Source organism: Pteropus alecto, unplaced genomic scaffold (assembly GCF_000325575.1).
Source record: "Pteropus alecto unplaced genomic scaffold, ASM32557v1 scaffold44, whole genome shotgun sequence".
Classification (NCBI taxonomy): domain Eukaryota; kingdom Metazoa; phylum Chordata; class Mammalia; order Chiroptera; family Pteropodidae; genus Pteropus; species Pteropus alecto.
In genome coordinates, this window is record NW_006436812.1 from 5,649,282 (window position 1) to 5,711,495 (window position 62,214).

Here is a 62,214-nt window from a genome sequence, read left to right on the forward strand (position 1 = left end):
CATTGGCTCCTGAGGGCGGGGCTCCGGGCTGTGTCGTCCGCGGACGGGGCGGCCTCCCAGCTGCTGCGGGTTGGGTGAGGTGGTCTGGAAGGCGAGGCCTGGTTCAGTCTTCGGCGGACCCACTGCTCACTCGTGGCCCCGCGCCGTCGGAAGCCGGCGGAAGCCGGCGGATTGGGGTGTGTGGGACACGGCGGCTGTGAAGCGGACGGACTGACGAACGGAAGTCTCCCACAGTCGAAGTGCTCCCACAGTCGGAATCCGAGGGGACAGCGTTCCATCAAATACGCGTGTCCTGTGGAACCGTGTGGAACGCGTCTGTGTCGTCAACGTCAATTAGGCACACACATTCCTCACCCAGATACTATTATCGCTTACGTTAGGGTTGACTTTTAGGGTTAGACAGTCTGTGGGTCCGACAAATGCGTCAGGACACGTGTCCACGGTGACAGGGCCCCACAATGGAGTTTCACTACCCTAGACACCCCTCCTTCCATTACCCATCCTTCTTCCCTCACTCCACCCCTAGGAACCCCGAATCTTGTTAGGGCTCCTCAGTTTGGCCTTTTCCAGGAAGACAAAGTTGGAATCATAAAAAATACGTTCTCTAATGAACGGAGAGAGTCAGTCGTATGTCACCCACGGTTTTAAGGGACCGCCGCTTTAGAGCCCTGTCTTAGAATTGCTGAGTGTGGACTTGTCATCTGTAAGGTGCAAACATCTGAGGAGGGCATGAAATGATAAACTTTAGAAAATGGTATTTGAATGCAGGTCATGCAGTTTTCTCTTCCTTTTAAAGCAGTATTTAGTTAGAAAATTTGAAACTACCTTGAAAGGTTACTAGCAAGTGTCCTGTCTCCATGATGTGGAGTTCTTCAGCACGATGGCCAGCCGGCCAATTTTCTAATGGACACCCCAGGGTGTTTTGGAAGTCAGCTAGAATTTCATAATGCAAGACTTGCGGAGTTCCCATTGACACAGCAGGAGTAAAAATGACCTTTTTGAATTGGATTAATAGAAATAGTTAAACAAGATAGTTTCCTCCATGAGAGAAATGATCAATTTTACCAAAGTTTGTCACAACGTCTGTGGTTTGTGATGAGAGGATCGAGAGTGTTCCATGTACAAAAATGACTGTATAAAGAAGACCTTTGTAGTAATCTAAACCCTTACCAGTCTATAGAATAAGACAGTTACAGGAACATCACCACTGCACTCCTTGGAAGCTCCACTTGTCTAGAATAGCAAGATACAAACTTAACTTGTTCTCATAATTTAAATAGTTGATATAAATGTAAAATGAGCTGTTAACTAAAATTCTACCTGAAAATCTAATTGTAGAAATATTATTCTCAAATTGCAAATCAAATTGATTTCAGGACTCTTGTTAACAAATAACTGGCAGGTACTATGCATGAGGCACTAAACTAGGCACTGTAGGACACAATAGGGGACAAGATAAGGCATAGTTTTGTTATCATGGAGAAAGACAGTACACAAGCAACAATTATGAATTAGGAATGCTAAGAGGGGAAATAGAGGCTGGGGGATTGATTCTTGAGGTAGGGTAGTAGGAAAGACTTCTCTTAGAGACCCAAAGAATGCTGAGGAGCCTATCTTGAGAATCTGAGGGTGGGATTGGGGAGGGTGCCAAGGCCACAGGTCCCATTTGAGGAAAGGAGAGCAGCTAGTATGACTGGAGAGTGATTATCCAGGGGGGAGATGTAATATGAAATGAAGTGATATGAAATGAAGAGACAGGCAGAGGCCATATTAGCTGGAAGTTGCAAGACTATAGCAAAGAGTTTAGATTTAATTTGTTGTGTGATTGGAAGATTTTAAAGCAAGAAAGAGATGATCTAAATTTTAAAAGAATTCTCTCATGTGGAGAAGAGATGGAGGAGGCAAAAGTGGAAGCAGAGACTGGAAGCAGGACAGGGAGATGGGAAGTGATCAGATTCAACAAATAGGAAGAATTGACAGGATTTGGTGAAGGTTGCTTTGGACCTGGGCAGTCAGGAGACGTGTCAGTGAAGACAAGTAGATGGTAATATAATTTTCTGATGGCAAGAGTCTGAGGTAGCTCTGGGGCACTAGTACCTGGCACACAGGCCTCCATGAACAATTGTTGCGCTGACAGGAATTGAAAGTACACATGGAAGACACATATACACCCCTTCCTGGCCCTGGGAAAAAAAGTCAGCAAAGTATGTGGCAATTGCCCCCTCCATCCCTCTGCTTCCCCCTGGATGGGGACCAGCCCCAGCTCTACCCTATCCTGATTCAGGGCCTGATACATATCAGACACTCAACCTACATGTGTTAAATGAATAAACTAAGTGTAAACCAGGTAGGTGATCGCAATACTTTAGGTGAAGAATGACTGAGTCTTGGGCTGAGAAGGTGGCATTGGAGATGGAGAAAAGACATTTAAAATATATTTGGAAAGTAGAAGGGATGGTAGTTGCTGATGAATGATGTAATCTCTGTATAACATAGTCTTTATTTCATGTTAACTTTTTTTTTTTTTTAGTATCATGTTAACTTTATATTTCTCAAAATGTCCAGGTAGGGAAGCAAGTTGTCATTTCTTTGTAGACAGACACTAAAATATATCACCATATATTTTGAATAATAGTAGAAATTGAAGAAACTTCAAAGAGTTCATGGGATATCACATAAGTTAGTGACCAAACCACTAAGAGACATTAAGAGGTAAAAATTTGAAGAACTCATTTAGTATGTAAGTAGGTAGTGTTTTTATACATAATCCAGCTACTGAATAGTTCATCCTCTCCAACCTCAAGTGTCTGGCACTTTGGACTCTCAGTAAATGCTTGTTGAATGAATGGATGAATGAATGAATCTGTCAAGGTTTGGCAAGTATTTCAGAGACTGAAATTGCATAGTGATCCAGATCAGGCCAAAGAACGAGTGGGAAACTAACTGCTTAATTCCCAGTACATTTTTTCTGGCACCAGAGGGCCTCTAATGCAGAAATCATTGCATTGGATAAGAATGAAAAATAGTGTTCTAATCTGTTGAGAGTCTGTGAACTTTTGTAGAGTCTGGGACTTTATGTACATTTCAAATTCTCATAACCTTTTAGGGTAGATATATCCACATTTTATAGATGAGGAAATTAAAACTCAATAATGTCAAAACACTTGATTACAAACTAGTGATGCTGGAATTAAAAATCATATTTGACTAACTTCACAGGCTTCCTGAAACCTGTTATAGGCATCTCCTGAAAGCGAAGCCTGTAGGTGAGATGTTTACAGTTAAAAGGCCGTGTATTATCAAATAAAATCAAGTAAATCTGCTAGTTTGGTGTAGCTGACAACTGTTAACTACACTAAAATATTTTATAGTGGTAATACTGAGGGACAAGACACCATTTCATTCACTTGATATTTATTGAGTGCTTTTTCTGTACAAGGTAGTGTTGAAATACACACATAAAAATATCTTAGACACCACCTCTGCCTTCATGGAGCTTACCATCCAGAGGTGAGGTTAAAGTCACCACCTATCCCCACACAGTGTTAACCAAATGCATGACTTGAAGCATTTACAATAGAGTTTTGCTGTTATTTTTAAAAGTAGGCTTTATGCTAATAAGTATTTAAATCCATAAATGTTCCATTGAGTCATCTTTCATCTGAAACTCTAAATTTGTAGAGTGCTCAATAATTGTTAAAATTTTCCGTTTTGGGAAAATGGAGTTAAAAAGTGATACCTAACAGTATTCAAAACTATAAAAGGACATTTTGAAACGTGTTTTATACAGGTCGACTCTGTATTAACTTACATTTTACTGTTGTAATAAAACATTTTACAAAAAATTGAATAAAATATCCAGTGCTTTCCTAAAAAAATTCTTTTTTTAATCTTGGAATTTTCCATGGTTTATTTCAGTTATTTAATTTATGCATCTAAATTATATCTTCTAAAATTCAGATAAAAGTATGGCAAACTTCTTTGCATCGAAGACCTTCACTACACTTTCAGATCTGCATCCAAATATGGCTAATCTGGTAAGTTTCAATGATATAGTGGTTTGGTTGTTCTATAATGAAATTTTATGTGGTAATATGTCAACATTGTTGATTCTTTTGACACATGCTTGAATAATTGACAAATATACAGGTACTCATTGCATTAGTAAAATTGTTAGATATTAAGTACCCCTAAACTTCTTTATATTTATGCCAGCTAAATGAATATTAGTCTCACTTTAGTTTGTAGAGTAGGAGATTGCAGATATGACTAGAAGTTGTTCAAAATGATCCAAAATTTATTTATATTATTTTAATTAAATATTTAATAACCACTCAAATTTAGCATTGTAAAATTAATACATTTTTGTTCAGCAATATCTATTCTCAAATTATCCAAGTCATAGACTTAAATACTTGTCATTATGATGCTTTTATGATATAAAGGTACACAACATATATTTCTGAAATGATTATATGAAAATTCATTTTGGAGGAAAGGATTATGGGAGAATGCAATAATTTTAAATATACTAAAACTTATTTATTTAAAAGAAATGTAAGTGGAATCATCCCCAAGGTGAAGAACTTTTGTAAAGCAGTTGTCACACTCTCTTACCTTCCCTGCTCCTGAGCAGTCTGCTGTTTACATTTGGCATTTGCAAATAAGATTTTTAAAAATGGGATAAATTTATATGTAATTAATAATTTGCAAATAAAAGTTTATTACTGTTAAAATAATTATTGCTATTGTAGTTTTTTCTTGAAAGGTGAACTGTTATAATTGCCTCTTGAATTAGAAAGTTTTACTCAATATTTCCATTAGTTGTGTTTTTCCAACAAAGTTTTGTGAGATCAGCATGCATATGGAATTTAATAAATAATAGCAGTGCGTCTACATGTAATAAGACTAGCTAATAGCTCAGCTAGGATATGGTAGTCTTAAAAACGTGAATGTATTTTAAACGTAACAAATTGTTACAAGGTTAAAATCAGTTGCTAGAATTAATAATATAAATTAGGTTTATCCTTTCAGAAAAAGGTAATTATTTCTTAAAGCACTTTTAAAATATTTAATCTTTCTTTGGTAGTCACTAAAGAGAACATTAAAAATATTAAGGAGATGTTAATAAGTTTAAGATTTGAGATCTAGGACTTTAGAGCTTAGATTTATTAGCAGCAATAAGTTTTGTTGCAGTCTAATTTATATTACTGTCCAGCATGTTTGGATTAAGAAGTTAAGCAATTTTATGTGGATTGTTAGAAAACCCTACATAAAAGAAAGCTTTGAAGACCATGGCAAATTAAATTGCATTATACATGTGCTTTAAATGAATTCAGTAAGGATCTATAGCATAGAGCAGTTAATGTGCTCCACCTAGTGACTGAAAATAAAATAAAAACACACTAAGTCTTAAATGATTTTATTTGTAATAGCAGTTAACTGTCTTGTTACTTTGTACTATTCCTTGTAGAATTGAACATTTATGAAGTTCTTTTAGATATTTGTCTGGATAAATACATATAAATGGTTCTGAGTCTAGAATGTACATTAGAGCCAGTAAAATATAACAAGCCCATGAAATTAAATTTACCATCTACATCTGTGTTTAATAGTCATCTTCAATAACCTTTTTGTTTTTCAGAAAATAATCGGTATAGTTATTGGAAAAACAGATGTCAAAGGCTTTCCAGACAGAAAAAGCTGAGTTCTGTTTAACTCTTTGCTTCATTTTTTATCAATTGTTGCTTATGACTACAACAAAGTATATTTAAGTGATTAAATTTCTCATGCCTGTTTAATTCCTTAACAGAAATGGCCATGTTCTCTATTGTATGGTAAAAGTACTCAATTTAAGGTTGTATGTGTAAGAACATTAAAATATTTTTTATTGATTTTATTTGGTATTTCTCAAACAATTTTAAAGACTTGTGTATACAATGCCGAAATAGCTTGTTAAATTAGTCTGCTCACTAATGTGTATCGGTGTATATTTATTGAGTATTTCCACTGTGTAAAGACCAGCATGAAGGTAGCAGAGGGCAACTGTAGTCTCATATCATCTTCAGGTGTCATAGTGTTGAGGTTATGGACTTGGAACTAGATTGATTGAGCTCACTTAGTCACTGAGTGATCTGAAATCGATCTTATGCGCAGCTGTGAAATAAATAAATAAAACTGGTATGAGAATGAAGTGAGCTCATACCTGTAAGGGTATATGACCCATAATAAGATCTCTATGTTAACTATCACTTTCAGCCTGAGAGACATAGGTACACAGGCAAATCTCAAACAAGACAAAGTGATAAAGAGGGAAGTTTTCCAGCAGGGATATGTCATGGTAGAGTACTGTTGAGGGAGAGAAGTATGACAACAATATCTACATATTAATTCAAACAACCAGGCAATTCAGTGAAAAAATTCATTTTCATTTGTGAAAAATACAGTTAACTTTGGCTTTAATGGTTCTTATTGAGTTGGTTGAACTGTGCAAAAGTTTTAGGACTATGGAAACAATCCAAGACTAAAACTGGATTTTTAAAACCAACTCGCCTTCAAATTTTTGTAGTTACAATATAGCATGCCAAAACTAGCAACTCACTACTATGAGCTTTTAAAGTAGCAGTGGTGTTTATTAAATGTTACAGTGTAAATGCTTCTATATAGCTTGAGAGAATCAGAGCTCTAGTCAGCTAATAATTTTGGCAGAAAACATTTCGTTTGAATCACCTGAGTAATTGTGACTGTTATATGACTTATGTTATAGTGATAAGTACCTTTATTTTTATTTTATTTTATATAATATTCTGTTATTATTTTTGAAATAAATAGCAAAGATATTATCTCCTATCCATACTTGTTTGTGTCTTCACTTTATCATAATTAATTAGATCAGAAGTGCCATTTGACTAGTTTGAGAAAGTCTATATGTCTGTTTTCTAAGCTCTAAAAGGGATAACTTAAAACACATGAATTAGGAAAAAGTCAGTATTTAAATATTTGCCAAAATTAAATGATGAAATATAATTTTCACCATAAGACTGTGATGTAGGAGACCACTTCTGTAGTGTTTGATGACTTTTTATGATTAAGTAGACAGTATTTTTTTGGAGAAAATGTGCTTACTGACTTAAACAAATATGCAAATAAGAAAAATATAATTAATATATTTTCATTTAAAATTCAAACAGTATAGGTCATAGAGTTGAAGAGTAAAATTCTTCATTTAATCTCCAACTCTTCCCATCCCAGTCCCCGCCCCAGAGGTAAACACTAATTACAGTTCAGTAGATGTCTATAATTTGTATAAGTATGTAAGGGTGTATTACTTTTTTAATTAGCAAAAACAATAGAAATTCTATTTTGGAAAAAATGTACTTGCTGACCCCTAGTGGTGCCATTTAGTAGCACACATTTGTTTTTAATTTAGATCTGAATTTGACTTAGGTTAAATAAAACAGTAGCAATAAGAAAGAAATGGAGAATTTAAGCTAATATATGGATGGTTCAAGCCTATGTGTCATTTCCTTGGAAATGCACAGATAACTGAGGAAAGGGAAAAGAGGAGTCAATAGTGAGATGATTATCTACTTTGGCAACTTTTGAATTCATAGGAACATAACTTATTACAGAATTTATATCTGATATAATATTTTATACTATGTGTTTATTTTTATTATCTTAATAATATTGTTCAAAACTACAATTAAACATTTCACTTGAAAAATTAAAACATTGGTTTTCCCTCAGATATTGGATCAGAAAGGTACACTTTCAGTTTCACCATTCGTGATTCACCAACCCATTTTGTAAATGCAACATCCTGGGGCAACGAAGTTTACATCAGATCACTTTCTAATAGCTTTAAGGTTGGCATGTGTGGTAAGTTGGCATTTATTCTTAAACTGTTTCTATTATAGTATTTTTCCTGTGATATGTTTGTGGTAACTACACTGAGTGAGTCAAAATGAAATACAGTAGTTCCCCTTATCCACAGCAGATAAGTTCCAAGGCCCACCAGTGGATGGATGCATGAAACTGCAGATCAAACCATATATGCATACACTGTTTTTTCCTATATACATGTAACCTATGATAAAGTTTTAATTTATAAATTAGGCTTAGTAAGAAATAATAATAACTAATAACAAGACATTTATAAACTGTAATAAATATACTGCAATAACAGGTGAATGTGGTCTCTCTCTCAAAATATCTGATAGCTGATCTAATAATCAGGACACCACTAAGTGACTAATAGTGGGGAAATATATATAGCCTGGGTATGCTAGATAAAGGAATGGATGATTCACATCCCAGGAGGGACAGAATAGGATGGCTCAAGATTTCATTGTGCTGCTCAGAACAGCACACAATTTCAAACTTATGAATTGTTTACCTTTGGAATTTTTCATTTATTATTTTCAGACTTTGGTTGACTTCAGGTAGCTGAGACCGTGCAAATAAAAACCATGGACAAAGGGGGACTACTTTAAGACACAATTTATAATTCTCAAGGATCTTATCAGAAAAAAGTCATGCATTAAAAGCATAATACAAGGCATTCAGCATTATTCCTTCAAACATACAAGCGTGATAGTCACATTTTTACTAGATAGCTTTATGATCTTTGGTTTATTTCATATTTCAGTTTATATAAATCTCTATTGTTTCTGTAATTTAACATAAGGCTGCTAAATAGATTTTGAGAAAAGATAATACTTGAATTTTTGATGAGATTTGGTATAGAACTGATATGGAAGAAAGTTTCTGTCACATTAACAAGATCAAGCCTGATGATAATTGAATGCCTTGTGTAACTTTGGGCACTCAAAAGTAGAATGAAGAGAGTCCAAATTTTATGGGCCAGCAGTGCCTCTAATATTTGAGATGCTAGAGATGATATTTTTGGTAAACAGGCAGGGCTTGTGTTTACCAAGTTCTTTTTACTTTTTTTAATCTTTCCCTGGATGCATGTCTGTGTTAGGTTAACAGTTTGTCCAATAAGTGTTCTATTGTTGTATTTATTTTATTGTTAACTATCAGTGGATTATTCGTTCTGATATAAGCTTGTGCGGGGAGAAATTGTTCTTGTTACTCATATGAACAGTATTTCTTCTACTTAATAATAGAGTAGTCTAGTATTAGGTTAGGGGTTAGTATTTATTATTTGGATTAAGACACTTGGGTTGTTGAACTTAAACACTTTCTTAATTGGTGGCTGCTTTTAGGCCAACTGTGGTATTATTTGTTCTTTCTAGTAAAGTTGTATCCTGTATCTGAAAGGCTGTACCTTTTTAGATTATAATTTAAACCTACATTTGAATTGTTATATTTTTAGGTAAGGTTTAAAGTTGAACTACAATTCTTTTCTAGGCAACAAGCTATTACCAGGCTTGGTAGGCTTTTCACCTCTATCTATAAATCTTCTCACTATTTTGCCATATAGACGAGTTTGCTCTGTAAAGCTGTTTCTTAGATAGATAGCTCATCTGATTTCAGGTTGCTTAGCTTAAGTTCTCTTTGCTAAGTTATTCTAGTTAAATTATTATGCAAAAGGTACAAGGGGTAAGCTCTGCTACTTATTACTTTTAATTTGTCTTTCATTATTACATTACGGTAGTTTCTCCGGGTAAAATTTCTATCTCCTATACTTTCAATTTTAAGTAAATTTGGATTTTGTTTTAATTATTCATAGAAGTTGGGTTTAATGTGGTTCAGGCTAATATTAGGTCAAAGCAGTCATTTGGCATAAAATGTCCTAGGTGTAAACTAGGTGCTTAACCTAAGCTACACTTTGATTTGTCCAAGTGCACTTTCCAGTCTGCTTACCTTGTTACAACTTATCTCCTCTTATATGTGTAAACATTTGTAAATAGGGTTTGGGTTATGTTCTGATATTTAAGGAGGGTGATGGGCGGTGTGTGCTTCATGGCCTAATTCAATTAAGCTCTCTATTCTTAATTTACTACTAAATCTTCCTTTGGTTTTAGGTTTCACAGGAACTTTTATTAATATGTTGGTGTTCTTGAACTAGAAAATTAGCCCATTCCTTTCCAACTCATAAGCTACACCTTGACCTAATATTTTTTATGTTGACTATTTATGCTTATTATATATAGTTCCTTTGTAGGGTTTGCTGAGGATGGTGGTATATAGGCTGTATTTGCAAGGGTTGGTAAGGTCTATCTGGGTTTATTAATTATAGAACAGACTCCTCCAGAGGAATATAAAGCACTACAAAGTCCTTTGGGTTTTAAGCTATTGCTAGTATACTTTGCAAATAATATTGTTACTTAAACTATACAAGTTTAGGGCTAAGCTATTTAATCCCAGTTTGTTTTAGCTATTATGTAGTCAGATATTTTAAAGTTACTTTTCTTGCTTATTTTTGTCTGAGCTGTGGCTTTTGACAGCCTAACTGATATTTAACTTTATTGTTTGGGGATTCTTTGACATGCTTTATGCAGATGTCTGTTAATTTGGGTTAATTGTATGACTGCAGTGGCTGGCACAAAATTTACCAACCCTTATTTTGATTAGTATAACTTAGTCAAACTTTCATTTATGGCTTAATTTTTATCACTGCTGTTTCTCGTTGGGACGTGGTTAAGTTAGGTGTTATGAGCTACATTTAAGTGTGCTTGATGCCTGTTCCTTTTAATCATTTGTGATTTAGAGCCGGGTCCCCAACCCCAGGGCCATAGACCAGTACTGGTCCATGGCCTGTTGGGAACTGAGCCACACAGCAGGAGGTGAGTGGTGGGCAAGCAAAGCTCCATCTGTGTTTGCAGCTGCTCCCCAGCACTAGCATCACTGCTTCAGCTCCACCTCGGATCATCAGGCATTAGATTCTCAGGAGCACCAGTCTCTGGTGCCAAAAAGGTTGGGGACTGCTGATTTAGAGGGCATTCTCACTGGGGTGCAGATAACTTGCATGTGTAGTTTTACCAAGAATTAATAGAAAGGCTGGGACCAAACCTATGTGTTTATGGAGTAAGCATACTCATCTAGGTATTTCAGTATTTCTATTTATTAAGCTACATTAACTGGGCAAGGTGTGAGTGATGAGAGGGTTAGTCTTAATATTCATGGGTATGCAGTTGTTCCATGTTATAAGGAAATTGCACATCTAGCAGAGTAGCTGTCTAAGGAAAAATGATTCACTAAAGTTGCATGCTTGTTTCAGGGATGGGATGTTTTCTGTTAAATGGCTTTAGTCACTAGGCTTTTAATGCTGTTCCACTCTTGAGCTTGTTTAGTTATGTGTGGTGGACAGGAGGGTCTTATGTAATATTGTATAATTAGTATTGTTTTGGGAGTTTGGCAAGATAATAATAGTTATATACTGTATCAGATTTTTGAGGAGGATAGGAAAGGTTTGTTGAATTAGTTACGTGTGTCTACTTGCTGCGTATGTGTGACGTATGTGTGATATCCTGTGACCATTGACTGAATATCACCTTGTAGTCATTTATGTTGGTTAGTATTGATTTTGATGATGCGCAGTCTCATGCAAGTTTCCATTTATGTCGTGGACCATTCATTTCCTGTACCCTGTGATTCTGATGTGTGGCTCTGTTATTCAGTAAAGCTCAGCTCCAGGTTGGTTGGCTGTGTTAAAGCCTTTGACAGCCATAACTGGATCCAAGCATACCTCCAAATTAAAAAGATGCCAGAGGCATGACACCACAGTTATGTGTTGGCATGGGCTGATCGCCCTTTCTTATTTAAGGGGAAAGAGGCGCAATTTTAGGTGAGATGGCCCTGAATAAGAACTAGATGTTGTTTAAGACCTATTTTAGAAATCCCCCATGATTCATCTTAAGATTTTAAGAAACTTTACTTTTAGTCTAAAATACAAAAATTTTGCATCTTCTCTCCACCCCAATGTCCCTTTGATACAGTGTAGCATAACAAAAAAGAACAAGGACTTTGAAAACAAATCTTAGTTCCAATATTTATTCACATTGTGGCTTTGCGAAAATTTCTCAATCTTGTTGGGCCTCCATTACGAATTAATACCCTATATATTCTTGTGAATGTCAAATGAGATAATGTGCCTGGTATAAAGTATAGAATTTAGTCATTCAATAGATGACAGCTCTAGCCTCATATAAGCAACAAGAAAGCATATATAACCAGTTCTCTTTCATGGTAGAAAAAAGAAGGGAAAAAATAATGCAGATAATTAAACTACTACTCTCCAATACTGCAGTATCAAGCAGCCAGTTATTTAGCACCTAATCATGTATTGCCTTGTATTATTAATATCCAGGTTTATATATAGTATCTCTCTAACTGAATAATAAGGTAATCAAACATATGGACTTGAAGGCAGAAAACTTTGCAGATATCATAGGGCCCAGTGCGGTTAGAAACATTCTTGGATAAATGCCAAAACATTAGGTAGACAAAGCTAAAAATATATTTTGGTATTAAAATACATGTTGATAGTGGTTGTGAGGATGAATAAGATAAGGGATTTTAAAAGCATAAATTTGATGATTATAAATCTAAATAAGATTTTAGTGTGGTAGAGTGAAAAGTACAGATTTTGAATCAGAACAATTCTAATTCTAGCTCTATTACTTTCTAAATATAAAACTTCAAGATAGTTATTTAACCTCTGTGAGCTTCAATTTCTTTATCTGTAAAACAGGAATAGTTGTGTGAGCAATTAGCAAAACAGAGCACAAAAAGTCTAATCATATGGTAGACCATAAGGAAATAGAAACCCAAAAATGTTAAGTCATAGCTTATTAATTGTGGAGCTCAAATCAGGACCTGGATTTTGCATTGTTCTTCCTATCCCACCAATATTGTTTTCCAAGGACAACTGTGAATTGGGTGAAGATCAGTAACTGTTTTATAGAAGGGCATGTTGTAATCAAATCAATTGTTAAGTGTAACTTATCAACAAAGTAATATTGATGTGGATCATATTTTGGGATTTAAATGCAAAGCATAAGAAATGGCATCTGGGATCAAGTTGATGGAGATGTTAACTGGGATTCCGTTTCTCATGGTGACACAAGAAAATGATTGAGAAAGATATATAACACCAACTCAGAAATTAGAAATAACATTGTAATGTTCATTATTATGTACACTTGTTTTTTGTTTATCCTGTTACTTTTTTTTAATAGCATTATATTTTTCCCTCTGTTTGTTAGTGATAATTGAAAATCCCTTGATCCAAAGAAAGGAATTAGAAAGAGAAGAAAAATTCAGCCCTGCAACTCCTAGGTAAGTATCTCACACAAAGATCAGCAAGCTTTGTACTAGAGTGATCATTGCTAATGGGTTTTTGTGTATCAGGTTAGCAGAGAGCTTATGAAAGGTGTATATTTCAATTTGAAAATTAGGACTTTAATTCTTCATCACAATATTTATTTTTGATTATGAAATAATTTACTTTGATATAGGACATGAAAAATGGCTTTGTTTTTAGTACTTTGATTCTCATTCTCAGATTTACAAAAATTTGACTCTAGTCACATTAGAGTAAACAGTAAGAAGAAAAATCTTAAAGTGAATATATATATTCATATCAAGATGTAATTCTACTTACATGTCTTACTGTCATAAGATAATTCCAGTTCCCTGGAAGCAGAGTCTGAAGGAGGATTTTTGTGTGAGTGAGTTGTTGAAGGAGAGCTCTCAGGAGCAGTCTGTAAAGATAGGGCAGAAGGGAAGCTGAGCAAAGAGGCAGGTTCAGCTGGAGCCCAGTCTCAGCCTGACTCAGGAGGGAGCTCTGGAGCATGAGTGGCACATTAGAGTACCCCCTGAAGGGAGGGGGCTGGGCTTTTGTACATTGTGTTTACAAGTCATTGAATACAATCCACCTCCCACTCCTGGGTGGAAGAGGGATATAACTTCAAAGGCATTTCTGGCTGAGAGCAGTTCTGGAGAGAAGGGCGAAGCTGGTCAAGGGCTCTGGTAGGGCACAATGGGCTCTAGTACACATACACATGCACTCATCTTGACCCTTTCCCACTGATTTTTCTGACCTTATACCAGACTCTCAGATCTCATTTCTCTCTAGCCATACTGAACTCTTTTTCACTTTATGAACTTCCGGGGCTTATTCTACACTAACAGCTTTTGCACATTCATTTCCCTCTGCATAGAACAGTCTTCTCCCACCAGCTTTGAATATTTACTCCTTCTCCTCATTGAAGTGCCAACTTGAATGTCACCTCCTCAGACCTTCCCCATCTACTCTGTCTGTAGTAGCTCTTTCAGTCCATTACCAGGTCTTTGTTCTTGCTATTATCATCAAAACCCTAATTACTATCTGAGACTATTTGGTCAGTTATCTTGTTTGTCTCCTCTCACACATGGGAACCCCATGAGATCAAAGGTCTTCTCTCTTCTTCACCACTATCCCCCATACCTAGACTATGGTCTGGAACATAGTAGGCTCTCAGTAAATATTTATGGAAGGAATGAATGAATGAATAAAGGGAGGGAGGGAAGAGCATTCTTGGCAGAGGGAACAAACATGGCCTTTTCCAGAATGGTTGATAGTAGGTTGAACCATATGAAATTGTTGATGTTTGACTATATTTTTGTCTAAAAATTTCATAGCTAGTAGTCTGATATGGCTGATACAGGGCAAGGGCAGGAGAGCAGCAGGAGAAGCCTGAGAGAGAAGCAGAGATGCTTCATAGACAGTTTTGCTCATTGTACCAACTTCATTCTTCGGTGATGGTTAGTCCGGAAGGTCTTTGAACTGGGAAATATATTCATATATGTGGTTTAGGAAGACCACTTTGGCTACCTAAGGAGGATAGACTGTAGGTGGGGAGAGTGCAATAGTTTGGTGAAAAGTGATGAGGTAAACACCTAAAGCAGTATTGGGGGAGGAGAGAGAGGAAGGCCTGGATCAGAGCGCTGGAAAGAGGCTCCATGGAGGGGGCTAGGGAGTTGATTAACTACAGGGGGAAGAGCTCCTTGATTTAAGTTCAGTGTGTTAATATTGTGCATCTACTCCATACAGAGCACTGCAAGAGTAAGTGAAGCATAGTCCTTGATTTAAAGCCCATAGGCAGGGCGGTCAGTGTCATAAAGATACAGATAACAAGCCCCCCTCCCCTCCCCTGCTGTGGTTTCATGTGCTTTTATACCCTATTTTCACAGAGAGAGAAACCGGAGTTCAGTGTCTTGGGCAAGGTCAGACAACTAGTATGCTTAGCACTCAGGCACAAATTGGTCCTCAAAACATTTTCTTAATGAAAATACATTTTAGACAAAAAATTTTTACATTTTTCAATGTTTCTAAGAGTAAAAGCTATAAATTTTCTTAATCTAAATTACAAACAAAAAATAATTTAGCTGTGAACCTAGAAATATTTTTCTATTACAAAATCATTTAATATTAACTTCTTGTGTGTGTTTTACAATTTAGTGCCTGTAAACTATTGCTCAGTGAGAACCACTCAACAGTGAAAGTTTGTTCCAGTTGTGAAGTGGACACCAAGTTACTTTCTTTGATACACTTACCTGTTAAAGAGTCTTGTGATTATTATTCACTGGGTGACATTGTTGCAAATGGACACAGCCTTAATGGGAGAATTATTAATGTGCTTGCAGCTGTGAGGTCGGTAAGTTAAAACCTCAACAAAGCCAAGTTCAATTTGGTAGGGGAGTTCTATCACTTAATTTGTATTTGGAAAGTAATAACCAGCTGGAGTAAATTTTCCTCTGTACCTTGATCTGTAGTTAGTTGAATTAAGAAAATGGTACCACTTCTCATTAAAGGGAAAGCAGTATTTTGTCTGTGAATGAGTAGCAAAATAAAATTGTATTTGAATGTTAAATACACTGCATACTCATAAATGATTTGCTAACTATATGAGAGCTTTTCATACTTTGGTTTAAACAAAGACGCAAATGGAAAAGCTAAACTTATTGACTTGAAGATTTCCGTGAAGTTCCTTAAAGGGCTGTAAGTTGTATAAATCAGGGAATCAATTCTCTGCATGTTCTTAGAGCTTTCCTGAGTCGGGGGAGGGAGTGTGAATGCCCACTGTACTGCAGTAGGGGCCTGGTGGTCTACTGCATGGCATCACATAGTGAAAAGCAGGGAAGGACAATATTCTGTGGGGCTCCGAGGGTGTTTTACCATCTGTTCCATCAGCATCTCCCTCTTACTTGACTATTGCCCCAAGTTTTGAACTCCATTAGACTAAAGTTACTTGGCAGAAACTGAGAGGTGGACCTCAAAAGTAAAGTTTTACAAAATAAAGTACACAAAGAAAATTAAAGGGGCAAGACCAGTTCCTCAGTGTATGGAATGATGATAGTCAACACACACACACACACACACACACACACACACACACACACAGAAATTGACTTAGAGACTTGTAGTTAATGTTGTAAGTAATTACTAATTGCTTTTCTGTATTAAATAATTGACCGATAGAGAGTCAACTATACCTAATGACAGGCCCATGATGGCAGAGGCCATGTCTGCTTTGTTAATCACCCTAGCCTCAGCCTAGCACAAGTGCCTGCCATACAGTGAACACTCAATATAATTCAGGATGGAAAAATAAACACTCAATATGACAATCTTGAAAAATAGGAGAAATCACTTTCTGGGCAATTTAGATTCAATCTTACTTAAAGGCAGGATAGGATCTCTCAATTTCCCTGCAATCCTATATAATGTCATTATAATACAATTTAGAAAGAATTTTCTAAAACTCAGTATGAATATAAGCAAAAATCTGCAACAGCTTTTTTTATGCCCCTACCTCCACCCCTATGAGTCTGTTATCTTCTTTCATAGGATTACATTATTTCTTTGTTTTCACTACCTTCCTTCTCCCATTTTCCTTCCATCCCTCTTACATTTCCTTTCTTCACATTTTTATTTAACCTGTTCTCTCTTCCTTTTTACCTCTGCTTAGGTCTCTTTACTTTAAAACTCCTTTTCATACAGTTTTCTTGTGTGCTAATGATATGGCAAGCCTCTCGCATAGTCTGGCTGTTCTTTTCTCCAACTTTCTTTCTAGATCTTACTCTTCTGCTAGCAGCTATGAGTCTTTCCTCAGCTCCTTTCCGTGGACCTCAGCCCTGCCAATAGTGCAGTAGTGACAGTGGCTTAGGGGGTAGCCAGCTAATTGTCCATGCTGGGCCATTGCTATGAAGCTGTCTCTGCTGTTCCATCCGAGAACCCCTGGGGGGACAGAAGGGCCCCTGAGTTCACTTCCATCTCCACAATACTCTTACCCCATAGCATGGATTGAATCAGATGGTATGTCAAAGCACTTTCCCATACATCCCTCATTTGGTCCTCACCACTATATCCCTATGAAGGCACAATGGAGATATAGATAGCCATACCTGCACTAGCAAGATGAGGACACTGAAGCTCATAAAGACTGAGTTCATCCGGTCATTTGGATTCCATGCCAGGTCCTGCGCTAAGTAATGGGGATACACAGATATTGAAAATATGCTTTCTACCTTCAGCGAGTCCACATAGATGCCACTGAAGGGCTTCTCATGGTGCATTTGTTCTGATATGTTTAAAAAATTCCATAGTCTTAACTTAAAACACATATATCTGTACCTCTCTTTAATTGAAGCATATAACTTAACAACTTCAGCTTAATACACCTAGTTTAGAGATAGAATATGCTTTTAAGTCATCCCATATATTAGTGATTGTTGCTATTGTGATATTTCTAATTTGCATTTTAAAAGGTAAACATTTGAGTATTTTTATCAACAAATATTTAGGTACCTCTACAACTATAGGTGAAGAATAATGATTTCTTTTAATTTCTAAGGTTGGGGAACCAAAATACTTTACAACTTCAGACCGAAGAAATGGCCAGAGGTGTGAAGTTAAACTCTTTGATGAGATGGAGTCTTCTTTTGTAATGATATGGTAATCTCCCATATCTGTTCCAAACTATAAAATCTCTGCTATTATCACCAAGATAGAACATTTTTATTTTTTCAAAAAGATGATGGATTTCACATCAGGAGAGGCATAATGATAGGAGAGAAATGATATTTAAAAAATAAACCTTGCTCTTGTATGTTGAGTTGTTACAGTCTGTGCTGTAAGATTACCTTAAAACAAGATCTTTAGGTGGCATAGGATTGCTTAGATGGACTCACTGTGACTGGTATATTATTGTAGTCTGTTTTATAGCACATGGTGACTTATTAGGTCCCATTGATAAGGAACATGCCAGACTTTCTGTGATTCCTTGGATAAGACCCTGGATCCAGGCCATAGAAAAATGATATAAAAGCAAGTACTGTCACAGGCAGGGTTCTGTGGAACTCCCTGTGTATTGGATGCAGGGCAGGGTTACATTCTGAAGCACTGCAGGGTACAACATGGCATCTTTTAGACTTCACATGCCTGAGTACCAAACAAAGCACTTAATTTGAAACAAGCCTTTAAGCTATTAAGTCTCCTGAGCAGTTTATCCATTGTGGGGGCCCTCTATTAATGTTGCGAAAGAATGACTTTAAAGTCTTTAGATTTATAGTCAACTCAGTTCTAACTAGCCTAACGTGACCTGAGTAGCAAGAAAAGAAATAATTGATGGAGCTGAAGTTGTTAGAGATAAATGGTATTGAAGGAATGATTGATCACATAATATATATTAAATGCTCTGTGAAATAGTATAGTCTTGCGAAATGCAGGAGAAGCTGACATTCTTAACTTGTGCCTTTGACCACATGGAGGATAGTTAACTCCAGCCTTCAGGCATTCTTTCTTTGGTAAATAATGTGGTCACTGCCAGTTTTGTCTAATGTATTCAATTTTTATCATTTCTTTTTAAAAACTATGCAGTTGGGATAATGAATCCATTCTACTTGCACAGAGCTGGATGCCACGAGAAACAGGTATTATACTTCAATGATTGTGTTCAATATTTGTCATTTTTATACTCCATGTAATAATTTTAAAATGGCTTTTTCCCTAAACAGTTATATTTGCCTCAGATGTAAGAATAAGTTTTGACAAATTTCGGAATTGCATGACAGCAACTGTAATCTCAAAAACCATTATTACAACTAATCCAGGTAAAAAGCTATTTGAAATTCTTTATCCCTTTGGGAATGACTGTATCACACATTCCTATATTAGTGTACTGTATTTAAGAATGAAAATGAAGCTTAGATTTCATCTGAATTAAAAGTGAAAGATTGTTTTATATGACTTTAAAATTTACAATGAGCTATATCTTTACTGAAGAAATGTGAAAAGACAGACTTATTTTTGAGAGATCAATGCTGTTGATTGGGTAACCTAAACTATTGATTATTTAAAATAAATTCAGTTTATTAAATAACTTAGTGCTTAAATAACTTAATTACTTAAATAACTTAGTGCTAGAGCACTGAGAACATAGAGTAATTAAATGCCCAGAAGGCCCACTGGAGTAGTTATTAAAAGGAGTTATAGCTCATTCCAGCATGAAATCATGGGAGCAGGATCTGGAGAGATGGAGGATTGGTGACATTAAATATCCTCAGAGCGCTTTGTGGTGCAGAGAGGTCAGCCCAACACTGCAGAAGAGTACAGAATTCCCAGAAATGAAATCATCCTTCACAGGCTCAAGAAGATACAAGTATAGTAGTGTGTCATCTAGAACATAAGCTTTACTCTACTGGTCAATAACAAAGCATCCATAGTGACCGAGAACTGTAAAGCAGTTTTATATCTTTGACCAAACCATTATCAGAATTTTAAAAAGTATAATTACTAATGAATTTGGCCTGGGAAAATATTGAAAAGACAGTTAAGTTTGTCTGTGGGAAAGGTTATCAATCTTGACAGAAATAATTGTATCAAAAACTCAAGACTAAGTTAATGAGACAGATAGTCAACGGACTCAAAGGTGAAATGTTAAAGTGGTGTGAGCAATGCCAACATTATTAGAATAAAGGCCTTATTTTTCAAGGAGACAAATTTGATGGAGAGTACTTATAAGGGTGCATGAATTTCAAAGTGCTTGTTTAAATCAGCCTTATTTCTAATTTCTTATACCTGCCATGTAGAAATTAAGAACCCCTAATGGCTTAAGCTTTCATCCTAGCTAAGAAGTTCAGGCTTCCTTATGGCTATCGCTGCCCTGAGAATGTTCATCAGATAAGGAAGGCAGAATTTCTGACAGTCCCAGATGACCCTCTTGTCAGGCGGGATCTTTACAGCAGTGCCGACACCACATTCTTCCTACCAGTTTCTGTCCCAAGAAGCCCATTTGTTTGATTTCTGTGGTCCCAATCCAGCATCTGCTCCCATCTTGTGTGCAGCAGTTCTCAGTGTTTCAAAAACATTCATTCATTCATCCATTTACAAATATTTATTGAATGCCTTTTGTTTACCAAGTACTGAGATAACTTAAATCCTTTCTGGAACAAGGCAGGACACAAGTGGGTGGATGGTCAGATGAGTAGAAAAACAGTCACTATTTGTATTAGGTACTGGAAATACAGAGATAAAAAGGAAAAACCCCTGCTCACAAGGAATTGCAGTCTAAGTCTGAAAAAGAAGAATGATAAGACATGTAGTGTTTTTGGGAGCAGGGAGGAAGAAATAACTCTGCCTGAGGGAGTCAGGGTCCAAGCATCATCAGGATGATTGGTAGAATGTTGGAGTGGTTGAGCAAGGGCTAAAAGACAATCAGATGTCAGATATTGGGGTATCAGAGTCACATAAGAGCCCTTTACCAAAATCGTATTCTTACCTTCTGGCTCCCCAGCTGACTATTATTACTGAGAGTACTCACATCTCAAGTTAAGGAGAAAGTCTTTCAAATACCTTTAAAAGAATTTTTTTTTCTGTTTAGAAAAGAAATACATATAAAATTCAGAAAATACATCAAAGGATAAAAAGGAAAACAAAGATCACCTATAATCTCATCGTTTTATAAGAGAGAATAATTTCTTTAATATACATTCTTCCAGATAATTTTTTACTTGAAAGGAAATTGTTTCACATAGTTTTGTAAGCTGTTCATTATATTTACAACATCTCGTGTACACATCTCCATGTTAATAGAATGGTACTTCACATTATTAATGGCTGCCTAATATTGTATTTGATCATCTTCGGTTTTTACCATTAAAAAAATTTTGGATTGTTCACAGTTATTTAAAAAGTAGTCAGTTTGTGCTTTTTTTTATTATTATGCATTTTCACTTTAAGATACACCTGAAGCTAATATCCTATTGAATTTTATAAGAGAAAATAAAGAAACAAATCTTGTGGATGATGAAATTGACAGTTACTTGAAAGAATCTATAAATTGTAAGTGACTTTTAAATATTATTTGAATTTTTAAAAGGCCAAAATTTGGGTCTGTAAAGTTTTGTTTTACTGAGTAAAAGATAACATGTTCTTATTCTGTAACTGCTATATTTCCTCCTTTAAAAGTAGTTTAAAAGTTTTGCCAATCTGATGAGAGCTAAAAAATTGAGTTGACTGTTTTTTTCTTATTGCTTTTTAAGATTTCTTTAGATATTCTGGATATGAGTACTTTGTCTCCTTATAGATTGCTAGCATCTCCTACTCTGTGGCTTGCCTTTTCACTCTTCTAATGGCATCTTCTGATGACAACAAATTCTTCATTTTAATGAGGACTAATTTCTTATTCTTTTATTTGTTTTGCTTATTTTTTTGCCTTTTTGTCTATTTCTATAACCATATGTAATATAGCAAATATAATAATTTTTCTGTTACTTAACTAAAGCTTCTACATGTTATTTGAACTTAGTAACTTTTCTATTTGGTAATAATCCTTTGGAATTCTTAGAATATGTGTTGAGAGAGAGAGAGAGAGAGAGAGGGAGAAAAAGAGCGTGCTCTATAATAACTTTTTTTTTTTTTTTAGTAAATACAATAGTTGATGTCTATACAGTTGAACAATTAAAGATAAAAGCTTTGAAGAATGAAGGAAAAGCTGATCCTTTCTATGGTATTCTTTATGCTTATATTTCTACACTGAACATTGATGATGAAACTATAAAAGTAGTTCGAAATAGATGGTAAGCAGCCAAGTTACTTTTAGCAAATTCATTCTTGTAAGAAATTAAAAAAAAATTGTTAATAAATTTTAAGCTTTATAAAGGTTTAAGCTATTCTTTGACATAACTGTTTATATATTTGAGAGAAATGTATAAATAACTTGGACTGAAGTTTCTATGGCAAACTATTTAGATTCAAAGAGTATAATTGCCTTTTAGAGTAAAAATTTACTGTGTTTCTTCAGTCCTAAACTCTAAAGATATGACAGGGCCAGAAACTTTTAACTGGTATGACAAACTGTTGTTTTATAATGTGCTAGAAAATTATTTTGGTTGCCACATTCTATAGCAATGCTAGTGACAACATTTTTTGAAAATTATTTTCAACTGCATGATGAATATGATTTCCAACTTCTCATAGGTCAAAATAATCTACTTGCATAGAAAAGTAAACCCTAGTAGGTTTAATAATCTTATCCAAAAGATTCTTGGTAAGAAACATCTGAAAAGTTGTTGTGAAGGTCTCCCTATGGGTTTTTGTAATTTAAATTATTATTGAGATAGTTTTAGGTTAACATGGAGTTTTAAGAAATAATAAAGAGAGAGCCCATGTTCACTTTGTGCAATTTCTCCAAATGGTAATATTTTGAAAAACTGTAGTATCACATCATAGCCTGGATATGGACTTTAATTCAATCCATTTATTTTATTCAAAATTTCCCAGATTGACATGCAGTCATTTGTGTGTGTGTGTGTGTAGTAAGTTTTGTATAGTTTTTCACATGTATAGGTTTGTATGCCTACCACCACAGTCAAGATGTTGCCCATGGATTGTTAAACATTTTATGATTTTGTATTAAAGTTGAAAAAACTAATATGGAGGCTGCTGTATAAGGCAGGTGTTCATTGAAAAATATTTTTCAAAAATTTAAACAATTTTTACAGTCTCCTTCATTTTTTCCTACATCTTTAATATCAATATGTGAGAAAAAGCATCTAGAATTTACTTTAAAAATTATCTGTGGCTAGATAAGAAACCACTATATTCAGATTGCTCTCTCTACTTGAGAAATTTGTATTAGTCTTCCTTTTCAAATTGGCTAAAGTAAGGCCTGCTTCAAAAATATGGAATAGCATGTAATTACCACTCAAAAAGAGGTAAATGTGTCATTAGCAGTACAAACAGCATTTAGGGTGTGAATTTGCCCAACCCTAGGGTTTTTCTGTAGGTGTACAGAAGACCTAGTACAGTACCATCAATTGAGCATTTGAGGAACCCAGGCTTTCTAAGCAGAAGACACAGTTCCTGCCCTCAGAACTCCAAGTTGGGGAGATAAGATGGACATACCTGCAATAACAAGGAATAGGATATGATAGGATATGTAGTCAGTGCTGAAGTATAAGTTCTGCAGCTGTTCAGAGAAGGGAAGGAGTGAGGGCTGAGGTGCAGGAAAGGAAGGCCCCAACAAGGAAATGAGCCTGGGCAGGAACTCGAACATGAGAGAAGGTAGGACAGTGAGAGAACTAACTTATCCAAGTTTCAGATGAATCACAAATACTGAAAATGAGATTGGGAAGAATGCATGTTGTATTGTTTCTCGTAATTTTGTATGTCTGTCTTGTATCCTGCACAGTGCTGAGCATTCTGAAATTACTCCAGTTTAGACTTTTAAGTGATAATTCTGCTAGGGCTTAGAGTTATCACTTAGGGCCTTCACATTTTATCATTTTTTTTCCTTTACAGTTCAGGCTGTGGTTATATTATAAATGAAGCTTCCAGCACTTGTACAACTTGCAACAAAGATTCTTCAGGATTTAAATCTGTTTTTCTGAGCTTCGATATGCTAATTGATCTTACTGATCACACAGGTACCCTCCATTCCTGTAGTCTCACAGGAAGTGTTGCTGAGGAGACTTTGGGCTGCACGGTAAATAGCAAAAAAGGAAAAAGTGCCTAGAACTATTCCACTCCCCCCCCCAATATAGGTTATTTTGGTGAATATTTGATACAAATTAATTCATTAATAAAGAGGTCTAGGAAAAAGCAATCTTGATTTAAACATACATTGCTTTAATGAACATATAATTACATATTATATTTTAAAATCATAGCTAATATTAACTTAGAAATAATGATAGAGGCCCTGGGCTATAGTGGAGAATAAACAAGACATTTTATATAGTCAAGTAACAATGGATAAAACAACACATTGGAGGTGTTGATCAGTTATGAGGTAGCTCTTTCAGAAAGAGGGTTTGGCTGTATTTCACCTACCCAGCTGTATAAAGTCAGCCAAGAGTGTTATCCTCCATCTGCTGCTCTAGGACAGCAGAGGTACATAGAAATTGGCTTGGGTACTTGTTCTTTATTGTTAAAACAAGCTCCTGAAGTTTACCATTAAACCTCAGTTCCAAGTGGTTTCTAGTTCATCAAAGGTAGTTTTCTGTGCTAGGCCACCTTATTGGCTTCAGAAATTCCGTTTCGAGCCTTCCTCCTCTGTCAAGAGAATTGAGATGTAATTACTGTGAATAAAATCCCACTTCTAATGAGCAAATTGAAATCTCACATTGTTATCAATATGAGTTATCTATATATACTTTGGAATTACTTATTTGATTTTTTTTTTAAAACCAGGTAAAGGAATTTCTTGCAATGACGGATGAACAGAAAACAGCATTAAAGTGGAGATTTCTTTTGGAAAGAAGCAAAATTTATTTAAAAGTTAGTGTATTTTACAGAACTATGTTATTCTATATATTCAAACAAAAGAAAATCCTAGAGTATGATCTGATAAGTTAAGGAATTTGTTATTTTTAATAATGCTCAATTTCCAGCTATCCAGAAAGATTCACCACTGTAGAAACAATGGAAATAATCAGGTTTTTTCATATAGCATAAAAGAGTTACAAATGACACTAAAGAAATAAATCAACAAAGAAAATATCGAGTAATGTTAACTCCAAGACAAGGCACTGGGCTTTAGAGTCAAAGCTGGGTCTTCCCTACTACCACAACCCACGTGGCAGTCTCTTCACTTCAGTGAGCAGGATACAATAGCATAGTTAAATGCTTAAGTGCTGGGGTGAGAAAGACTCAAGTTTGCATCCCATTCTACTATTCTTCAGCCTACGTGACCCTAAGGAGATTAATTAACTTCTCTAAGCCTCTAAAATTCTATGATCCTGCAACTCTGATCAGAGCAGACTCCTGCAGCACTAGCAAGAAATACTACAGTGTTGGAGGAACCTAGAATCTTAGTGTAGAGAGGGGAGTGAGACATACTCCCCTTGTTTTGCAAATGAGGAAAATGGGACCAAGAAATATTGCAACTTGCCCCAGGTCCCAAGTGAGAAAGGGCTACTGCTTACATTATTTTACTCCTCCTATCATTCTCAAATGTTTTCTCCTTTATAGTCTTAACAGTTTTCAAGCTCTTGTTTAAGTGAGTTATATCTGTTGGTATTTACTGTACTAGAACTTAACATTGAGAAAATTTAAAACATTCATGAGCATGCATTACATTTAGTAGTCAGAGGAGTGATGTCATCTCATGTCACGTAGCCTCAAGAAAAACTACAGTGCATTATGGTGAAAGAATGAGAGTGAAAAAGCAAATAGCATCTTATTATTATTAGGAAAATAGTTGTAATCTCATGGATACCCTAAAAGAGTCTTTGAGAACATTGCATCACTCTATCTCAGCCTCAGAAGCAGGTTTTCTTATTTTCCAGTGTCTTCCTTCCCTTATGGCCTCAAGCATATCTGAATAGGTTTCAGACATGGAGTCATCAATGGCCTCACCAATATTTCTAGGACCTTGGTTCTAGGCTTCTTTATTACTAGGCCTAAGAGGAGAAATTACAGAAATATACTGCATCTCTCTTACCATTAGCACCTACATACTGTCTATTCCCAAATCAATATACTCAGATCCTAGATCAACTTTGTTTTCCCTCCAGACAGGTGGTGCCACTTGCTAATGAGTTTGATAAACATAAATTCATGGCAGCCTACTTACAGTTTTCCATATTTGATTCAAATATAATAACAAATTGCTCTCAAGTAAAAGGACATTTACCTTTCCAAAGAATAAGTTAAAAAGATATTTAAATAAGATTTAACAAAAATCTTAAGCAGATATAAGATGATTGTATCACAAAATGTAATAAAGATCATGAGAATCAAATACAATTTCAATTGTTATAAACCAGAACATGTAATTTTAAAAATAAGGACTTACATTGTTCTGCTAATATGATAAAAACAAAGTATCCTATATAGATTGGACATTTTACATAGTCATCATATTTCAATTAAAAACACTGGCTACTTAAAATGGTTCAGTTGGAGGGACTGCAAAGTGAACCATTAAAATATTCATTTTAATGTTTTAAAACACATGGTGATGTTAGTACAAGTCCTTGTAAGTCTGATACTAGTATTAAAGAATGTTTCCCCAAAAGGGTAAAACCATGACTCTCATACAAAAATAAAATGAACACATGTCAAAGACTGAATTTAATTAATTCATTAATAAAGAAACCAGTAAGGTGTTTTTAAAAAATGGGGTCAAAGGAGAATTGGAAGAATGGACACCTAGGCAGACAATTAGGAATGCTGAAATGAGTTTGCTTATAGATGCAACACTGGGCTCTTCTATGGGGCAGAATCAACTGTATCTTAACCTAGACAGAATTCATTTGGATTTCTATGAACAACATCATCTGTATCTCTATCAGTTTTCTGCAACCTGCAGTTATGAAATAGCTCAGCCCTATGCAATGAAAAGTGCAGACCATTGTAAACTCAGACATCTTGGAGGGTGCTCTAACCAACACCAGACCATGGAGGAGCATTCCACTGAAAGATGCCCACTTATTTTTATTGCCCATTTCAAAGTCTTCTACAGTGTTTTCTGACATTAGTACAATATTTCCTATTAGTCTTTGAGATTAAGATGGCTAGCTAATATGTCCTTCCACTCTATATTAAATAAAATGTTGGTGAAAGTGCTTTGTTAATTGTAAAAAATAAGATATTGTTATTAATAAACTTCACGATCATATTCCTATAGTCTAACAGATTATGTTACTACTACTACAAGTTAATGTCTAGCACAACTGGTAGTTTGAACACACTATAAGCACTTTTTCCCTCCATGTTAGATTTGAAATCCCAACTTTCTTACCAGAGGGAAATATCATGAAAAAATGACACAGATTTTTACAAAATCACTGTCAGAAGCCAGGTCTGTAATTTCTCTACCTGAAGCTCTGCCTGAGACTTGAACTCTTTCCATCTTACAACTTTAACTGAAGTTTATGTTAATATATGTCAGAAAAATTCATTGCAGTTTTCTATTGTATTCTCTGTTATGGCCATTGGTTTTCAACTTAACATCCACGGTGATTTTTAAAACTAATTCTCTCTCTTTTTTTCTCCCTACAGTTTTTTTTATCACACAGAGCAAGGGGTGGATTGAGAATTAGTGTTCTCTCATGTAAGCTTGCAGATCCTGTTGAGGCAAGTAGGAACTTGTCTGGACAAGGAAGTATTTAAACCAGATATAATTTTAAACTCTGGAAAAAAATATAAGTTTTTAAACTCTCCTTAAAGTGGAAAATGAGTTTTAAAATATGGATAAAATTGCATTTTGTTAGAATGTGGTAAAAATGTTTCTATAAATTATTATGTTTCTTCCTGGAGTTGGTTTGGGGGTGTCTTTTTTTTTTTATTTGCAGGGCCAGGGGTTAAGTCTTAAATATCTCTTTCACCCAAGCTCCTTTCTTAGAAGACCTTTTCTACTGGGCTTACCCTCTTTGCCCAAGTTGAAATGTTTGCATGAATTAATAAACAAGTTTAATATTTCCTTTTGATTGACTTATTTCCTTAAGCCCCTTTCCTCTTTATCTTATTTCCCTGGAGAAAGATCAGAACCTCTTAAAACGACTTACCTAGAGCTTGGCAATAGCTCAGTCTGCTTTCCTGGAGCTGATAGGGCCTAGATAAGAGGCTCTCTCGGTGCCCAGTGGGAACAGCAGAAGTCTGTGGGTAGTGTTGTACAACTGCTTTGAACACCGTAGAGCTTTGTAAATCCCTTTTCTTCTCTGATAATACATTGGAGCTACCCAATGCTTGTGAAGACTTGCTGACTCAGGGTTGGCATTTATGAGTCTGAATCAACTGGAAGGAGACCAACTTCAAAAGTTATATGAGCAGTGCCAAGCTCAGGAGCTTGAAAGGGTGGAAGTCCTGCTTAGGAGGAAAATGGCCTCCCTTCTATTTCAGCCATCTTTGCAGCAGCCCCAAAGCACTCTTCTCAGCTCTACACCATTCTGAGTTACTTGCTTCAGGGTACAGACCCACCAATATAGTCAGCATTGATCCATGGTCTGGGAGTTTTGGTCAATATATTTGGGATCTGACACTGCAGAAGGCTATACTTCACCCACCACAGGAGTCGGGGGAAAAAAGAAGAAGTAAGTATATGAAGCTCTTATAAAGCTGGTGTTGGGACATAGACTTATCTCGTCAGTAATGTTTTCTCTGGCCTTTATAATAGGCAGCCATGGAGGAGGGATGTGAGTTGATCTTTAGTGTGTCCAAATTGTAATCAATAAGCAAGGTAAAGAAGGATTTGTCTTAGCTGTGCAAACATCAACTGTACCTGATGAAGATCTTCCTGTCTCCTTTGGGGAGGCAAATGGGTGCGTTAAGCAAGGTGAATTGGCAGAGTGGACAGGGAAGGAAGAGGGAGAGTGGTGGAGGGGCAAGGATGACATCCTTCCCATTGGGAGCGGAGAAGGGTCAGGTTGGGAAGGAGGGAGAAGTGAGGGTACCAGCAGCCACATTCACATCCTCTGTTAGTTAAGCAGGAGTTGGTGCCCAAGAGCGTGGGAGATGAGGAAGGATGCCGGGCCAAGTGGTGTGTCAGGAGTTGCTGTGCCAGGCCTCCTGGTGCCCTGACCTTGAGCACCAAGTCTCAGATTGCCAATACCTGGGCCAAGGGTGCCAGAACCTGCTGTCTGGGCTCCTGCTGTATGAGCCTTAGCTGCTCTGGCTTCAACTGCATAGGACAGGTGCTTAATACTGGCATACTTGAAGTAGGCACATAGGCAGTACCCAGTGTTCTCCAACCACAGCCTGTCAAACACTAGAGAGGTGATAGAGGTCTCTGGTTCACCTCCTCAGTGTTCCTTTGGTGACCTTCTCAGTCCATGGACATTTAACAAGGAGACCCCTTGCCTATCACTAGAGGAACCACCAATTGTTTATTTTATCTAATGATACAGGAATCTATAGGACTAGGTGTCAGGCCACAGTGAGTTAGAGGTGCTGCACAAAGCTAAAGTTACATTTACAAAGATTACAAATTGGTTGATATCTAAATTTGGTTGTCGATTACCCAGGATACAGGCACTCGACACAAAATACACAATCCCCTGTCCAGAGTCTTCATTTCCCTACTATTTTACAGGAGATGCTTTTCCTGGTCATAGCATGTTTTGATCTACAGAGTTTACATTGATTTATATGAATAGTTTGGGGGCTATGTGAATTTTCCTAATCTTCTATTAGTGGTTCATTTCAATTTGATGTTCCTTTCCTAATTCTGCTTTGGTGAGTTTTTTCATTCAATACTCTGCACATGGCAGAAACACAATATATATATGTCCATCTGTTTACTTATCTTGAGGAACCCTGGGGTTTTTGCTTTGTAAATATTTTTATTATAAAGTTTTACATGCTAATTGTAGAAAAATTAGAAATAATAGGTAACAACAAAAAAAGAAAAGCCCATAATCTCCCATCCTGATTTTTTTAACCTGTAAGTAATATACTTTTTTGTGTGTGTATCTTTTTTTTTCCATTGTGGTAAAATATACATTGTATAAAGTTTATCACTTTAACTATCTGTAAGTGTGCAATTAAGTGGTGTTAAGTACATTCGCAATTTGTGCAACCATCACCACTATCCATTTCCAGAACTTTTTCATCATCACAAGTTAAAACTCTGTACCCATTAGATAATAAATCCCAATTTCCCCTCCCCCAGTCCCTGGTAACCTCTGATCTACTTCATCTCTATGAGTTTGACTATTCTAGGTATTTCATATAAATAGAATCATGCAATACAGGTGTTTGTTTATTTTCTGTCTGCCTTATTTCTCTGAGCATATTTTCAAGGTTCATCCATGTAATAGCATGTATCAGAATTTCACTTCTTTTTATGGCTTAGTAGTTAGTATTCTGTTGTATGGATGGGCCATATTTGGTTATCTATTCATCTGTTAATGGACACTTGGGTTGTTTCCATCTTTTGGCTATTGTAATTAGCCATCATAGCTGCTATGAACATGTGTGCACAAGCATCCCACACTTCTTTACACATCTTTCTTGACTTTCATGTATCCATATTTCTATGTTAAAACACGGTTTACAGATACAGGTTATACTGTAATCTGCTTTTACACATAATAATTTATAATAAAACTTTTCACATCATTAATCTACATAAGCTTAATGGCTATATGTAATTTCATTATGTGAGTATAGGAGAGTGAATGTAATCAATCCATTACTGTTGGACCGTTAAGATGTCTCCCATTTTTTGCTATTATAAACTGTAGCTAAATTTCTGTCCACTTATTTCCTTGATATAAGTTTCTAGACATTAAATTGCTGCAATAATATTAAAGCTAACCTTATTAAGTACTTTTTCTGTGACAGACATTGTAATAAGCACTTATAGTATCTAATTTATCCAAGCACTGTTAGTTGCCTATTTCATGGATGTGACATGAAGGACCAGCTAGAGGAGGTAGAATTAGAGGTAGCTGCATGGACAGGCTCTGTGGCTGCAGACCCAGACCCATCTGCTGCTCCCAGGATGGTCTCCAGCTTTTCCCTTGCTGTTACCCTTTTATAAATGGGGATAATGATACCAACTTCTTTTGGCAACTGCGTTTGCAGTTATTTTTCTACAAATGAGGAGAACAATACCAACTTCTCTTGGCAAATGTGAAGACTAAATTGACACATGTAAAGTGTTTAGACTCCTGCACTTAGTATATATGATCAATAATTATCAGTCATTGTTGAGGTATAGCAATTTCATTGGTACTCATATTTGACTATTAATGTTTTTGTTATATGAATTCTATTCTGCTTTTATAGTTTGAATTTTTTCTAGTACATCATTATAATTACTCTCTTTAAAATATTATGGAGATTTTAGTATACTTAAATGAATTATATTGAAAAGAAATATAAAACTTACCTGAAACCAAAGATACTACACCAACATTTATTTGTACCACAGATGTGCCCAGTAGTCTCGTTTAAAAATTACTGGGTGTAAACATAAGAAAAGATGTCAGCTTCACTATTAATCAAAGAAATGCAAATTTAAAATGACCATAGCTTGATACCCAGTGTTGGCAAGAGTGTGTATTAAAAGGCGTTCTTGTCAAGTACAAATTAGTATATTCCTTTTCCACAGCAATTTGGCAAAAAAAGTATCAAAAATTTAAAGTGCAAACTAATCAATTTCACATCTAAGACCTTCCCTAAGGAAATAAACAAATGCCAAATGATGTATGTGGAAGATGTTTCTCATATCATTGTTTCTAATAGCAAAACATTTGAAACTTATGCAACCTGTATGGGAATGTTGGGCCCCATTCAGATCCCCTTTACTTACATATATATTCCTATCTCTCAGATCCTATAATGGTCAGAGAATTACCTGGGGTAGTTACGTGAGTGGTGGGGGAACAGATTTCAGCAATATCTTCACTTGGAATGAAGCTCAACTCCAGGTCTGAGACCACATTCATTCTTAGTTTGCTCCCTGCCCTTTCTGCTTCCTTTTTACTTCTTTTCTCCTGAGAGCACTCCATCAGTAAATCACCTGAACAAGAATCCTCACCTTAGGCTCTGACTCTGGAGGGTATATGATCTAAGACACAGCAAATAAAAGTGATTATGAGAATCTGTATTTACTGATCTAGAAAGATGTTCATAGTGTATTAAGTGGATGTAGAATACTAATTTTTATAAAATCCCAATGAACATTTTTAAAAAGTCCAAAACAGATGTGAAGCCATATATTCTGTATGGACTAATAAATTATGGAATTATTTTCTTAAGTGTGGTAATGGTATTGTGGCTATATAGGAGTGTCCTTATGCTTAGGAGATGCATGCTGAAAGGGTGGAGTGTTTCTGCCATTCATTTCCAATTTTCCAAAATAAGTGTTTAGGCATATACATATATATATATGTATATGTATATATATATGTATGTGTATGTATGTATGTGTGTGTTGTGTGTGTGCATGTACATATACACACACACACACACACACACACACACACACACACACAGGATTTGTGGGAATTGGTGAGTCTCAGTTTTTGATTCTTGCAGCCAAGGACTTAGTATGCTACACTTGCAATGCTGTTGTCAGCTATTTATAACAAATCTTGTGCCACTATGGTGGTGAACATTGACCCTCAGGGGCACCGTATACTCTCTGGGTGTTGGTTTGTGCCACCCAAGGGAGCTACACATGAACATTACTCCTGCCTTGTACCTTTAGCTTGCTTTCAGATCTGTTAGCTTAGTATACATGTCTCAGTTGAACCTTGTTATCTGCTAACTAGACTAATATACTTTCAATATGAGCACACCCTTGATTCAACTCTTGTACTATGGGAACCTAGCCAAAGGAAATAACCACAAATGTGCTGATTCTACAAGCAAATAATTAGAAACAATCTCAATGGCCAAAAATGAAGGACTGACTTCAGAATCTCATGCAGTCACTGAAAATAGTACTGCAGAAATGTGCAGAAATAACATAGAAAGAGTCACGACAAAACTTAGAAAATTGTACGATATGAGTGAATATTAAGAATTACAGTTATATCCTGACTTGGAAGAATGTACACCAAATGCTTACCTTTGACTGTTTCTGGGTGGATAAATTATTTTTTTTTTTTTGCTTATCCATATTTTCTAACCCTTCTTAATAAACATTGTATTGCTTAAGCAACTAAAAGAAAGAAACTTAATTAAAAGATAAAAGAAGTTAAGATAGCATAAGAGTTAATAAACGATTTAGTACCAATTATGGGACTAAATCTTTTTTTATATATCTGCTTAAAAGATGCAGCCTGCATTGTGGTCAAGATTTCAGGTTCTGGTTTTTGGGTGTCTGGGTTACATCTTGGTTCTGTCACTCAGCTGAGTGATTGTAGAGCTAGGCTGGCTAGCCTCTAAATCTACATCTTCATATCTATAACAGAGATGGCAGTAATACCAACCTCATAGCTTAGTTGAGGGTTAAATGATACAAGGAAAGCTCTTGGTACAGGGACTAGCAGTACTAAGTAAGGGCTCAATGAATGTTAGCTATTTTTATTAAATTAGATGTCTTTAGTTTTCTTCAAGGGTCAGCAGATGTCTTCAGCAGATGTCTTCTGTTTACACTGACAGTGGGAGCCCCTACCTAAGTCTAAAGGACTCTGCAGGGCAGTCTGATAGTTGTGCTGTGCATCTTGCCTAGCTCTTTCTTAGAGAAGGGAGCAGGTAAGAGCAAAAGTAGAACTCCCAGGCCACTCAACTTGCCTAAAGCCTCCTTATCACTGGTGAGGAGGTAGAGGTGCAATTAATCATTAATAAAGGACAGTGCTCACCAGACCAAAGGTCAATGACCAAGGTCTGAAGTCCCTTAATAGGGAAATATTTCCCCTAGCCACTATTCGGGGGTGGGGAGGTAGTGGTGAAAAAAGCATTCTTTTAGGCCACACAATACCCAGCATCTTTATTTGGATTTTCAGTTTTCAGTAGTTTCAAAATTATCTCTTAAACTCAGATTCTATAAGCCAGGGTACAAACGAGTGAGGTCATTAATCATTGTTAATTTATTAAATAAAATTTTAAATTAACTGATTCTATGAAGTAGTGTTTTTCCACATTTCAGTTTAGAATCACTTGGCGTGCTGAAGATTAATTCTGCTAATTAATATAGTGGGCCTAGTATGGGCCAGCAATTTGGAAATTTTAATTTTTACAAATACCTCCAGATGATTATCATGATCAAAAAAATGTGGGAAACACTTGAAACATGCTTTTCAACTTCCTCTGCAGATTTTAATTCTTGAACAGTAAATCCCAGAATGACCCACTGAAAAGTCTTAACCAGTCCAGTTTTAGGAAAGAAGTCTTCTTAGCATTTTGTTTGATAAATTCTCCTCACTGGAGCCATCACAAATACTTTATTTTGGTTGTTTCCTAGAAGAAAGGCACTCTTTTTCCTTTTCATTCTGACCTAGCTCTTGTAGCTCATGTTTCCTTAGAGGTTCCATTTTCCCTGAGTTGAGGCATAGCAATCCAATCAAATCATCTTTTGGTTACTTATTAAAGGACTGTCACTTTTAATACCCTTTGCTTGCTTCTGTCCGACTCCCTTCTCTCCTGAAACTTAAGCCATTACGGACGCTTTGTAGACTCAATATTCTGGCCTTTCCACCTTAAATCTCATACTGAGAATCCCGTGAATGCCGGCCAGGATCTCATCGTTTTCTTTAACGGGTCCAACTCCTTTTGGTGTCCCAGTCAAGATAATATCTCCTTCTTCCAAGGTAATTATCTTCGTAACGTAGCTGATGATGTAAGGGATGGTAAAGATCATGGACGATGTTTCACCCTCCTGCCTGAGTTCGCCGTTGACCTTGAGCCAGAGCTTTAGGTTGTGAGGGTCAGGGATCTTCTCTTTGGGCACAAACGCGCTAACGGGGCAGGAAGTTGTGAAGCTCTTGGCCAGAGTCCAGGGCAGACCTTTCTTCTTGCACTCGTTCTGCACGTCTCTAGCGGTCATGTCCAGGCACAGGGCATAACCGGCCACGTAGTCCATGGCCGCGGCCTCCGGGACTGCGCGGCTGCGCTTGCCCATCACCACGCCCAGCTCGAGCTCGTGGTGCAGGTTGTGGCTGTACACAGGCATGAGGATGGGCGAACCCTCGGGGACGTAAGCGGTGGACGGCTTCAGGAAGAGTACAGGCTCGCTGAGCACAGCGCTCTGCATTTCCCTAACGTGGTCCGCGTAGTTCCTGCCCACGCACACGATATTCTTCCCCCACTCCCAGAAGCGAGACAGAGGCCTAGATGCCGCCATGGCTCCTGACCTGTGCCCCTGGAGTCACGTGGACTCTGCTGGGGCCTGTCCCCTGAAGTTTACGGCTATCCCGATAGGACGAACTACCTCGGAGCGCTGTTTCGTCTGCGAAGGCCCGTTCCTCTTTGCGCGTCGCTGGGTGCTCCGGAGTCGCGGCGCTCGTCCTCTGGGGAGCCGCCGTCTAGTGGCTGCTTCGGGGGTGCCGGGCCTTGGTTTAGTTCCCGGAGAGAGGCAGAGGCTCTAACGTTGCTCCTTGGCCACTATCACCTCCTTGCTTCCAGCCAGCGGGGGGCGGGCACGAGTCTAGACGTGAGCGTTGATTGGGCGGATATGGAAACCTAGCTTTGATTGGTCGGGAAGCGGGGCGGGCAGTGGGCTGGGGTTTGGTTGCGAGTAGATTGGTCGGGAGGTGGGAAGGGGACGCGAAGGGGGCACTGATTGGCTGTAGCAAGCTGACACTGCCCCTCGCGCCGTGGCCCGCTCGTCTCCTGTCATGGTGCTGGGCTACCTGCTGCTCCGCCGCCAGAGTCTCGCTGCCCTGGGAGCCGCCTGCACCCGTCGCGGCCTGGGTAGGTCGGCCGGGGCCGGCCAGGGCCGGGGCAGGGCTGACAGTGACAGAGGCCGGGGGTCCGGGACCAGCCGGGAGCGAGGGAGCCGCCAGGTTCGAGAGTCCTGGCCGGCGTCGCAGTCGGGTAACGGCGGTTAGGCCAGCCGCGCACTCCCCAAGGCGTTCCAGAGGCGCCGGCGGCCCGCAGCCGGGCGTTGGGCGCAGGCGTAGCCCGCGGGCCCGCGCAGATGGGTCGGCAGCGAGTCACCCGGCCGCCACGGCTGACGCTGTTTTTTATCAACACAGGATTTTAACCCTCGCTGACAGCAGCGGGCAGGCCGATTGGGGTCGAGAAAGGCTGCACAGCAGTTGGGTCAGAATTTGAGAGGGCTGAAGACAGAGAGTGGGGTAACTGGTCAGCTCGAGTTGCTGACGGATTTGTGCTAGGTAAGGAGATTTGTATTCCTGGGCTCTTGGATCTGCCTCCCTGCGGTCAGCCTGTCAGCCTTCACCCTTCTTGACCCTGGTGGTGCAGGGGTTCCCACATACTTTCATCCTTCCACCCCACACAAACCCCGTATTTCTAATGCCTTGGGGTGATGTGACCGTGTCTAGAGCTCCATGGAATGCTGTATATATTCTCCACAAAGTAAATCATATCTTTTCATGTGAGCTCTGACTGACAAGAAAAACCCAAGGCACGCAATTCTTAAGTAATGGCAAAGGGCAGAACCCTAGAGCAATACTTGGGTTCCTACAATGCTGGGTTCTGTGAGCTGTGGGACCTTGGCCCTCCCTGGCTCTGTTTCCAAACGTGCCTCTAAGATGAGAGGCGTTGGGCACACACTGGCCTCCAACAGCCTGCTCTTCCTGCTGTCAAAGTCGATTCTCACTGAGAATCTTGGCTTTGTTGGACTATTTTGACCTTTTTAAAAAAATCTTTTATTTATTTCTTGATATCTTATCTGGCTGATGGAGCAATAGGGAGAATAGATTAACCTGAGTCTCTGGGAGCTAGTTAACAGCTAAATAAGCACAGGGCACTTGGTAGGCATATGGAACAAGCAGTGAAGCCATCCTTGGCCATTTTCAAATCCCACTGAAAGCAGTCAAGGTGTCAGAGTGGTTGATGTATCACCATTGCTGAGGACCCTATTCAAAAGAAGCCAAACAAAACATGTCTCAGGACTTCATCCAGACCATAGGCTGCAGGTCGGCACAGACCTGCACACTCTGATTACACGAAAGGTCACAGTTGCAAACCAGTGAACTGAGAGCATTTCTCAGGCAGTGGTGGGCTAGGTGATATAATTTTTGGAAAAGGAAAAAGGTTTCTAGTGGTGAACACACCAAATGAATTCTTTCCTTGGAGATAATGGCACATTCCTCAGTTTCCAAGGCTCTGATGGCACCAACTGTGAATATTTCCTTCACCTGTGCAGTGCTAGTGATGTTCTGTGGAAAACATATAAATGGGGTCCCCTTTTGAGGAGGATGCCCCAAGACTCGTGTTGTTGTTTCAGTCCTTCTGCTTTCCTTCCACCCCCACCCCACCCCCAATATATACACTATGCTCTGCATAGTGTAGTCCTTCTCAGGCTCAGATAGCACTGGGGCTCAGGGGAGGTGGAACATCACAAACTTGATCATACAAAAGTGTGGATTTTGCTGTGCATGAGGAGAAGGGCCTGGAAAATGCCCAACTGGTTGTCAAAAGAGGGGGTTGGATATCTCTATGTGACCATTAAAGCTAGAGTTCAGGCAATTTCCCTGGCCATGGCAGATAAGGTTGAATTCTGATTGACAGTCCCTGGAGATGTGGCTTGTCAGTCAGTAGGTGCTGCCGGATTCCTGGATCCCTTTTGGGGAGAGGCCCCTATCCCAGCACCTGCCCCAGAACTTCATGGCTGTCTTCTATTGCCTTTTGTTATGTGGTTTTAGATCCTTTCACACTAAGACTTAAAATATTATTGGAGCCTCTGGGCATTTTTAGATTGAATAATAGCAGTTTCATTGTTAAAAATATTCTGGCACCTGTCTGCTGGTTAAAGGATGCTTTTGCCTGTTGGTCACTCCTGGCTACCCTGGCAGAGTCCTTTGGCTCAATTGCATGGTGATTCTGTATTCTGCATATCTGAGTCTAGAACAATGGTGGCCAACATCCATTTCTGGTAGTTTTTTGTGCATTATCCAAGTTTCTAGTTTCTGCCATTTGAAAGTGAATATTGTTTTCTTTTATGGCTGGAGGCCCGAGAAGGGCTGTAACTACAGGTGACTCAGGCTGTGTTAGCCAGAGAGGCAGCACTGTGCTGTGGATGAGAAATGGCCCAGCTTGGTACTTTCACTCTGGGTTCCTCTCTTCATGGTTTTTGAGTTGGTGTGAACAACCCAGAACTGACGATAGTCATATGCCAATGTTCACAGCCACAAACCGTACTTCTGTCTTTTTAGAACTCTTGAAAAAGAAAGGATCATAAATCCGAAAGAGCCAATTTCCATGACTATGAACATGAATCGTCTTCTAGATTTTCCTTACTGATATGGTTAAGGGAGGATATTCTTTCTCTATCAAAGAAACTTAGAAAACCCTGCATAGCCAGCCTCACTCTTGAATGCTCACCTCATCTTGTCCTGGGATGTCACATCCCCAGGATGCCCCTACTGCTGGGTCATCAAGGACTCCTTTTGAAGTGTATGCCTGATGTGGCCTCATGTGGACACTGACCAAAGCTACACTTGTCTTCAGGTCCAGCCCTGCTGGGAATCCTCCTCCATCACACAGATTTGAGGAAGAGCTTGACAGTGGAACAGGGCGCCATGAAGGTTGAGTTACTGCCTGCTCTGACTGACAACTACATGTACCTGATCATTGATGATGACACCAAGGAGGCTGCCATCGTGGACCCAGTGCAGCCCCAGAAGGTGGGAGGCATGGTCCCAGAACCAATTCTTCATCCCCTGATGGGTTTGATCACTGTGGTGTTCTTGTAACTTGGCTAAAGCTAAATGGAAATCAATCCATTTAATTTTTTTTTTTTTTTACAAACAATTAAACTAGTGTCTAACCACTGTTATCGGGGCAAAGGGCCAGTGAAAGGCGTGGGGTGACCAGAGGCTTTTGCGTAGAGAGAAAAAGACCTGTCCCTTGGCAGAGGAGCAGGGACTATCCTTGGCACTATCTTCTCTTCCTTGAGGCTTTGTGCCTTCGGCCAGAGGGGCTTGAAGCGGTTGAGGGTGCGGGGGTGTGTTGAGGACTGAGCTGCCAAGTGGATCAAGAGAGAAAAAGGCTACAATCACCCTGCTCTACTGAAGTTACCCTGAGTCATCAGAGTCAGGACGGGCCCAGCCCCTCCTGGCACATCCTGAGTTCTGCTGGGCAACCCCACCCACCCTGCAGGCTGTTGAGCCAACTCTGGGAGTGTGATGATGGCCTTTGTCCTGCTTCACGCTTGGTTGCAGGTTATAGAAATGGTGAAGAAGCACGGTGTGAAGCTGACCACACTGCTCACCACCCACCACCATTGGTAAGTGCTCCACCCTGGAGGCCAAGCTCCTTCCAGGCCAGCAGAGTTGATTGAGCCTGACTACTCCATTCCAGGCACACCCCAAGGGCGGGGTGGGGTAGGGTTCTGTAGGCTCTCTGGGCCCTCCCACAGCTGGCAGCCTGAGTCACTTCTGCCCCCACAGCTGTGTCCACTATGCACCTGAAGATTGACCTCCAGTGGGATTCTGAGAAGACTTTCGGCTTCAGCCTTTATACTGCCACCCGATTCCCTATATCTTTCAGGCCCTGGCCCCTCCACCCTGTGACAGGGTCTGGTAACTAGGTGACTCTCTGGGGAGATGCTTGCACTGTGGATCCTTCTACTGCAGGAAGACCTCCAGCAGGTCTCTGATAGTGCTTGGGCTTGTGTGATGAGATATTGGCCTTGGTGACAAGGAAGAAACTAGATTAGACATTAGTGTTTTTAAGAATCATTAGCCATATTTGAAGAGGTTGTATGTGTTTTTGATATTTATTCGAAGGCTAAAGGATGAAAAAGCACCCGTGTTTGAGTTTAGGACTAGAGTTGTCTGTCCAAGGCCCCCATTTTTTTTGATTTTTGAAACTTATGAAGCTCTTCAAAGCTGAAGAGAAAACATTCACTGGGCTCTGAATTTTGCAAATAACTGCTCGAGGGTAGCTAGTGCCTGCAAATGAACATATCCCTGTAGCATCGCTATCATTCAGCCTGCAGGAGCTCTGCCTCCTGCGCAGCTTTCTCCTGGTAATCAAATGAGGCCTTTGACCCAGAATATTGCTTGGATGTGGTTTGGCCAAAGTTTGTTAAATGGCGAAAATGTCTGGTTTGATGTAACTAAGTTGCTGAGTCTTTGGGGTTGTTTAACCTCTGGGGCATCAGGTGCTAATTCCTCTAGGGATGAGTCTGCAGCCTTGCCCTTGGCTCTGGGCTACTTAGCTCTACTGCTCTTACTGTTGGGTAATCCGCTCCCGCTGTGCCTCGCCAGACTCCTGGGCCTTCGTGTGGCTACACAAAGCCTCCCCTGCTCCAGCCTTGCACAGTTTGCTTCTCTTTTTCACACCAAGTAACTCCCACATCAGAGTTTGTTTTTCTGGAGGGTTTTCTCAGCATCTTATGTTTACGATAGAACATAAACCCTAAACAAGGCCCCAAACAGAATTCAAGGGCACAGCCTGTGCCTCCTTCCCTCTTATCAGTGGTGGCAGTGAGCTTGCTGTGGGGCTGGCCCTGGCCTGTGTGTAACGGCCTTCTGAGGGGAGAGGGCAGAGGAGCCTGTTATCTCAGGCCCTGCAGTTTCTGGGCCCATCAGAAGAGTCCATGGGTGAATGTGTAGTGAGGAGCAGGCATTCCTTAGGGACTGAAAAGTCCTCACCTTGTTCTGAAACCGCAGATCTTCAGGCGTCGGCACACTCCCAGCCCTGCATTCAGGGCCCCGCTGGGCTCGCCCTGGTATAACCAGCCCCACAAAGCTCAGGAATGGAGCTTTTCTCCTGACCCCCTGTCTGAAGAGCTGCTCAGGCTGACCCTAGGGGAGCACTGGGAGCCCCTGGATGAAGGCCCAGGTGGTTCCTCAGCTCTAATAGCACATTAGAATCATCTGAGAGGTCATTTCAGGCCGGCCCCTGGGCATACAGATCACCCTCAGATGGCTGGGCATTGCCATTTAGAAGACAGCTTCATGATCTTCTCAGGGTGGGTCAGAATCACCTGGGGGCTTTTAGATCTCCTACCCTGCAGGCCACCTGTGGGTCAACTGTGTCAGGCTGTGGGAGAGTCAGATCTGACTCAGGTGACCCTGGTGTGCCCAAAGCGCGGGATCTTTGAGGTAGAGATTATCCAGGTGTTCGTAATTTGTTTCATCAGCTCTAGCAGCTTCCGCAGCAACAGGGCAGGGGCACAGAAATGCCTGGCATGGGAATGGGGTGCCTGAGAATGTTCTTTTCAGTGAAGCTAAGTGACAGACAAGAAGCCAGTTTCCTGTGTTAGAAGATACGTTTCTACTGCTGAGAAATGTGACTGGGCAAATAAAAATTCCATTTGGTCAGGATTTATAAGCAAGCAAACCCCCTTTGTGTCAGCAAGTAGTCCCAGGTCTCCTTTTTGACTTCCAGGGACCATGCTGGCGGGAATGAGAAGCTGGTTAAGCTGGAGCCGGGGTTGAAGGTGTATGGGGGTGATGACCGGATTGGGGCCCTGACTCACAAGGTCACACACCTGTCCACACTTCAGGTGAGGAGTGAACCAACAAGGACACCAGGCCCTAGAGCATAGTGTGGGGAGATGGCACAGTGGGAATACTGCCTCCCCCTTCTGGCTGTCCACTTTGTTACTCCAGGGACCCAGAGGGGCACGTGAGGGCTTGGGCTCTGGTGATGGCCTGACCTGCAGATGGGTGGAGGGCCTCGTGGGGCTATCTGGACCTGCACAGTCCCCTCTGTTGGGAGCATCACAAGCAAATCAATGTGAAAACGGCGACTAAAGGGAGAATGTCCTTTTCTTAGGAATTGTGGTTGGAATATTTAGGGGCAATTTCTCAGAACGTGTGGGACTTGAAACGCGTGTGTGTGGAAAGAGCACATGTCGCAGATGTGGGAACTGTCAGCATTTGGTGACTTGGGTAAAGGTCATACTGATGTTCGTTGACTTTATTTTAACTTTTTGTAGATTTGAACACTTTTGCAGTAAAGAGGTGGCGGGGGGAGGAGGGGAGACAGAGGAAAAAAGAATAAAAGGCCAAGCACCTAAGGAGGAAAACCATCTTTTCTAGCAAGACACTCGGTTCAGATTTAGTCCAATTTTGAGAGAGAAAACAAAATAAGCCCCTTTAGTTTTGCATGACAGCAAATGCCAGGTTCCAGGATGGTCCCCATCCCTGGGGCACACTTAAAGACTGAGTCCCATGGTCACCAGCAAGATCTACATCCTGCTGTGGGGTGGGTGCGGGGTCTTAGATGAGACCTGTGGGACCAGCGGGTCATGTGCTTGTGAGCCCTAGGAGCACATGCCATCATATGCTTTGTTTCAGGTGGGGTCTCTCAATGTTAAGTGCCTGTCGACACCATGCCATACTTCTGGACACATCTGCTATTTTGTGAGCAAGCCTGGCAGTTCTGAGCCCCCTGCTGTGTTCACAGGTGAGGGTTCAGGTGTATGTGCTGGGGATTGGGCATTCTTTGCAAAAACTCTCTTGGTGTGGGGGTGTCTTTGAAAACTTCCAGGTGTAGCAGCAGAGCATTTCCTGTCTGAGACTGCACAGGGCTATGTGAGGAGGACCTCAGCCCTCGGGGCAGAGCTTGGGGCTCAGCTTCAAACACATTGGTGGGCTGGGGGGACACTAGGGAGTGGCACCTCCTGCCAGGGCTGACCATGTACTTCCCTCTGAACCCAGTGACCACTGTCAGGTGTCCTGGGGACAAGCCTTTCCTTGAGAGACTCCGCCTGGTGGGGATGCAGCCCCAGCCCCCATCACCTCCAGCAGCTGACAAACAGGAAAGGCAGTGAGTCCCAGACCCACCTGTTGCAGGCTTAACTGCTGCCATGCACTCATGCTGCCCAAACTCTCCACAGAACGTGAGCCGAGCTGGATTTGGCAGTCAGTAGACAGCCCACAGGCAGGTGTCCTACACAAAGCAACCCTGATAGTGGACTTCATGGCAGCCCTAATGAGCTCAGAGGGTGGTAGATGAGTTCAGGTAATGGCTGCAGTCTGTGGTGCCCATGACCTTGAATGAGGGTTGCGAAGCACTGCCTAGCACCGGGCTGTGTGAGCAGCACTCAGGGCAAGCAGACCTTTCCAGGAATTGGAGGTGTTTTTCCCCTTTTGAAAGAAAATAAAGGATGCTGATTAGGGAACCTGTGAAGCGGAACATCCATATGACGACCAGGAGTTCAGGGTGGCATTCACCAGTGTCCGTGGACGAGTGCTATAGCCCCAACGCAGAGCAGGCCTGTTGGCTCTGCAGAGGCCTCACTGCTGCCATAACTTTTTTAGTGAGTGTAAACAGTTTTTAAGCTCTGAGTGTTCCCGAAATTTAAGGCCATGTCTGACTATGGTGTGGAGTAGGTAAACTGGTCCATGCGCCACGTGTACACTGCCCTGAAGTGGTTTCACCTGCGTGAGTGGTAAGACCAGAATTTCCCTTACCAAGAGGCGTGGACCTGAGATGAGAGGTGTGGGAAACCAGTCCCTGGCTTGGTAAACCCTCAGTACCTTGCACTCCTGTTTTTACTGTGCCCTATAAAGCCTCAGACTTTGGTCTGCCCCTCTGTCAGGTGGGAGGGCAGTGCCTGCCTGTCAGAGTTTTCAGGACCTAAGGGAGCAGGCAGGCCCTTGGGGATGACCCCATGAACAAGGCAGGCTCCCTGGGGACTGTGCCATTAAAAGCCAAGTCCCACTTTGGAAGTTGTGGAGGGCCGACTGTTGCAAACACAGACCTGAACCATGTCCTGCATGAGTTACTGTTGTCTGTGCCACAGTGGCTGGGAGAGGAGTGCATTGTCTTATTGGTGACTTTTATAATAAATATGTGAAAATCATACAGTGTCATTAGTGGGGAAGCTCAGGTGTCTGAGGCATCCACAGTGAAGGCTAATGGTGCAGGAGACAGGATGGTCCAGCAGGGCCCCAGGTGGCCTGTGTGCGTAGCCGAGGAAACTGCAGTATCCAGAGGTGAGGTGACTGGTGGCTTCAGGCTTCAAGTCGGGGTCTGAGTGACCAAGGCCATGCTCCCATACCCCAAGGATGTAATCGGATGTGGGGTGTGGCTTTGGCCCTGGGATGTGGTGTGTAGGACGAGGCACTAATGGACCAGGAGGAGAAGGTAGTCTGGTGGACAGGCCTGGGTATGGGAGCAGGTGTCAGCTGTATTTGAAAGATCAGGGTCTGAGAGTTCAGATTTGGGTTCCTAGCTTATGAAAGTGTGTACCAAAGCTACAGAAGGTACTCAGGTGGCCAGGGAAGGAGGCCACAGTGGATGCTAAAACCATGGCTGGCTTCACAGGGCCTGGAGGTGGAAGGGTGGCCTGCTGTGGAGGTGGGATACCCCCAGGCACTCTTGGCAGCTGATTATGGAGGGTGAGAAGGAGACAGCAGAGGCTGAAGTGCAGGAGCATGGTGGTCCTGGCTGCCAGGGAAGGAGCTCCCAGGTCTCTTAGTGTCCTGCTGCCCGTGAGGACTTGGATCCCCCGGCACCAGCAGCAGGGGGCCCATGAAGTTCCTGGGCATGGGAATAATAGGTGTTGCTTGTCCCTGCAAGGGATCCTTGTGCCTCTATGGCCTGTCCTCCCCTGGGTCTCCTTGGCCTCTTGCCGGTCCCAGACTTGAGGTTCAGGGCAGTTGACCTGTGTGTTGACACCATGCCACACTTCTGGACACATCTGCTATTTTGTGAACAAGTCCGGCACAGGCCACCCCATAGTCTTGTTCTAAGGGGTAGCCTTGGCTTCTGCCAAGTGGGCCAGGGGCTGCCTGGGAAGAGGCCTGGCCCATGCCGATGGAGGAGAAACGTCACCACAGGCGGGGAGAATTAATGCCTGCGGGCTCCATGTGGCTTGGACCCCTTTCTCAGGGATTAGACCCTGGGAGGGAAGCAGCAGCGCAGGGACCTGATGGCGTCATGTGGACGGGGTGCCGTCTAAAGGGTGGATGCAGGAGGAGTGAGTCTGCAGGCAGTAGGTCCATGTCCCGTGGGCCCTCATGGGCTGTGGGCCCACGTGAGCAGCTCCCAGAGGACCCAGGTGGAGCTGGCAAGATTATGGGGGGTGTTACAGGATAGTGCCAGCTGCTGAGGATAAGGGAAGACGCAGGAAGTGGCTGCTGGATAGATGAGAAGTGCTGGGTTTGGGAGTCTCAGAGCTCCAGTTGACAGGACTGGGCAGTGAAGGGAGGAGTCAGTGTAACCCTAAAGTTTGGGTTTGAGCAGCTCTTTGGGGGCTGGTGGTGAACTGAGTGAGACTTGAGTAAAACAGTTTGGGGCAGGTGAGAACCGAGAGCTGCGGGTCTTTGGGCTCTGTTTGGATGGAGGGCCTCTTGAGTGTCTGGGTGGAGGTCAGGTTTTAGGCTGCACCCCAGTCACCATGGGGGACAGAGCATAGCCCTGGCTGTCTGTGCAGCCCATGGACAGGTGGTCAGCATCACCTAGGAGAGGACCATTGGCTTCTCAAGGGGGTGTGTCTTACTGGTGGCCCCACTGCTCTGTGGCTGTCCTCTTGTCTTTCAGGTGACACCTTGTTTGTGGCTGGCTGCGGGAAGTTCTATGAAGGGACAGCAGACGAGATGTACAAAGCCCTGATTGAGGTCCTGGGCCGGCTCCCTCCTGACACAGTAGGCAGCACCCCATTGAGCTCCCCAGTTGGGGGTGTGAGGACATGGCCTGCTCTCCCACTCTGTTCCCTCACTTCCTGTCCTGGCCCCCCACTGTGGCCACCCCTGTGTGTGGGGAGGAGTGGGAGGGCGGGGGCATTTTCTCCAAAACTGGATTTTCTCTTAATGTACTTTTTATTGTTTCACTTACATACAAGAAACATCTTGTCCTAAGGGATGTCTCCCTGGGTGTCACTGGCCAGCCTAGGGCCCTTCAGGCCCATCTCTGAAGGGTTTGAGGTGGGAGTAATGAGTCTCTTCAGGGCTCACAGGTGTGGCTTTTTCCTCAGAGAGTGTACTGTGGCCATGAATATACTATCAACAACCTCAAGTTTGCTCGCCATGTGGAGCCCAGCAACACTGCCATTCAGGAGAAACTGGCCTGGGCCAAGGTGAGTGGGACATGCTTCAGGGGACATCCTGTGGGTCAGCCTCCGTGAAGTGACTTCCTGGGAGTATAGAGGTGCCGGGGTCACTGGCACTCACGGCACTGTCTCCAGAGTGTGCAGGAGGCATTCCTCAGGGCTATGAACAAGCCAGGGTTTAGACCCACCCGAATCTGAGCAGGAATCTGGGTGGCTCATCAGACTTTTCTGACTCAGTGTGTTTGGGCTGGGCCTGGGAGGCTGCGTTTCCAGTGAGTGCCTTGCAGGCCAAAGTGGCAGATCCCTGCCTGCTTCCCACATCTGGGCAGCAGGTGGGACTGTGCAGCAGCCACACAAGTGCCCTGGAGGCTGTTTGTCTGAAAGGCACTTATTTCAACAATGGCCCCAAACTTGCCCCTCAGCTAGGCCCAGAGGTTTGCTTGTCCCAGAGGTGTCTTCTATGGAGGTTTAGAAACACAGCTGCAGGTGTATTGGTTAGGTAAGGATGTTCTCCTGGACTCTAGGGGTCTGTCTTTCCTCTTCAGTCACTGAGAAATGGTGTCAGGAAGAAACACACACATCCGGGAGGCCTCAGGTGCTAGGCTCCCTTCTGCTGAGTTCAGTGAGTAAAGTTACCTCATAGTTTGTTTTTTTTTAATAAATCACCTGATTTTGTTGAGCATCTTTATCTATTTTTTGAGGGGGAGGCGCTTATAAAATAATACCTGTAAAAATTCAAACACTACCCTCATTTGTTGATAAATATTATCCCGCTTTTTACACCAAGCATACATGAATACTTAATATAAAGAAAAAAGCTCATCCTGTGTATATACTATACATACTGATTTGTGGCTTCCTTTTCACTTAATACCTGGGCTCAGTGCTCTTTCAATAGCAATTCATACATATTGAACTCATTCTTATCATGGGTATCTACTTTTTAAAAAACTAAACTTTATCGAGGATAATTTATATACAATAAAAGGTACCTGAGCAAGCAGTATACAGTTCAATGAATTTTGACAATGTATGTACCTGTGTAACTCCCAACACAATCATGATATAAAACATTTCCACTACCCCAAAAGGTTCCATTGCCCCTTCCCATGAAGTCCCCCCAACTACTGGTCTGCTGTGACTATAGATTACTGTTTTCTAGATTTTCATATAACATTACTCTGATGTATGTGGCTCCAGCTTAGCAAAAAGGTTTTGAGATTCATCATGCTTTATTTCTGAGTAGTATTTCATATGGATGTATTATAATTTGTTTATCCATTCATCTATGGATGGATACTTAGATTGTTTCCAGTTTTTCATTATTATAAATAAAGTTGCTATGAACGTTTGTGTGCAAGTCTTTGTGTGGACACATATTTTCACTGCTTGTGGTAACATACCTAAGAGTGGAATTTCTGGGTTGTATGGTAAGTGTATATTTAACTTTTAAGAAACTACCAAACTGTTTTCCAATTGGTTGTACCATTTTGCATTCCAACTATCAATGCATAAGAGCTCTCTAGTTGCTCCACGTGCTCACCAACGCTTGGTATTGTTGAGCCTTTAAATTTCAGCCATTCTAATAGGTGCATAGTAGTATTTCACTGTGGTTTTAAAATGCACATTTCTCTGATGGCTAATGAAATTGAGCATCTTTTCATGTGCTTATTGGTGTTTTATATGTCTTTTGTTAAGTGTATGTTCAAATCTTTTGTCCATTTTAAAAATTGGGCTGTCTTACTGAGCTGTAAGATTTCTTTATGTATTCTGGAAACAAGTCTTTGTGAGATACAGATTTCAGATATTTTCTCCCATTCTGTGGCTTGCATTTCTGTTTTCTTAACAGTATCTTTCAAAGAATAAAAGTTTACATTTTTGGTGAAGTTCAGTTTATTAATTTTTTCTTTTATGTTTCTTGTGCCCTAGCTAAAAAATCTTTTCATACCCTTATATCACCAAGACTTTCTCCTATGTTTTATCCTAGAAGTTGTATAGTCTTAGCTTTTATGTTTATATAAATTTATATTTAAGTCAATGATCCATTTCAAGTTAATGTTTGCGTATGGTGTAAGGTAAAGTTAGAAGTTCACTTTTTGCATATGGACATCTAGTTGCTCAGCACTATTTGTTGAAAAGAGTGTACTTTCCTCAGTGGATTACCATGGTATCTTTGCAGAATAAATTGGATCCTGTAGGCATAAACCTACTTTGGACTCTGTTCTGTTCCATTGATCTGTATGGCTTATCTTTGCATCAGTAACAATGTCTTGATTAAGTCTGAGAATGATAGTATAAATCCTCTACCTTTATTCTTTTTAAAAATTACTTTTGGCTCTTCTAAACCTTTTGCATTTTCATATAAATTTGGGGATCACCTTGTTAATGTCTACAAAAAAAAGTCAATTTGGCTTTCGATTAGGACCGTTGTAACAAAAGATTTGGAGAGACCTGCGATCTTACCCATACTGAGTTTTTCCATGAACGTGATATAACTTTCCACTTATTGAGAGGTCTTTAGTTTTTCTCAGGAATATTTTGTAATTTTCAGTGTTAAAGATCTTGCACGTATTATTAAACGTATCCCTAAGTACTTCACGTTTTTGGATTTTATTGTAAATGGTCATTTGTTGATAGTCTTTAGAAATACAATCGATTTTTGTATTTTGACCTTGTATCCTTGTGACTTTGCTAACCCATTCTAGCATCTTTTCCATAGGTTCCTTAGCACACAATCATGTCATCACCTACCAGACACAGTTTTATCTCTTCCTTTCCAATCTATATGCCTTTTATTTATTTTTCCTGCCTTATTGCACTGACTAAGATCTCCAGTGCAACGTTAAATAGTAGTAGTGAGAGTGAACATCTTTGGCTTGTTCCCAGTCTTAAGAGGAATGTATTCAGTCTTTTATCATGAAGTACAATATTAGCTATGGGTTTTTCATAAATCTTCTTTATCAGGATGATGAAATTCACTTATAGTCTTGGTTTTCTAAGAGTTTTTATCATAAGTTGGTGTTGAATTTTGTCAAATGTTTTTTCTTCATCTATTATATAATCATGTTTTTCTTTTCTCTCTTACTCCGTTAATATGGTGGAGTACATCAATTTGTTTCAATCATAAAACCAACTTTGCTTTCAGGGTGAACCTTAGTCATGGCATATTATTCTTTTCACATGTTGTTAGAGTCTATTTTTGTGTCTGTGCTCATAAGGGATGTCAGTCTCTAGTTTTATTTTCTTGTAATATTTTTGTCTGGTCTTAATATCAGGGAAATGCTGGCTTCATAAAATGAGTTGGAAAGTGTTTCCTCCTCCCAATTTCTGAGTTTTCTACAACTGTTAATATTTCTTCTCTTAATGTTTGTTAGAATTTGCCAGTGAAGCCATGTGGGCATTGAATTCTTTTTGTGGAAAGATTTTTTTAGTTATGAATTAATCTCTTCTATTTGTGTAGGGCTTTTAGATTTTTGCACCTTCTTGAGTCAGTTTTGTTAGGCACTTGTGTTTTTCAATGAATTTGTGCATTTCATCAAGGTTTTCAAATTTATTGACAGTTTTCATACTGTTCTCTTTTTAATATCAACTCTGTCGAAGTTTAGTTAATATGTAATAAACTGCATCAACTTAAAGTGAACAATTGAGTGAATTTCGACAGATGTATATACCAGTGAAACGACTACCACTACAATTAAGACACAGAACATTTCCATCACCCATAAATCTTCCTCATGCCTCTTTCTCTGCCCTGGCTCCAGAGGACTACTGATCTACTGTGTGCCATTAGAACTTAGCTTGCATTTTCAAGAATTTCATATAAATAGAACTATGCAGTATGTACTCTTGTATCTTTTTTGCATTCCGCAGAATGATTTTGAGATTCATTCATATTACTGCATGTATCGGTAGTTCATTCTTTTTATTTATAAATAGTACTCCATTGTTTGGATATACCACCTTTTGTTTACCCATTCACTTGTCAATAGACATTTTCGTTGCTGTCTAATGTTTCCAGTTATTGGCTGTTGTGAATAAAGCTGCTATGAACATTTGTGTACAAGTCTTTGTGTGACATATGTTTTAATTTCTCTTTAGTAAATACCTAGGAGTGGAACGGCTGGGTTGTATTAGGTGTATGTTTGACTTGTAAAGAAACTGCCAAAATATTTCCTAAGTGTACTACATTCCTACCAGCAAAATATGAGAGTTCCAGTTGTTCTACATCCTCACCAACACTTGGTATTGTCAGTCTTTTTAATCATTTAAATTGATATGTAGTGGTGTTTCACTGTGGTTTTAATTTACATTTACCTAGTGCCCAAGCATCTTTTATATGCTTATTGGCCATTTTGTAAAGTGTTTGTTCAAACTTTTTGCCTGTTTAAAACATTGGATTGTCTTCTTATTGAATAATAAGATTTTTTTTTAAAAGTATATCATGGATATAAGTCCTTTGTCAGATATATGTATGGTGAATAGTTTTCCCCATTCTGTGGTTTGCCTTTTATTTTTTTCAACAATGTCTTTTGAAGAGCATTTTTAATTTTGATGAAGTCCAGCGTGTTTTCTTTTAGGTTCATACTTTTTGTCTCCTAAGAAATCTTTGTTTTTCCCAAGGTCAAAAATTTTCTCCTCAAAAATGTTTTCTTTGGAAGTTTTGTAGATTTAGCTTTTACTTTTAGATCAATACGATCCCCTCCCCACCAATATCTGTCGGCACTGTAGTGATAGCCCCTTTCATTTCTGATTTGGGCAATTCGTGTTCTTTTTCTCTATTCTTATCAATTTTGTTGATTTTTTAAAAGAAAAACTTTTGCCTTAATTTTCCTTGTTTTTCTATTGCACTGATTTCTGCTCTTTTTATACTCCTTTCTTCATTGGATTTACTTTGTTCTTTTTATAGATTCTTAATATGGAAACTGAGGTCACTGATTTTAGAGCTTTCTTTTTTCTAATATAAGCTCTTAAAGCTAAAACTTACCTCCAAGTACTGCTTTAGCAGCATCTCACAAATTTTGAAATATTTTATTTTCATTATCTTCAGTTTGAAATACTTTAAAAATATCCCTGTGGTTTCTTCTTTGACAATATATTGAATTGTGTCAAACATACAGAAACATTAAAGGAATTTCATAGTGAACATTCATAATCAATACCTATTCTCTACTATGAACATTTTACTGAACTTATTTTATCACTGTCCATCCATCTTACTTTCAAATATACTAATGTGTACATGTCATTCATATATAATTTTGCCTAATTGACCTCTGCTTCACTTAAGGAGGACAGTTAAGGTTTCTAACTTTCTTGTGTTTACATTTCTGCATCCTTCCTGCTTCTGTAGGAAAATCACTACACATTAACATTCATTTTAATAGATAATCCAAAAGATTATGACATTTATACTCCCCCGACTATACATGTAAGGACCTGTTTTAAAATTATCCTTAGAAGAATTAACTTATTTTCTTCCCTCACAGAAAGCGAAGGAAGATTTCTTAGGAGTGAGAATACTAGAGGAAGCACAGGAAATATTATAAAACATTTTAAGCTTGTTTTCACCAGAAATGAAAGAACAGAGATTAGCAGTAAATTTTCATCTTGATCTCCTGCCAGATCCCAACTTGACACACCTCCCAAGGTTGAGGGATTAAACTTCTTGATATCAGTGCTCACAGTGTGTTGGGGGTGGCTGTGGGGGTGTGGAGAGTCCTTCATGTTCAGGAAGTCTGGGCTTGGGTGTCAACAGCTATTGTCCAAGCTCTGGCCCTGTGACCCTCCAGGTTGGCCAGGAGAAGGGCAGGGTTTTCGGGGAGGATGGAGACCCCCAGCTGTTAACTTTGACCTTGTTCCTGGAGTTTCTATAGAAGCTACCAGTTGGCAAATGGCCCAGTTTGTGTCTTCTCTCTGTCCTGGTCAGTATTGATTAGGAGAGAGGCCATCCTGACTGGAGGCGACAAGTTGCCCACTGAGGGTTCGTCCTGAGTAGTTCTCCCATATAGAGGGGCCCCTGCCTGAACATCCTGTAACAAGAGCTCACCACCCTCTAGAGGGAACTGTCATCTGAGGGGATGGACCCCAGGCATCTGTCTTTTCACTGTTCCCAGCAATGAGCTGCGCAGCCCCATCCCATCTTGGGGGTGGGTTTGTGGATGTTTTCTTTTTTTCTGTGGTTTCTGCATTTTCACTGGTTATTAATTCTGTAATATAAACTTCATAATAATGAAAAGAAAGTTCTATGTCCCTTTCCACCTCCAAGACAGCAAGAAAAGTAGGACAAGCTGTTGGTGGCAGCTGCAACACTCAAATCTCTATTAAGCAGGAAGGGTCCTGTCTTCACCCTGACCTGACTGCTCTCTTTGCCTTCTCAGGTCAGACAGTGTTTTAAGATCATTAGAAGGTATTTTGAAATGTTATCTTTAGAAGTTTCTGTATTAAAGTGACACATTTCTTTTGCAGGAGAAGTACAGTATTGGGGAGCCCACAGTGCCATCCACCATTGCGGAGGAGTTCACCTACAACCCGTTCATGAGAGTGAGGTGAGGGCGTGAGCAGGTGGGCATAGGCGGGGCCCACACTGTCCTCGGGCGTCCTGGCCTCTGCTTCACTCAAGCACTATGTCCACTCCCTGAAACTCCTGAAGATCCCAAATGGTGGAGGAGACTTCCCTGAAATCTTGATTAAATATATACACAGAATCAGACACATTTTCTTAAAAGGTGAGGAGGGATACTTTGCTTAGCGCCCTGGAAGGGGCACGGGGTCCTTTCTGACCCTGAAGTCAGGATCAATAGGCAGGCCAAGGGCGTTCTCAGGGAGCCTGGTGATGCTAGGCCATGCACATGCCAGTGTAAGGTTGGTGGCCCTGTTTTCTGAGTCGCCGACAGGATTGGGCTTTGTCATTGTGCTGTCCACAGGAACACCCAAGTTGGCCAAGGCTGTCACATTTGATTTTTAAGAATGCCCCAACTCTTCTAGGCTCTTTTCTTCCCTGATGCCCTGGGTGAATTGGTGGGCCAATCCTGTGTCCACTTGCTCACACCCTTACGACCTGCATCCTGGCACTTGGCTTCTGCAGGGAGAAGACTGTGCAGCAGCACGCGGGTGAGACGGACCCTGTCACCACCATGAGGGCCATCCGCAAAGAGAAGGACCATTTCAAGGTGCCCAAGGACTGATGTGGCTGAGGGGCCTGGAGCTCCTGTGACAGCTGCCTTCAAGCACATTTGGGTATTCAGATGTTTTAGGTGAACTTCTTGCTTGAAGTGCAGGAAACTCAGTCTTGGCTTAATTTTAAATTAATTTCAGAGCCCTTTGCTTGTATTATCAAATGTTTTAATGCATATTTATAAGAGAAGAATTTAGAAAGTGTTTATTCCTGGAAGTGTTTCTTGCTTGCAGATTGTGTATTATCTCTGGCTTTTTTGTGGGGCCCCCACGTGATTCCTCAACAAGAGCAGCCCTTCTCCCCATTGCTGAGGCTGGCAGTCTTGTGCTCACCAGAAGAGGGCTCCTGGGAGCGGGTGTGCCCCCTCCTTTTCCTGGCACCTAAGGAGGTACCTGGTGTCACCCCATTTCTTCCTCTTCCTCCCTCCCCCAGCTACCTCTAGAGGAGGTCACCCTCTCATGAGTCCTTTGTCATTATCTTTACCAAGTTGTTTCTGTGTTAATGTGGTCAGGCCTTTAGCACCTACCTGGGTTGGGGAAGTGATGTAGTGAGGCCAGAGGTGGGGCCATGCCTGGGGACTCCAGCTGGGAGCCTCTGCCACGTGGTGCCTGAGGAGGTCCATGCTCTGCACGCCGCATCCCTGTGATGGCTAGCCCATCCAGAGGATGTTTCCAGGGACCAGTGTGGGCAAAGGAGCTGATAGAAGGGACAAGGGTGGTAGGGCAATCAATGGGAAAAAGGAATCTCAGAAATTGATAGGAAAAATAGGTAATTCAGCAATAATAATTGGAGATTTTAGAACAACTAGATGGAACATCATCAAGGATATAGAAGATTGAACACTATCAGTCAACTGAACCTACTTATTTACAGAACATTCTACCAACATTCTTTTCAGGTACCCATGGAACATTCTCCAGGATAGACTATCTTAGGCCACAAAATAAGTCATCATATATTTTAAGAATCTGAAATGATACAGAACATGTTCTCTAACTCCAGTGGAATTAGATATCTACAACAGAATGAAGTTTGGAAAAACCCCAAGTATTTGGAAATTAAATAAAACATTTCCAAATAGCATGTGGGTCAAATAAAAATGATAATGAAAATACCATATCGAAATATGTGGAATGCAGCTACAGCAGTACTAGAGAGAAATTTATAGTTTTAAACACGTGTATGATTTAAAAAAAAAAAAAAAGACCTCAAAAAACCTAGGCATCTACCTTAAAAACTAGAAAAAAGAAGACCAAATAAAACCCAAAAGAAGAATAAATAATAAAGATTAGAGAGGAATAGAAAGAAAACAGAAAAACCAAGTTCTTTGAAAAGATCAACAAAATTGACAATCTCTTCGTTATACTGACCAGGAAAATAAGAGAGAACACAAATTACCAAATCATGAATGAAAGAAAGGAACATCACTAACAACCTTACAGAAGTTAACAGGATTTATAAAGAACTACAGGTGGTCCCTGACTTACAGTGGTTTGACTTAATGATTTTTTTGACTTTACGATATACAGAAACAATAGCCATAATGAATTACATGAGATATTCAACATTTTATTATAAAATAGCCTTCATGTTAGTTGATTTTGTTCAACTGTAGGCTAATTTAAGTAGGCTAGGCTGAACTATGCTGTTTGGTAGTTTAGGTGTATTAAGTGAATTTTTAACCTCCTCAGGTTTATCAGGATGCAATCACATTGCAAGTCGAAGATCATCTGTAGTAGAAAAACCCTATATCAATAAATTAGATAACGTAGATGAAATGGACAAATTCCTAAAAAGACACAAATCCCTTAAATTGACTTAAAAAGAAATGGAAAATCAGAATAGACCTATAAAAAAAAAAAATTGAACTAATAAAAACTCTTAAGTCTTCATGCAAAGGAAGCCGAGACCCAAATGGCTTCATTAATGCATTCCATCAGTAACACCAATCACAAACTCAGAAAGTAGAGGAGGGAGCACTCCTCCAGAAGAGAAGGACCTCTTCAGACCCCCTTCCACTTTTAAGGACTCTTGTTATTACACTGGGTCCACTTGCAAAATCCACTTAATCTCACTATTTTAAGATTGGCTGATTAGCAATCTTAATTCCCCTTTGCCATGTAACCTGACATATTTACTATTCCAAGGATAAAGACATGAATATCTCTGGTTGGGAACATCACTCTGTTTGTCACAGCACCTATGAAAAGCAACAGCTAGCATCGTAATTCATGGCGAATGAGTGAATGCTTCTCTCTAAAATCAGAAACAAGGCAAGAATGTCTGCTCTTTTCATTTCTACTCAACAGTGTACTAGATATGCAATAAGGCACCAAAAAAAAAAAAAAAGGTAGTATACATATTGGAAGAAGTAAAAATGTCCTTATTCACAGACAATATGATCTTATATGTAGCTAATCCTAAGCAATCCAGATATACCCACATACCTGGACTAATATGTTTAATAAGGTCCTGGTATACAAGATAAATACAAATCCATTTTCTTTCTGTATACTAATAATAACCCAAAAATGAAATTAAGAAAATAATTCAAAATAGTATCAAAACTAGTAAAATACTTAGTAATTACTTTATCAAAAGTAGTGTAAGATTTATACACTGAAAACTACAAAAAGTTGAGAAGGGAAATTAAAGATCTACATAAACAAAGATATTCTATATTCCATGATTAGAAGCCTACTGTTAAGATGTCAGTTTCTCTTTGGAAATACAAAGGACCTAGTAGAGCCAAAACAATTTTGAAAAAGAACAAAGTTGGAGGACTTACACTGCCTAATTTCAAAACTTACTATAAAGCCACAGTAATATGATACATTGGTGCAAGGGTAATAGGCATGTAGTTTAATAGGTCAGAATTGAGAGTGTAGAAATAAATCCTTATATTTATGGCCAATTGATTTCAACAAAGATGTAAAGACATTTCATTCGGAAAAATGGTCTTTTTAACAAATGGTGTTGGGACAATTGGGTAACTACATGTAAAAAAGTAAACTTAGACCCTTACCTCACACCATATACATAACTCGAAATAGATCATAGACCTAAATGTAAAATCTAAAAGTAATCAAGATTTTAGGGGGAAACACAGGAGAAAATTTCTGTGATCTTGAGTTAGGTAGAACTCTTAGACATGACACCAAAAGTTTGAGCCATGAAAGAGAAATTGAATTTAAAACTTTAATTAAAATTCAAAACTTTTGCACTTCAAAAGACAGCACTACAAAATGAAGAAACAAGCCATAGACTAGGAAAAATATCTACAAATTTTGTATTTGTTACCCCATAATATATAAAGTCTTAGAACGCAATAAGAAGACAAACCACTCTATTCAAGTTTTTTAAATTAAGATTTTACCAAAAAAGATACAATAGCCAAGAAATAAAAGGGCCCAATATTGTTAATTGTCAGAGAAAACACAAATTAAAATTAGTATAGCTAAAAATAATTAAAAAAAAAAAAGACCATATCAAATGTTGGCGAAGAGGTAAACAGATGGAAGTCTCCTACTTTGTAGAGTATCATTTGTAAAATGATACAATCACTTTGCAAAACAGCTTTCAAAAAAGTTAGGCATAAATCCTATATGAACCAGCAGTTCCACTCTTCAGAATCTACCCAAGAGGAATGAAATACGTGTCCACACAAAGACTTGTATACAAATGTTCATAGCAGCAGTATTTGTCATAACCCCAAGTGGAAACAACTCAAATGTCCATCAGCTGATGAATGGATAAACGGAATGGGGCAAATCCATACAATGGCATACTGTTCAGTCATAACAAGGAATGAAGCACTAGTATGCAGTCTTGTGGACGACCCCAGAAAACACTATGCTAAATGAAAAAGGTGAGACCACGTTGTATGAGAATGTTCTGAAGTTGGATTGTGGGTATGGTTGCGTAACGCTATGCATTTACTAAGAATCATGGACTTGTATACTTACAATGGGTGCATTTTATGGTGTGTGAATTACATACCAATAAAGCTGTTTTAAAAATCTGTTAGATAAAAGCACCACATTCATTAATACTTTTACTATGTTATCCCAATATACTCCTAGAAAACAATTTCAGCCTACACAAACAGAAAATGAAATTAAGGAGGGAAAAAGCTAATATCTATAGTAGTATCAAAAAGTAACAACGATCTAGGAAAAAATAAAAAATATGTGCAAGATCATGACATAGCAGTCTACAAAAACTGAGAGAAACCAAAGGTGACCGAAATAAGAGAGAGAATTATATCATGTCTACCTTCAAAGACTCAGTATTGTAAAGATGTCAATTCTCCCCAAACTGCAACAAAACTCATGTCAAGTAGCTTTTGGTTTTGTTTTAGACACCTGACCAGTTACTCCCAGTTATTAAGGAAATGCAAGGTACCTCGAGTAGCCAAGTGCTCTTGGAGGAGGAGGAGGGAGGACTTACTCTACCAGTTACTGAGAGCTACCCCAAAGCCCCAGTGGCTCAAGGTGGAGCCTGAGGGAGGCAACGAGAGCCCAGAAAAGGCCCGGGCCGAAGTGGAAACTGATTTATGCCCAGGTGGCACTGAAAAGCAGGGAATGACTAAATGGTGGTTGGTCATCGTAACCCACCCAAAAGAATTAAACTTGAGCTCTGCCTCATACTCTTAGGAAGTGGATTGGAGAGACGATAGCCTGCAGAAGTCAAGGCGAAAGGTAAATAGTATGGGTTTTCAATGTATGTTAGGAAAACATACAAATCATGTGCCAAATAGGACTTGAAACCAGAGTTTTTCCATCTTTATCACTGATATTTGAGGAACCAAGTTCAATGTGTAACATTTAAGGAACATCTATGAGACCACATTAAATTAAGAACTCTCACTAGAACCATGATGAAGAGAACAAAAAGACAAACAGCAGAGAAGATGGGCCCACACACCTGACAAAGGGCTTGCATCCCAATGTGATTTTTTTAAAAACCTAAATCGTATCTGACCACCAAATAGAAAATAGAAAATTGGCCAGAGAATGAAACACACACTTGACGGAACAGGACAGTCCACCAGCCAGTGAGTCCCTGAGGAGCCACCATCTCTGCTGGTGATGAAGACTCAGAACAATGAAAGCCACCATCCACCCTGCTCATGGCTAAGAGCAGACAAGGCTTTGAAGGTGCCCCTGGTAGCCCCAGGAGGGTGTGGCCCCCTAACTACTCAGGAAGGATTGACCTCACCTGCTTAAAAGACACAGCCATTCAGCACCAACAGAAATGCACCCATGCCCCAAGAAACACAGGCCTGTGACCTTCAGAGCAGCACTGCTGGAAACACCCCAATGTCCCTCTGCAGATGTGACATGAACGAGAACGCAGGGACAACTGTGTCTAGACCTAGCAAATCTCATATATGTCACATGTACAAGCAGACAGACCCAGTGCTTCTGTGAACCACCATTTACAGGAAGATCAAAAATAGACAAACCAATCCAAACTCCTCAGGGAGACTCTCAGTTGGTCAGACAGGCCAGGGCAGTGGCCAGCCTGAGTCAATCCAGGCCACTGTCGGGGAGTAGGGACCAGAGCTGGCCTGGGCAACGGTGTCAGAGTTGTTCTCTTTAGAACACTGAGCACTGATGTTACTGCAGGACTCAAGGAAGGTTTAAAAACACCCAACACAGGTGCCAAAATCCTGTAAGGGCTTTCCCTGCCATGCGAGCCTGATGGGGATTCACAGGAATTTCCTGTCCCACCCCTCAGACGTGCAACAGAACTGGTAACCCTCCTTTCCCAGCCTGCATGCACCCTGCTCCTGCCTCACCCTTGGGCAGAGAGGGACCTCCATGCAGGGAACTTTCCAGAGAAGAGGCCCCATTGGCCTGGGAACTCCTGCTGAGTCCGCATTTTCTACTGTGTAAATGTATGTTTACTCTGTAAATTTCTGGGTGTGGACTTTCTCCCTGTGGATCTATAATTTCTCAGAAGCTGAGAAATGACCTGAAAAAAAAAAAAAAAAGCTCAATAAAGAGAGAGAGATAAAGCTACCTTCCCCTCCATGGCTGGTGAGGCTGGGGAGGGGATGCCTGGTGGGGGAGGGGAGTGGGTTCCAGCCTCTTCTTGGCCCAATGGCCAGGCCTCACAGGCAAGACAGAGCTTCTAGACCCCGCAGGGGAGGGTGCAGGCAGCTCCTCCTGCTTCATCTCTTTCCGTCACACCGTCCACCTAGTCAGATACAGACCTGCTTTGTTTGAGAGTTCCCTAAACCTCAACAAGCCTTGCCCTTCCCAGACCCAGTTGTGCTTCTTCCCAACCCAATCCAAACGCAGGCCCACCACCAGAGGCAAAGCTAGGAACCAGTGGGCAGGCGTAGCTGACTATCCTCTCTAGAGGAGGGAAGGGACAGCGGAGGGCCAGACTGCAATTAGTTTGCACAGGAAGAGCAGAGCCAGGGGCTGGCAAACAAGGACATGGTGGGGCTCCCCTCAGCTGGAGCAGCCTGGCCATCCATCACCTACTTCCACCTCCTGACCTGGGACTGACCTCCTGCCAGGTACTGGGCACATGTCCCAGCGGCCCATGTACAGAACGGGGTGGCCATATTCCCACAGAAGCCTTGCAGGACAATATGGAGCCCCCAGTAGACGAAGTTTGGTCCAGAGGCCAGGCTGCTCCTCACTATCTTCCAGAGAGAGCAAAGACCGTTGAAAGCATAAAGGAGGTGGCTGGGCCCTGCCAGGCGTTCCTAGAAGAGAGGCTGGGGGAGGGGCAGTGGCCAGACACCAGCTGACCCTGAGGTCACAGGAGAAGCCAAGGCTGGGCCAGGCAACCCCACCCAGGCTATTAGGAAATGGGGAGGGGGAAGGGAAGGGGCTGGTCAGCATGCCAGGGCAGATGCGCAGGCCCATTGGGAAATGAGGTGGCTCCCACTTAACCCCCACATGGCCATCTGCTAGTTGGGGGGACCCCACGAGCTGCCCAAGGAGGCCCACCCATGGGCAGGAGGCCTGCAGACCACAGGGGTGGGAGTGGTGCAAGGTGGGCCCCTGTGGGCCCCTGGTGCTGTGTCATAGCCCAACTTGGATCCTGAAAGTGACTTCAGGGTGGAAGCAGCCCCCTCAGCCTCTCCCCTGTGCAGTCTACACCCCAGTCACCTGGCTGCCTGACAGGAGGGGGTTAACGGAACCCAGGGCCAGCAGGGCTGGGTTGGCTGGTGACAGGGCGCTGGCTGTCCTGGAGGTGGGGAAATCCAGAGGCAGGAACAGCCAGCCCCCAGCAGACACGAAGCTCCTGCCTGCCTGAGGCCTGCTCTGCATGCAGGATGGCCCTGAGGAAAGGTGAGGCTCCCCATGCCCCCGAACCCGCTGGGGCAAGGGCAACCCCCAGGGAGGGCTCAGCTCTGGGTAAGCCAAAGCCTTGGGTAGCCAATGGGGAGAAATGGTGCTGTAGGGGTGTTGGGGAGGGGTGCAGCTGTGCCAGACCCCAGAGGGTCTCCTCCTCTTGCCCAAGGGCCTTGGACTGTGGCCTGAGGCAGGGTGGGTATTTCCTTAAACCCCAACCCAGGCACCTTGCCTTGAACCCTCTGCTGGGCTGGGGCCTGCTGCCCTCCCAGCCACTTGGAGCCCAAACCACTGTTCTCTTGTCCTGTCTCAGGGTCTAGCTCCATCCAGCTGGGGGCGGGACACCCTCCAGTGGTGTCTCTGCCCCACCCCAAGATCTCAAGCTCTCTGAAGGCAGAGATGGGCCGATTCAGGGGGAAGCCCAGTGCCTAGCAGAGATTCTGGGGCATTGTTGCTAGGGAGCCCGGCACCCTTGATACAACCTGACCCTGGTGAGTTGAGTGTTGACGTAGGGTCCCTGTCTGCCACTGAGGCCTGCACCCTGTTCCTCTCCCCACACCGGTGCTGGGCCAAGTCCCTGGGTGCAGGCCGCACATGCCTAGTTCACTGTCCAGCCCCTAAGAGCAACAAGTACATACCCACCCAGGCCCACTCCAGAATATTCTTGCTCACACCTTTCTCCATGCCTACCTGGTAGCCTGGCCCAGCTCAAGTGTTCCCCTTGGGGATACAGATGGACACATGGCCTAATCACCAGGTGCCCAGCCCTGTTTTCTCTGTAACAGGCACTGCCACCTCATCACTCCTGTTAGTTTTGAGCTGGGGAACATTCAAGTTGACCTGCCTTCCACTCCTGATTTAAGTGGGGTGACAGCACATCTCAGCTCACATCTTTCTCTAGTCCAATTAGCAGCACCTCTTTTTATGGTTGAGTGCTGTGGTCTGGATGCTAAGTCACATGGTGGCCTACATGTGCGGTCTAAAGCCTGTAAATTTCCGTGTCTTGCTTACCCCAGGGCTCATCCTGGGCCCCTCAGTGCCACCTCTCCCTGAGCCCCTCTCTCTGCAGGAGGCCTGGCCCTGGCGGTGCTGCTAGTCTCCTGGGCACTGGGCCCCTGTGGCCTGGAGAAAGTAGAGCCTGGAGTGCCAGGGGACGCCGAGGGCCTGCAGTGCCCAGCCGTCTGCACCTGTGGCCATGACGACTACACGGACGAACTAAGCGTCTTCTGTAGCTCCCGGAACCTCACTCAGCTACCTGATGGCATCCCAGAAGGTGCCAAGGCACTGTGGCTGGATGGCAACAACGTCTCCTCCATTCCCGAGGCGGCCTTTCAGAACCTCTCTGGCCTGGGCTTCCTCAACCTGCAGGGAAGTGGGCTGGCCAATCTGGAGCCAAAGGCACTGCTGGGCCTGCAGAACCTGTACCACCTACACCTGGAACGAAACCAGCTGCGTAGCCTGGCGCCTCGTACCTTCCTGCACACACCGGGCCTGGCTTCACTTGGCCTCAACAACAACCTCCTCAGCAGGGTAGACGAGGGTCTCTTCCAGGGCCTGGCCAACCTCTGGGACCTCAACCTTGGCTGGAACAGCCTGGCTGTGCTTCCCGACACCACATTCCAGGGCCTGGCCAACTTGCACGAGCTGGTGCTGGCGGGCAACAAGCTGGCCTACTTGCAGCCCCCGCTCTTCTGCGGCCTTGGAGAGCTCCGGGAGCTGGACCTAAGCA

General features: G+C 40.8%; 4 protein-coding genes across 6 annotated transcripts in view; 3 read left to right on the top strand and 1 right to left on the bottom strand.

Annotated features, from left to right (window-relative positions):
* Nucleotides 1-3,968: 3,968 nt before the first annotated feature.
* Nucleotides 3,969-27,735, top strand: MEIOB (meiosis specific with OB domains). Of its 2 annotated transcripts, XM_025048462.1 has the most exons (13): nt 3,969-4,037; nt 5,645-5,702; nt 7,750-7,881; nt 13,176-13,248; nt 15,413-15,608; nt 17,808-17,908; nt 18,833-18,885; nt 18,970-19,065; nt 21,194-21,295; nt 21,879-22,032; nt 23,756-23,939; nt 24,647-24,733; nt 27,461-27,571. In XM_025048462.1, exons 1-13 carry the CDS (start codon nt 3,969-3,971, stop codon nt 27,569-27,571), a joined length of 1,416 nt encoding a protein of 471 aa, XP_024904230.1. The 2 variants fall into 2 exon arrangements, with proteins under 2 accessions (XP_024904230.1, XP_006914022.1); XM_006913960.1 differs by lacking the exon at nt 24,647-24,733 and having other exon boundaries at nt 27,461-27,735.
* A 6,080-nt stretch (nt 27,736-33,815) lies between these two features.
* On the bottom strand, nt 33,816-35,486 carry FAHD1 (fumarylacetoacetate hydrolase domain containing 1). The gene has a single exon (XM_006913961.3). It carries the CDS (start codon nt 35,193-35,195, stop codon nt 34,530-34,532), a length of 666 nt encoding a protein of 221 aa, XP_006914023.1. The 5' UTR covers nt 35,196-35,486; the 3' UTR covers nt 33,816-34,529.
* Nucleotides 35,487-35,658: 172 nt separating this feature from the next.
* On the top strand, nt 35,659-53,371 carry HAGH (hydroxyacylglutathione hydrolase). 2 transcript variants are annotated; one of them, XM_015590917.2, is made up of 10 exons: nt 35,659-35,764; nt 36,049-36,189; nt 38,489-38,664; nt 39,202-39,266; nt 41,378-41,495; nt 42,292-42,400; nt 45,485-45,588; nt 45,918-46,019; nt 52,458-52,537; nt 53,077-53,371. In XM_015590917.2, the coding sequence occupies exons 3-10, from the start codon at nt 38,560-38,562 to the stop codon at nt 53,174-53,176; spliced, it is 783 nt and encodes a 260-aa protein (XP_015446403.1). In that variant the 5' UTR covers nt 35,659-35,764; nt 36,049-36,189; nt 38,489-38,559; the 3' UTR covers nt 53,177-53,371. The 2 variants fall into 2 exon arrangements, with proteins under 2 accessions (XP_015446403.1, XP_006914024.1); XM_006913962.3 differs by lacking the exon at nt 36,049-36,189 and having other exon boundaries at nt 35,665-35,764.
* A 7,095-nt stretch (nt 53,372-60,466) lies between these two features.
* Nucleotides 60,467-62,214, top strand: part of IGFALS (insulin like growth factor binding protein acid labile subunit) — a 3,548-nt gene continuing 1,800 nt past the window's right edge. Inside the window, exons 1-2 of the mRNA XM_006913965.2 lie at nt 60,467-60,482; nt 61,555-62,213. Of these exons, the coding sequence (XP_006914027.1) occupies nt 60,467-60,482; nt 61,555-62,213 (675 nt within the window). The remainder of the gene's footprint in view (nt 60,483-61,554; nt 62,214) is intronic.

Bases quoted from the DNA above. Each gene is read 5' to 3' on its own strand.
- MEIOB (XM_025048462.1), top strand. From the start codon at position 3,969: ATGGCAAACTTCTTTGCATCGAAGACCTTCACTACACTTTCAGATCTG. The intron at 13,249-15,412 runs GTAAGTATCTCA...TTTACAATTTAG, and splicing joins TTCAGCCCTGCAACTCCTAG to TGCCTGTAAACTATTGCTCA. The intron at 24,734-27,460 runs GTTAGTGTATTT...TTCTCCCTACAG, and splicing joins GAAGCAAAATTTATTTAAAA to TTTTTTTTATCACACAGAGC.
- HAGH (XM_006913962.3), top strand. From the start codon at position 35,689: ATGGTGCTGGGCTACCTGCTGCTCCGCCGCCAGAGTCTCGCTGCCCTG. The intron at 35,765-38,488 runs GTAGGTCGGCCG...ACTTGTCTTCAG, and splicing joins CTGCACCCGTCGCGGCCTGG to GTCCAGCCCTGCTGGGAATC. The intron at 41,496-42,291 runs GTGAGGAGTGAA...GCTTTGTTTCAG, and splicing joins CACACCTGTCCACACTTCAG to GTGGGGTCTCTCAATGTTAA.
- FAHD1 (XM_006913961.3), bottom strand. From the start codon at position 35,195: ATGGCGGCATCTAGGCCTCTGTCTCGCTTCTGGGAGTGGGGGAAGAAT.